Below are 60,948 nucleotides of genomic sequence, written 5' to 3'. Positions count from 1 at the left end.
GAGAGGAACAGTATGAATCTTTGACTTACAATAAAACCATTGTTTACTGCAGGAGAAATGTTCCGACCAAACATGAGCTCGAATTCTTCAACAAGTAAGAGAGCAACATTTCTACTGAGCTCTGAAGTCAAACTGGTGCATTCAATATGGCAGCCTTAAGTAATGGTGCAGTCACACCGGTGACAAAGCTTTCCTATGGGTCCACCATTATTTTTATTTTTTTGAGAACCCTGTATTTTCTTAGAAATCAGAACCAGCATTTATCAAAGCTGCTATTGAGACAGCAAGCCCTATTTTAGGCCTAAAACAACGAGTGGACAACACACGCAAAATATGTGCGGTCATGCAAGAATAGCTCCCTGTACATTCCAGATCAATCTTTGTCATCATAAACGTTCTCATTTTACCCATATGATCCATGACTCTTTACATGAAACCACTTCAAACGCACAAAATATAGAGGATCTATATGTCATATAGTAGCAGCCTCCAATCACCTACAGTCCATTTACTGACCATGCGATACATATTGGTTGAAACAAAAATGGCTGAAATCATCAAATCAAATCTCAATGACTTTATGCATCTTCAAGGAGTAAAGAGAAAATCAGGAATTTATTCAGCTATTTTTTTACAGTATCTTCTATACATTTTCAAGAAAGTCCCTTATTTTAATTTAGGGTGCAGCAGTTCGTAACTGGGACATTACCACAAAAGTACCTTATTTAGGCCTAAAACGTTCAAAGTAGTACCTCAAGTGTACAATATGTACCATTTAGGGGTACAAAGTTGTTGCTTTAATGTTTCGGTCCCAGACAGTGACAAGCTATAGCACTTCTAAATGTAAAAAAATTCTGACATTTTACAAAGGTTTGTGGAGTTCTGCTCTGCTTTTTTAATTCATGGAACTAGTTAGTGTTGTGATTATGGATTATCAATCCATTTTATGTAAACCTACCCTAAATGACAAATAAAAGCTAAACAAACATATCAGTCAGACAGTTACTTCCTGTCTATGTGGGCAGTTCTTTGCTAGAAACAGCTGCAAAGTGTAATAGACTTCATGTTTCAAGTCAAAATTCTATAAACTCTTATAGAAATTCCATCTTGATGGATGTGACCCCAAACACCTTTCAATGTTGAGCACAAAATTTTGTATTAATACCACTAATTCTGCACTAGGACTCCTTAATACTGCACTAGTTTATCCCTAAATATATTCTGTAAAGTCCAAGCATCTCTGAATGTTTTGAAATCTCAGTAGAGGATTGTGTTTGCATGCTTCTCTTGCTATTAAAAGCTTTAGTTGCACACATACGTAGCAGCTTACACACAACAGCAGTTTGTTGCATTGCAGGCACAGGCATATCGTACTGTAGACCTACCTGAAGCCCCATCCCGGCCTTTCTTTCCCCTCAAACCGGGAGGTCCTGATTGAAAAACAACCTACAGTTAGTCCCACCGTTACATTCATGTATTGAATGACCCAAGCAATAGCTCCACACCACAGTAAAGCTTTCCCTGCTATGATTTATACTAGCAGAGCTATTCGAGAATTGTATTACAAAGCTTTATTGCTACGCGACACAGTTATATAATAATTTCATGACAGTTCTTTGGACCAAGCTCCCTGTGGATGCAATAATTAAAGGCAAAAATGGGGCTAAAAATATATGGCGGCAGCTAGAATCAGATAACGTGTCAAAAACTGCAACAGCGCAGCCAGCAGTAGGATGAGTGGACGCTTTGGTGGACTGGGTGTGGAGAACGTTAAAGCCCTGAAGTGAAAGCTGAAACCGAGCACACAGACACGTGGAAGCATGTGTTCTGATTCCTGACGCATTCTGGACTTGTGTCCACTTCCTGCTCTGCAGACAACCTTCATCCAAAGGCGAACTGAGCCGGGGCGTCAAAAATACTCCATGTGATGAAGCCTAGAGCACTGTAGGTGTAAAACTATGCATATCTAGAGGGGTATGTTTGTGTGAAAGCGCATGTGGTGGTACACTCAACAAACAACACTGAACTATAAACACAAGGAACATTTAATGCTTCCATTAAATGTTATGTCAGTTAAAGTATCAATATCAAGCTGCATATCACAACCACCTGTTACCGGCCTTAGGCAAGAGCACTGGAAAGTGATAGTAAATGGAGATCTTCTGTTGCATGCTGACATGAAGGCACCCGAGCCACCCATCCCGCCTCTTTTCATAGTACTGAACACTAAATATTGAACTATGATGATCCAAACACATTTATAATTCTTGATATCATTTTCCTCCCCAAAAAATTCTAGTACTGTATAGAAATTGCGGCAGCACAATGGTGCAATGATAGCATTCAATGGTAATAGTATGTTTTTTTTTTTTTTTTAAATAGACTACAGACCTGGAAAATGATCTCAATGTTACTGGGAGATATTCATTTAGCTTGTTACCATAAATTAATTGTGAATCTCTCAAAAATATGTCTGGATCACACTGAACCCAAAACATGCGTGCATACATACATAAATATGTACATACATACATTCATGGATACAATTTTGCATATAGAAATTAAAGCCTTACGTGTTAATTAAGTGAAAATAAAACACATTTTATAATTTTAACCATTTCTAGGCCCACTTACTCAAGCCAGCAGGGACAGTTTCTTTGGATCTAAGCTCTGTTTAATAGAGCAGGAATAACCTCAAGAATACCATACAATCTAAAATACCCAGCCACTGGCAGCTCCGCTCCCCTTATCATCTGCCAATTTCTCCAAATGCTCTGTCCTCTGATTGCCACAAACACATGCCATAGTGCCAAAGAATGAATGTTTCAGCTTCCAGACATCCAAACTACAAGAGCTGCACAGCAAAAGTCCAAGCAGAGGACGAGACAGGATTATGAATAAAACAGCAAGTTCTGGGCTAACAAAGCATGGATTGCTTTTCAGACATGGACAATTTTAGTGCAAGAACACAGTACTGCTTCTATTAAAACTAATCTATATATAATGCCTTAAATGGCATTTAACTATATTTGAATTTTTTTTTTTTTTTGCATTCAAATGCACTATTGGATTAACAATACTTAAAACAATACTTATGTTCTACAATTTCAGCAACAGTAAACTAGTGCTGCTTTTGTTCTATTAAGTTAAAGAAAGGCTTCCCCACACCTTTTGAGCTGGAAAAATCACTGCACACATTTAATGACTTTTCACAACTGTTATATAAAACCTTGTCAAATGTAAATTATCTTGGTTTCCAAATAAAAATACGGTTATGTGGCAGCTCTGGAAGGCCGAGAAGATTAGTTGACTTCTTTGAAAAAGGGATGTGGTGCTTCATGGACCTCCAGTATCCTAAGGGAACCAATAAACCTTAAACAAAGGCCCTATCAAGTTCTGATAGGGCCACAAAAGTTTCAAGCCTAGAGAAACGTACAGTCCATCACACACCCCAACCCATGCTGAACCCAGTGCAATCCAGATGACTGACGTCTCCCACTCCAAAGAGAGCCCAGGCCCGGTTACAGGAGCCGGACGGCGGTGCGTCTGCTCCCATCAGCCCACGGATGACAGTAGACCCATTCACCACGATCCCTCACCACTTTGTTGCCTCGTTAAACTGCAGTCACAGTTTGAAAAAGGATCACAGCACAAGTCATTTTTCAAACTCACTCCTGGCCACTGCTGCGCTAACCTAATAGCATGAGGAACGGCAATTCAGTAGCACACAGGCCAGTTCTCTGCTGAAAGAGTTTGGCAAATGCTTCACTAAACTTGCACCTATCGGTCAATAAAAAACATGTGACACGCATACAATAGGCTCAAAAGCAACAGAGTATTTTGCTTATAAAAATAAGAAAGGAGACATACATCATTAAAAGGCTGGGAAAATAACTTTGCGAGTTTTCTTAAGGGCACATGGTTGTAAGCCAAACGTATCCTTCACCCTGTATACTGTACTTCTAGCCAATTGCAGCATTCCCAGAGAGTCTGAACTGGTGCACAGCTCTTATTCATTCGTATGCCAAGATGTGGCTAGGTGGAGAAATATTTTCCCCAACAATCTCGAGCTGGAAAAGTGCATCATTACGCCCGGGATTAAATAATTACAGTGAGCCACTTGTAGGAGATCACAACAAAGACGCTTCTGTGATGATGCCAGAAAAAAACACTATTACCCTGACTTTACCATTATTCCCCCAAATTGCACCCAGGAGGAAAAAATATACATCAAAAAATGCGTCTCTTTCATTCTGGATAGATGATAGGCTTCCTACTCCAGTTGTATCGGGTGGCGAAGTGGAGAATTGGAGCGCCAAAGAAATCTTTCAGTGTATTGTCTTTGGCTTTTTTCCATCTAAATGGGTGATTTAGATAGTCATCGATTGAAATTTGGCCTTAAAGAAATTAATTCATGATCTGAGAAACGCCCAATGGAGCCCTTACCATTGACTGGTCTGCTGAAAAGACTAATGTTGGCCAGCATGAATTTCTAGGCTGGTTTATACTGGTTTGAGCTGGTCAGCATAGCAATGTTGGTATCACCTGAATAATCAAGAAAGGTTAAGCCTTTAATTGGGGACACCAGCACACCAGCATTCCATGCTTAAGACAAGCATGCAAAATATAAGGTGAAGTGTTAAATAGTTCATCCAATCAAGTTTTTTGAGCCATGATACAGTAAAAGTCTGGTCAGGAAGCACAAGGGACATTTGGTTTAAATAGAGTTTGCATTATTTCCTCTTTAATTGGTCAATTTTCTGCTCTGAATTGAGATCCACTGACATTTCACTTAGTCTGACATGGTTGGCTTTTATTTCCTCTGAACCTTTGTTGGGTCCTGCTCAATGAATCAGAGAGGCAAGGCCAAGAGGACAAGCGTTTGACTTCATTATCAGAAACAGGAGGGATTTGAAGCGTCAAGAATCTCAATAGGGCCATTGAGAACGACTGAATTCCACGTTTTTATCCACACCCATCGGAAAAATCCTGTTACTGGCCCTGAGGTCATCTTATCTATGACAAATAAAATGCAAGATTATAAAGAAAGAATTGCATTAACACCTGCCAGCCCTCACAGATGCTAAAGTCATTATGCTTCAGTAGCAAAAGTCCTATGAAATGAAAAGAATATGTGTGCGTGTCTGGACATTTGTATTTTAAAGTCAGTCTAGAAGAAAATGTGAACAAATGTGAAAAAAAAAATATTTCACACTTTAAACTTTCACAGATGCCACTTTATTAAGCAATTCTTCAAAATGATGACCGGATTTGACCCACAGTGAACTAACCAGGGGAATACTAAATGTACCCGTTAACCTCAGAGCTGTTTGCAGAGTGTCAGATGCTCACTGTAACCGTGAGAAAGCATCAAACAGCCTTTATGGTGTGAATATATCCGGTGTGAATTTGGATCACTGCCCAATAAGAAGGATGAGTGTCGGAAGGCAGGCTGTGTGGGTAGTAACAGTGGAGAAAATCTCGTCTAGGTTTATACAGCACAGCTAAAAATAACTCAAAATGTGAAATGACTGACACTGACTCAACAAACTGGTATCAAAAAAAAATATTGTACAGACAATACTTACAGATTGAAATATTAATCTTGGGATTTTAAGAATAAAAATCGAGATTATTGTCAGCACAAATGGCCTCGTAGGTAGCGCACCGATTTATAGCACTATTGCGTTCAAGTCCCGGCTTGCAGACCATTCCTGATCCAGCCCCCTTTCTCTCCGAATTTTCTTTGAGTCCAACTAGTGTCCCATGTAAATAAAGGCATAAAAATATATATTAAAAAATCAAGATTGGTAAATAATAAATATCACTACCCCACCCGACACGACAGCTTGGGTCATGAATATTAATTACGTGACAAATTATTCACCCAATAGTAAACTATAACTAATTTTATGAAAGATATATATATATATATATATATATATATATATATATATATATATATATATATATATATATATATAATATAATATATACACACTGTTTCGTTGTACCTCAAAACCTCAAAAGCCACAAACACGTTACTTTCTAAAGACAAATGGCCATCAGGGAAAGGTTAAACCAACACCTTCACTCCTGCAGAACAGAAAATCTGACACTTTAGAGGAAGCATAAGGGATGTTTTATGCTTTTGGCTTGACAATTGTAATTGCGATGCATACGCTTGTGAGCCCACCTTTGACCTCTGGGAGCTCTGAATGCGACAACTATATGAACACAGTGTTAAAAGGGCAAGATTAGTGTGTCTGTTTTGAAAAAAGATATGACCTTGCAGTAAAGTATGCACGCTTGAAAGGAAAAAAAAACAATTTCTCAGAATGATGAAACAACACATTTATTAATGTTGACATCATAATTGCAAACGGACAGCAAAATTTCCTTCCATAAATACCAATCAATCTGTATAGCTTTGCTATTTACCACACATTCTTAAAAATACATTTAAAGAAAGACTTAAATGGGGAGGTTTCCCCAACATGGTGTCAGTTCTCTCCCAAGACTCAAGGCAGACAAATCCGTTATTGAGATTTGTCACATCGGTTAAGCGAAAAACTGCAGACTGCTGGACTCCCATAGGACCCTCCACGTTGAATGAGGGTATTACCGCTCCCAATCACGCTGTGGCCAAGAGTGAAAAAATGAAGTGCGATGAGAGCTCAGAGAGCCGGCGTCTGCCGATATTGGGTTACTAAGGATAAAAAGGCATGCCATGCCAAGAGTTATTAAAACAGAAGCCTGACAAGGAGATTTCAGTGGCATTGCTGAAATAAACAGAGAGCAGCTTAACGTCTTTACCATGTGTGCTACAGGGCTGGCGTTTGGCCAGCGGCTCTCAACACACACCATGGCTGGTGTGTCAAAGGTGGCCATCAAATAAATGCAGCTTGTCGGCTGATTACAAAAGCAGAACTGTTGAAATAAACATTACACAGCTAAAAACACAACAGAATAGCCATGCGCTAGCATTGTTAATGGTACTAATGTTGGGTTACTAGGCAAAAGAGATGATTATCCTATTTAAGTGCTCTATTTATTTCTACCATACCTGAAATAAGGATTCAATCAAGGACACATTATACATGGTATATATATATATAACATAGAATTATGCTGCTTTCAAACGCACATAAAAACTCTTAATTACAAATAAGACATTATTAAGGCTTGCATTTAAAGGCATAAAATATGAAACTTCACTCTTAAAAATAAAGGTTCCAGTAGGATTGATTGACTGTTTGATTGATTGTTTCATTGTTTCACTGTTTGATTGATTGATTGATTGATTGATTGGTTGATTTGTTGATTGTTTGACTGTTTGATTGGTTGATTGGTTGATTGATTTATTGGTTGGTTGATTGATTGATTGTTCATTTTGTGTTCCGTATTCATTAAAGGCTCTTCATAGAACCATAGATGCTAATAAATATATAGATCTTTTAAGAGTGAATCTAAACCATATAAAGAATAAACAATGATTCTCTTCAAAGAGTAAATACTCTTAGAAAATCAAATAACACCATTGGACCAGAAATTGGTGAAAGTACAACAAAAAGCTAGTAGAGTAACTCAAGTCTTGTCTAATGAGAAAAATAATGCATGTCTGCCAACCTAATGAAATAGCATTTTCTAAAGAAAAAAAAAACATATCTTTCCATGGTAAAGTGCTTATTTGAGATAAGCTTGGTTCCCCAATTTAAATTTTTCCCTGATCTAAAATCCATGTGTGCCACAAAGGAAGTAAAGTACTTTCCAAATTGTGGAATGTATGTGTCCTTTAAAGTTATACAAAAATAAAACATTCAGCAGATGTGAAAAAAAAAAACTATAAACTTTTGGGGCAATTGTACACCCCTTCACCCCTTACAGAAACCTCAAGCTTTGTTCCCCAATTAGCAGCAGGATATTATAATAAACCTAGTCTCGGTGAGGGATGACATACCCAAACAAACAGTTAAACCAGAATAAAATGGAGAAATCATAAAGGATTGTGTTTCCGTTATATGTTTCGAACTCAAATGAGAGAAACAGGCTCAGCCACAAACACAGAACAGCATCCAATGAGTCGGATGTGACTGGAATACCGACATTCCTCTGTTCCCCAAACCCAGAGCTGGTAAGCATGGTGTTATAACTCACATTTATCTAAGATTTGCATTTGGGAACGAGACTGAAGTGAGACTAAACTCAAGCAAAAACCTAAATAATCAAACATAAGGCATGTAATGCACTTGTAAACTGCTGCTGCGGTTAGCTCGGATCTTTACGGCAAAGTTATGGCCTGTTGACGAGGACAGAGGACTTTTCAACACCCTTCTCTATTACACCTCAAAATAACATTCAGTGGCACAAAACCAGTCTGTCACAATCTGTCTAGCTCACAAACATCACACACTTTTATCCAGACTGAATCATATGTGAGAAACTAATATGACTAGTGATTTTTACTAGATGAGCTTTCCCTTCAAGGTAGCCTTTGCATACATTTTGAATGAGAACACTCCAGTTGAACTCAGAGCATCTCTGCAATGGTATTAATATGTTAATAGAAGATTTACACATTAAGCTTTTACTTTTACAGATTTTCCTGTCTATAGCACGGTAAACATATATTTGCATGGATAACACTTGTGATGACCGCATTGTATCACTTAAGTTTGATTGAGTTTGAGGATAATAACACACTAGAGAAAGCTAATGCAGCATTTCATGGATACTAGAAATTCGCTTTGAGAATGTGGAAAGAGCAGCCATTTATATATTCAAAATAAACTACAAACATAAAATTATATACATTTATTTTGTCCTCACATTCTTTCTTAAAGGCTCATTATGCGGGTCTTCAACCTGTCCTCCTACCAATACGCAAATACGACCCATCAGAGCGTATACTACAATTGCGCCCCTATAGGCAAAAATTTGTTTTCATATTAATGTTTTGTACTCTTTTATTTGCCCTCTGGTTTGAGTTTAATAACTCAGTTAGTAGATTATTGCGTTATACTTTGATATGTAATCATGCTATCGTGGGTTCGATCCCAGGAATGGACGTGCACGAAAATGTATGCTCAATAAATCATAATTTAGCATGATTTCTGTGCAGGTTAGGTTTAGGGGTGGGGTTAGGGGTGGGCTTATCGAACGAATAAGCCACCTACAGTAGTAAAATATGTAGGAAATACTGTGAGTTCGGTGTAAAACGCCCACACATTGCATTTAAATAAACGTGCGTTTTGATTGGTAATGACGTCAATTCATGACGACAGACGCAACGCGATACTGTCATTATTTTTACACCCGCTAGAGGGTGCTTAACTTTAAAACGTAAATACAGGTCGTAATAAGGTGCTTGCACAAACGACCTATATGGTCGTTTTTTGTTGGAGGACAGGCTCGGGTCTTTGTCTTCTCAGGTGTAAATCACAGTGATATTCATGATAGCTGACGTCTACTCGCGTATGACTTTTACAAGCAAAAAGTGTCTTAGAAAATTTAAATCAATATATTGTTTTCTGTGAGTGAGTAAACAAGATGATTTTCACATAATTTAGAAAAACAGATTCTAGGCTACAAGCTGCAGTTCTCAAAAGTCCCAGGAACCAATGTTCTGTATGTGTTTTATGGCCTTATTCAAGTGTTTTAATATTTTTTTTACTAACCACACATTTTTTGTTTTCTCAAAAACACAATCATGTACATACATGCTGCTCACATATTAATATAGCCCAGTTTGTGCTGATTAATGTGATATTAGACTTTAGCCATTTAGATGTTTATAAGCAACTGAAAAAAGCACAACTGTCAGAGCATGACAAAACTTCTCCAGGCCCCAAAAATACACTTAGACCTCAGAGGGTTAAGGTAGAATAAACTTGCTGTAAAAGTTCTGAAAGGGATTCCAGTTATACTTTTCCTTTGTGTTGTTATCAATATAACAGTGTGGACCCTCCTATTCTTTAGAACTAGCTATTATCAAATACAGCCGTTGTAATTACAGGTTATTGTCCTTGGTGTGAACTGTCCCTTTTTAGACTACTTTTGGAACGCTTTTATGATAACTTTACAGTGTTTAAACATCCTTTGTGGAACTCAAAAGTCACACAGTTAAATAATAATAAAGTCATACAGGCTTGAAACAACTTGAGAGAGAGTAATTGAAGAATAAATCATTTTTGGGTGAACTATTTCTTTAAAATTGTATGCTAAAAAGATCTCAAACCCAATTAAAATGACGAATTTAGTATTTTATGCAAGCATGATACTGAGAACTCACGTGTGTATATGCACGTGTGTTTATTTGTCTCACAAATGTTACATTGCCATGGAGACCTCAAGCAGGGGAAGTACTTAGCCTGAGATGTTCTGTGCTTTGGAGAGGTTTGATTCAGCTCAGTTCCTGTCACATGCAGCAAGAACACACATACTGCCATTTCCCAGAACGCATTCCAACAACACACACAAACACACCTCAACCCTATGAACCCCATTTTTTTTCCCTCTAGTTTATCTTTCTCTCTTTGCCTGTCACTGATCAGTCTGCTCTCTCAAGATTGCTTTCTGTCCATCTGCTCAATCAGATCCACTGGAAGCTCTGGCAATGCCCGGACACTACTTAGTTCTCAACTGGCCGAGCAGGTCACCCAACACCACTGCGTGCTACCCCAACACTAGAATCCAAACACGCTGTCTCACCAAAGGCATAAACCATCCCTGCCTGCACAACTGGCCTGGACGCCCTCTCTCCACCAGACCTGGAGTGGGTGCCGGTGCCAAGCGCTACTGCAGACACCATGTCAGTAAGCGGGTGTGAAGAAGATGAAATGAAATTCAACATTCCAAAAGAGCCAATCAATTTCCACGTTAAACTTCACACTACCAGTAATTCTAAATATCTTAAACATGCTTTTTTAATATTTCTCAAGGTAAGTGGTTGAGTATCTCATGTTGTTTTCGGGAAATTGCACAGTTAATTTTACAACCTAAAATAACCTAAAACATTTTAAGAGACCTTCTGACCTCGACACATATTAATGAGAATGCGCTCACTCAAAAAAACATCACACAACATAAATAAACTGGAAAAAGGTGGTGTTTGTCTAGAGGCTCTCAAATTCGGTGGGGAGGGACAGGCCAGTTTGTGAGGGGGCCTCTATATGTTTGCCCTCCAGGCATTTCACCAGTGGAGAAAGTCAGCAAGCTCTTCAGAGAAAACAAGTAACCCATTTCAACGCCGCCATCCTAATGGATAAATTATGCCTGTATTCTTGGCAACGCAATCTGTGAAATGTGCACTGACATTTTCCGTTTTAAAAATGGTCTGCAACAACAAGTTTGTGACTTAAACATCAGCTCATAACAAAATAAGTTCTCTTGAATTATTGGATTTTCTTGGAACAGTTTATTGGATATTAATTGGTTAATATTGATAGAGATCAGTGGTGGCATTAAAATTAAGGAATAGTTCATTCAAAAATGTAAACCGTGTCATTATTTACTTATCCTGAAGTTATTTCAACAATTGTTTCTTCTTCTAGAGCTAAAAACACAAGGAGAGCTCCAAACATAAGGGATGCAAAGATTTTGATGTTAATGGCAGGCACTGTTTAAAAAAAAAAAAAGAAAAAAAGAAAAGATAATTCAAAAATTATAACCTGTATAACATGAAAAATGTATATTCACTTTTTGTATGTTCACAAGATTTCCTATAAATTTTATTACATTGAAATGTGTTTTAAATTAGTATTTTTTTTAAGATTAAGTGACCACTGAGATCAAAGTTAATCTAAATGTAAAATAGGGGAAATTTCATATATCAGGCAATGACTGATTGTTATTGTTAAATGGCCAATATGTTGTGCATCCCTACTAAAAAAAAAAAAAAAGTAGCTTAAAAGTCGCCAATGAAAACAAGTAATATTTCACATATGATATGTCAAGATGTGTTGCAACCAAGTTTGGCATTAAAGCTTCTTGCGTGTCTCATCAATATTCAGAGATGTGACAGTTTAATTTATAAATTCTGAATTACACCAACACACAAAGCTATCATATGTCTTTGAAACATTTGTAACATTGCACAAAAGATAAACAGACTACTTTTATTGTGTTTTATTTGGAGGTCAAATCTCCATTTACTTCCATTATTTGCAAAAGAGTGGTGTAAATGTTCCTAAATCTAATTTCAAACCACTGAAAGTGTGCAGTTTGAAGCTCGTAATCCAATAAAAACATCTATGAAAGGCTCCTGGCGCGTCTTGCTCATTTGCAGTTTCTGTATTCCTGCAGGCCACATGACAGACAATACACTGCATATATGTAACATCCAACATACTCATGTCAGCATGTGGGTATATGTAAGACATATTGGCTCATCCACCATCTGCTGTTGGCCTGTTATTCACAGAACAATATGGAAATCTGCTCACATCGTGGCATATTCTTTATCTCCATCTCTCTGATCAGTCTTGCAGAACTTTCAACCTAATACCACAACTGCTGACCGGCTGCTGTGAACCCTCTACCTACAGTACAGCACCTCACATGCACAATGCAGGTTAGATGTGGGATGCAATATATTCTGGTCAAGCACACAGGCATACCGCTGGTGCTCTGCAGAGTCCTTCCAAATCCATCATCTGGGCCTCACACATAGGGGAAATCCTTCTTAAAACTTACCACTATTCATAGAGAGACAGCGAGAGGTGGAGGTGTAAGCCATGAGGGCAAAATCATCAACCATTAACAAAGACAGCAATGATTAGTCTTCAGGAGTAAGAGTTTATGTGAGTGGCCAGACTCTCGGAAGACACTTTACTAAAAATACAACAGCCAGATGGAGAAGGTAAGAGTTAAACAGGGGGTGTGTTGACACTATCATTTTAGCAAAGTGAGTAAATGTAAGTGGAGTTTGTAAAGGACTCTAAAAATGTAAATGCTGATAAAACTGTATGCTCTTGTTTCTTCAGTGGAATTTAAAAGTACATGACAGTACCTAGTGATCACAGTTGGCTAAACTCTAAAAATGACTGAAAACGACCTCAAAAGAACTCACATTTGTTTTTATTCCCTCAGTTGCCCATCAGTTAACACCAAAACAGCATTGCATCCACTTTTGTAATTCTTTTGATTGTTTTGTACTTGACGACCAAAATGTAATGGTTCTTTAACAAATTTCTGCTTTGTAATTCAATTTTAAAACATCAGTAAGAATTTGAAACATTTGGAGGAACTATTCATTTAAGTTCTTTAATATTATGTACGAATATATGTATATGTATGTTTTAATATATGGATGGATATTTTAAGATCAAACCAAAGGGGAAATAAAGTGACTGGCGTAGCCACAAAAATAGGAATTGTTTGTCAAACAACCATAACATGGCACTTAGCAGATTATCAAAATAATGAAAGTCATGTTTTGAGAATAATCTCAGGCCTTTTACAAGAATAAAGATGCAAAATTATGGTAGTAATATTTTGAGAATAAATTCAAAATTATGCATAAAGTAGCATGACGAGATTAAAGTATTTTGTAAGGTTATAAAACATTGCAAAAGTAACTTTTAGATTTTATGAAATAGCTAGACAGCCAATGCATAATGCTGATTTAACAAATTACAACTATTTGCTCAAAGAAAATAACAGCAAATAAGTTTGGAACATGGGTGAATAAATAAAGACTTAAAATTGTATTTTTTTTTTTTGTCATTTTAGCCACTTTGTCCATCAGAAAAGAAAAACACAAGGTCATTAGCAACTGTTGACCATTGGCCTGCAAGTGTACATGAGAGTTTATTCACGTGTGATGGCTGTAAAGGAAGTAAAACTGCAGGCATGTGTGTATCTCTCATGTCTCTTACATCCATTCTATTCATATGTCATAGATATTCATGAACCCTAGCCAAACATTTTTGACAGTCTGAAATTAATGGTGTTTAAAAGTGCTAAAAGACAAAGGTGCTGAGCTAAATCTATACTTTCCAAAGACACTCAAGCATTAAGTTGTTATAATGAAACACTGTCATAAATGATTTATATCATGTTTAAAATGGTGAGCAACAAACACCAACTCAACTTGCATCATCGGTCAGGATTAACAGGAAAGAACTTCCATCCAAAAAAGTGTAGAAATCACTTGTGCCACCACAGTACAAAACATATCTCCAACAAAACAAATATATATTTTTCATGTTCTGTGATCACAGTATAGTCTATTTAAGTCTAATTTTCCATCTTTAACTTCAGTTGTGGATTAAGATCAATTACCAGGTTCCTGTCGCAATAAGAGCTGTAACTGATAGCAGGCAAACATGGGGATCTAGCGGGTTGGCACATAAAAAGAAAGCAGCAACACACATGCACACGGTCACTTTGTGCTCTAATCCTGGATTACCATAGTGTACTTTGGTTAGTTGATTACACAGTCCCCACACTAGCTCACCTGTGACTGAGAAAGACCAAGCTTAAACCCCCCTCTCTTCCTCTGCGACACTGGTTGGGCTGGGGTACAGTAAAAATAAGGTTGGAGCCTGTAAACAAGATGATTTGCTGGATTTTATCTGCAAGCACTCACTGTTAGAGTTGACAGGCCCCTGACTTAGTCTATGAAATCAACGACATAACAGACTTACCTAACTTGCCACAAACAGACATACAGCAACCTGGTCTCTGAGAACATATTTTGCGTAATATGCATAATCTAATTCCGCGTCTTTGTCACGATTATCTGACTGTTATGAAATGGTGAAAAGTTAACCATAAAAAAATGGTATTAATCATTTTCAATAAATATTATATATTCTGAATGAATATTTTAGTTCAAACAAGTGACTGGCATAGCCACAAAATAGGAATTTGTTGGTCAATTAACCTTAACTTGGCATAATTGTTTGATTTTATTATTTTTTATGTAAAATATGTATTTTATATGACATTGTGTAATGTTGTGATATATTCAATTTATTATTGAATATATTCCCATAGAAGGCTTATTGAGACATTATTCTCGAAACATCACAACATTATTCTCATGAATTTATGTCTATTCTTGAAATCAAGACATTTTTAATTGCCATATTTAGTTTTTCTTTATCTGTCTGAATTACAGGTCACTTTAGCTGTGTTTTTTTGTGTTTGTGTCACTTTTGCAAGTTCAGTGATGCAGGTAGTGAAGATTCTCTCATGCCAATCCGTGATCAGCAGAGTTTACATGTCACGTTTTGGTAATGGTACGGTTCACGTGGAACCTCAACCGAAGTGATACTAAAAAAAGTTCCAGGAACCAGGTACTGTACCCATTGGAAAACCCTCCAAAAGTGAACCATACGGAACCGTACCGTGCAGTGGAAAAGTGTCATATTTGTCCAGCCCAGAACCACCCATTGGTGGAAATGCCTTAGGCATCATATCAGAGGAAACAAATCTCTAAAACCTTGAACGACTTTGTATGTTAAACTAAGCTTAAGACTCAGTGGTTTTTTTCTTGTTATGAATATTTATATGCCGTCTTGAAAAACATAATTGTCCATAGTCTGATTACACTTTATTGTCACAGGGGTTACTCACAGTGTCTGGTTGCTCTAATTGAGGTTTGCTCTAATCTGTTGAGCATCCTGATTAAAGGGCAGGTCATACTAAATACTATCATTACACTGCCCTTTTGTTATTCTATAAATGAAAAGAAAATGTTGTGTACAAAGCGTCTTGTTAGCAACAGGGCAAGTTAAGGTCAGCATTGATGTATCACGTGTACTGTATATATGATTAGCCTACTCTGACCATGGCAATCGAGAACAAGGTTCTGACACTGTCCCACACTTACACACACAACTCTGCCTGACAAGCCAGAAAGGGGCCCCTGAGTAAAAGTCCTCAGCACTGTAAATAACCCTGTTTATCTTGAGGACATCGAACAAATGCTTCACAGCAAGATGAGCAAACCAACTGGGGCTCTGCTGGGGGAAGGTAGGATAGTTAAGGGGTTGTAGATAATTACAATACCCTCGTTCCTCAGGCATCTACATGTTTGATTGCTCCTATCGGTTCCCCCAACACACAAACAAAGTGGCCACTCTCACACCTGTTTCACAGCTGGGAAAATCATTCTATAGGGCATCATCAGATATGCCTTAACAACAGTGGCTTGATGAAGAGCTGCTGCTGAACTTTGACCTCAGGTAGAGCATGCAGTCACAGATTTACATGGAGATAAATCTAAACACAAAGAGAGTCTTCTAAGACTAAATGGCCCTTACCATATCCAGAACATCAATTAGACATCAAGGTCACCCAATCAGCCGCCCAGACGAAAAGTTATGAACTGTGTCTGACAAACATCAGGGTTGTGTCACCTGGGGAGACTATTAAAAATACCTTTCAAAGTTTAAATTACTTTCCTCATATTAGTGGTGTAGAAAAAAAAGTTGTCTGATCACCACACTAAGATCAGGTAACACTTGAAGGTGTAGAATAAATTAATAATGGGTGAAAATATGCCTGTGTATAGGGTTATTTTACAATGATATCTGTATCTGAAAACCTTTGCTTTTGTGCAGTGCTGCCTCCACACCAATAGGTGGCAGTATAAAACAACACCATCATACTGGTTGTTTGGGAAAAGAGCCTGTGAAATGTAAACAACATAAATGTAATGCACCTTTAAGTTCCTCAGTTCCAATACAACTGGTAAACCATCTGTTGGCTATGTAAGAAGTTGAAAAGCTAATTTGCCAAAGTAAATATTTCGTAAACGAGTCTGTGAAAATGCCTTTTGATGAATTACATACATACCTAACAGTTTAGCATTAACAAACAGGTTTCCCTTATTTCAGCAAAGCAAACTTCTGTACAATTTGGCAGCTGCCTTATTTTCCTTCTTGAGTATTTTACGTAATTTTCCACAGAGTCTCTTAAAATTCATGCTGGTTGGCAAGATCCAAAGGTCTTATGAAATGAGTAAACGGGCAGATTTCTGGGAAGCCTGAAGCATGTTGACAGCACAGGAGGCTCGTCTGACTCCACAGCCTGTGAACTCCGTCCCTGTCTGGGAAATTGCAATTGATAGATGTCAGTCATTTGCACAGTGAGGAAGAGAAACAGCAGGGGTGTGTGAAATGGTCACACTCTGGCTGCATTTCGACCCTCTGCTGAGTTTGCATCTGTTTAGCTTCTCTGGCAGTTTAACTGTTAATTGAGCTCTGGTGTGTTCACTCTCAAACAAACACATTCACAAGCATCCATGCTGGACAGACAAAACACATCATGTGGCAGTCACAGGTCTTTCAGTGCTTTGATTAAAGTTCATTGAACCCCAAATTTCTGAGGCAACTTTTTCCTCTTAGTTTCTCCCTCTTTCTTGTCCTCATGCTTTCCTTGCCTTTTTCCAATCTCCCTGACCAGGAAGTCAACCAAAGGTCTTGAGCTTCTTGACATTAGAGTGGAAGTTAAGTCAGTGTCCAGTATCCCTGTTAAACACATAGACCTCATTTGGGGAACTCTTCTAGTGGCTTTCCAAGCTAGCAGCAGAAAACAATTCCTTTGTGGGAGTTTTTAAATTCCTTCTTGATAAAGAATAATAGCATTAACTTTATAAAAAGAAAAAAGAAGAAGAAGAAGAAGCTTCTAGTTCCATATAACCAATTGAAGTTTAACAATAAATAGGTAAATAGAACTACGTACTTCCCTTTGATAAGTGTTTCAAAGAGTCTGTAAATGTGTTTGAACTTTATTAAAAATGTCTAAAATGTCATCACTAATTGGTTATGTAACATAAAAAAATAAATAAAAAAGTAGGATATTCCACTGCTTACTGCTACTTATATAATGTCCTGAAGGAATGCTAATAAAAAACATCAAAGACCATCAAGAAAACCGTAGTTTTGTAGCAAATTACATGAACTGAATCCAAAAGTTTTTCTTTTATGATTCTGTCCTGATTTTGACTTGAGGGTAGAAGTATTCTTTAATACGTCCTTGCAAAGGCTGGAAAAAATTAGTGGAGGAGAGAGGGGGATGAAAGCACAGAGGAAGAGAGGGATTGAGAAAATGGCTGATTTAGGTAAACTCAAAGACCACAGAGAGAAAGGTGGTGACAAAGCTTACAAAGGTGACAAAGGATAGGAAATGCTGCCTATCTGTTTAATTATCCTAATTAGTTCTTAAGAGCTTTACATGGACAGGGGGAGAAAGTTGGGGAGGATGGGGGCTGGACACTGCGAACACTGAAGTGGAACGGAGAGGATTGTGCACAACAACACAACACAGTGGGGCAAATAAAGTTCATGTAATCAAAAGAAGTAAAAAAAAAAAAAGGTATTAAAAAAAAAACAACAACTTGGATTTGTGTCGTGATGACAATCAAAAGGCTCCAATGGCCATTCCTAAAACTACATCACAGGATTATAGGTAATCAGCACTGACTGAAGTGGGCTGACAGGTCAGAGCTCAATGTAAGCCTCCAGGAGTTCCTTTAGCCTGAAACAGATATTGCTTTACTGAATTAGCAGCAGTCTTTGGTGGTTATTATCAATCTTAAGCCAGTGCAACCTTAAACCTGTCACTTTGTGGAAAAAGAGTCAATAGGATCTCCGGAGTCGTCCAAAATATGCAGAGCTGGAGAGACTAAAAAACATTTGCAAACCCTTCATTGTTCATTTTGTCAAATATGTTGTAGATGGCTGCATATATGAAAATAAAACACCTAACCCTAAAAAAATTATAACAAAAGGTTTCTCAGCTGTTTTTTGTAATATTAGGTGTCCTTAATAACATACTAAAAGTTTATCAAAGTTTGACAACTAGAAAGGTGTAATTTTCAAGATGTCGTCCAAGATGGGCAGGGAGCCCTTAAAATATCCTAACTCCTTCATTATTTGACTTAAGTAATCTTGGTAATCTTGGTGTCTAACCCCATGTTTTCTGGGTCTGTGAATCCATTGGACTTGTCTAAATTGCACTAACATGATTACATACTTATGGAATACATGATTTTGTGAGAATACTGTAAGGTTTTATCATTGTTTGGGGTGAACCAGAGATGTAAACAATTTAGCCTATGTCATGTACCTTTTTTGCTAAAACACAGACTTTACATTGGATGTAAAAGTTATTGCACCCAAAAGTAACTTAAATTGGAGTTGTATAACTTTGATCATAACTTTGATCATAAACAACCCTGTATTAGCCCGAACAGAGGCCTGTGTGTGAAACCTCTAAAATGGTCACTCTTTTCAATTTTAATAAGGTAATTAATATGTAATGCATCCTTTATAGATTTTAGAGTATAAAGGTGGCATTATACTAAACCCAACAAACCAAAATTCACCATTTTCAGCAATTCAGAAGATGGTAGAATACAATATTGACATTTGATATTGGGTGACTCATTGTAATGTTGTTCGCAGCACAGTGTATACCATTTTGCTCAAACAAAATTCATCCTTGACTACTTAAAAGAAAAGTTCTTTATTTTTTGTAATTTAATTTAAAAAAGTAAACTTTTGTTTTTTTGTTTTAATTCTGTTTGTTACGATTTACAGCTTAGGAAAATAAAAAATTCAGTATCTCAAAAAATATTCCATTTTGAGCTTGAGTAGTTTTATTAATTATTAGTATAAATACTGGTTGCCTCCTGGGCTAGTTCAGAACATGCAACCGCAATTATGGGAAAAACTACTGACTTGACTGGTGTCCAGAAGACAGTCATCATAACCCTCCACTAGGAGGTTAAGCCACAGAAGGTCATTGCTGAAAGGGCTGGCTGTTCACAGAGTGCTGTATCAAAATATATTTATAGAAAGTTGACTGGAAGGAAAAAGTGTGGTAGGAAAAGGTGCATAAGCAACAGGGATGACTTCAGCCTTGGGAAGATTGTCAGGAAAAGCAGATTCAAGAACTTTGGAGAGCTTCACAAGGAGTGGGCTGAAGCCGGAGTCAGTGCATCAAGAGTCATCAAGCTCAGACCTCTTCAAGAAAAGGGCTACAGCTGTCACATTCCTAAAACCAAACATCAGAAGCATTTCACCTGGGATAAGGAGAAAAAGAACTGGACTGTTGCTCAGTGGTTCACAGTCCTCTTTTCAGATGAAAGTTAATTTTGCATTTCATTTGGAATTCAAGGTCTGGAGGAAGACTGGAGAGGGACAGAATCCAAAGTCCAGTGTGAAGTTTCTGAAGTCAGTGATGATTTGAGTGCCGTGACGTCTGCTGGTGTTGGTTCATTATGTTTTATCAAGTCCAAAGTCAATGCAGCCATCTACCAGGAGATTTTGTAGCACTTTATGCTTCCATCTGCTGACAAGCTTAATGGAGATGCTGATTTAATTTTGCAGCAGGAATTTAGCACCTATGTCAGGGATCTAGGAGGGAGGACCCAATTTCATTGGGAGGTAATAGATTTTATTGACAAAACAGACTGATACAAGAGGGTAGTGAAGTGAACAATAGATAACACAACAGAATAACAGTTAACAGGAACAGCTTAGGGGAGGCCACTGGGAAAGCTTCAGGAAACAACTGGCAGAATACTTGGCAACAGAGGGGGCAGCAAAACCAGGCTGATGGAGAAGACCATGCAAGGCACCATAGAGCAGAGCTAAGACACTTGTTAACCACTGACTCTGAAACAGACCAAGTGCAAGGTAGGTAGAACCAGGGCAGGACACACGGGGACAGGTCAGGAACTCGAACACAAAACTAGACAGGACAAAGCTCGAAAAAAACACAAATTAAACTCAAGACAAGGAAAGATAATGAAGTAATAAAAGGTTAAGTAAAAAGATAAGTAATTACCAGTTTAACCAACAAGAATCAAGACTAGAAAAGCCAAATAAATATTACAAATAAAAGCCAAAAGCAAGAACAAACAAATTACTAAAATAAGGAGCAAGACAAAAACATAGAACTACAAGGACTAGACAAGGGCACAAGACCAACCAGACAAGGAGACACGGGCACGTATTCAGCCACATACAGAGACAGAGAGGGTGTGAATGACCATGAACCAGCAAACAAAAAAGGTTAAGGGGCACTATAAATAAGGAGGAAAATACATGAGGGACAGTTGAGTACAATAAGACTGACCAGGCTGACGAGGGGGTGTGGTAAACAGGAAACAAGGAGGAGGGGCTAAAGGAGCACATGGCCGAGAAAACAATTAACAAAGCCATGTACTGATACTAGACACAAGAAACAAAACATAAAACAAAGTGCAAAACCCTCACAACCTACCCACAGTGCCAAAACCACTTTCAAGTGATTTGCTGACCATGATATTATTGTGCTTGATTGGCCAGCCAACTCACCTGACCTGAACCTCACAGAGAATCTATGGGGTATTGTGAAGAGGAAGAGAAGTAATATCTGAAAAACAATACAGAGGAGCTGAAGGCCCCGTCAAAGCAACCTGCAGTACCACAGACAGTTATTGAAAAAGGAGCCCTAACCAAGTATTTATAGCATAATTAAACCTACTTTGGAGATCTTGAACATTTCTGTTTTGTAAATCTTTTTTTGATTGATCTTTGAGAAAATATTCTAAATTTTTGAGATACTGAAGCTGTAAGTCGTAACCATCAGAACTCAAACAAAAACTATTTACATATTTCAGTTTGTGAATGTGCAATAAATGTAGAATATAAAAGGTTTGCTTTTTTAAATTAAATTACAAAAAATAAATAACTTTTCCATGATATTCTATTTTTTTTCACATGTACCTGCATGTACTTAAGGGAAATTGTACATATTTTCCCCATAAATATGCTTGTAACCAATTGCTTTAATATATAATTGGACTTATCTATCATGCAAATATGCTAGTTATAATATTACATGCCAAAAACATGTATCAGGCACCAATATTTCTGGTCTAGGAGGAATACAAAGGAGTAATGGTCATTTTAAGGACCCGTCGGCAGCCATTTTGAAAAATGGGGCCTTTCTTGGAGTCAAACTTTGGTAAACTTTTAGTATGTTTTTAAGTACATTTGATACTACTGTAAACCACTGAGAAAAGTTTTGTTAGAAATTTTTTGGGGGCAAGACATATTTGCAGCTGACTATTGATAAGGTTATATCCAGTAGAAAAAAACCTACTACTTTTTACAGTCACATACATATATATATATATATATATACTTTTATTCAGCAAGGATGCATGAAATTGGTCAGAAGTGACAGTAAAGAAAAAATCTAATGTATTTCAATTATATATAGTTCTTAAAAATATTAACACTACTGTTTTCAACATAATTAATCAGTAAATCAGCATATTAGAATGATTTCTTTAGGATCACATCGAAGGATTTTAAAATGTGTTACAATACAACAGAGTTCTTTTAAATTGTAAAAGAAAAATTGTTCACAACATTTGAAAATTAATTCACAAAACCATTACAAACTTTTGAATGGTCGTGTAAAACTGTGCAACACTATACAACAAACTTTAAAAATAGTTGAGAATACATATTCAACTAACATAGTGTGTCCTCTCAACAAAATACACATGTAGATTAAATTAAAGTTCAGAATCATGTGAAAGACATTTGCTAGTAGTAAAAGCAAATTAAGCTCATATTATGACATGCCCTTAAATGAATAACTTATAATTACTGTCTTCAAGTGACCTAATCCTTTTTAAATGCCTCTCAATAATAATGTAGATATGCACGTCACTGATCTAATGAGTTCTGGTCTCATATGAAAAGCTGACTGAACTTCAGAGGAAACGACATAAGCATGGCTCCCAGGATGATTTACTAAATAAGTGCCTGATGTGGACATAAAAGAGAGAGGTAAGTCATCTACGTGAGTCTTTTCATACGAGGCCATCTGTTTTAGTCCTTATTAGCTTAAATGCAGCATTTATGCCAAGGATTTAGTCAGAAGAGGGCTGATTTCTTCATTATTTTGGACTATGCATGCATCTTTAAAAAACTAGAGGATTCAGCATGAAGACTCCTTTTTATCATTTTGAAATTACCCTTTCTTTCAAACTTTTTATAAAGAAAATGTTCAAAATCCATAGACCATATAACAGAGATTAAAATCTACTAACAACAATCTTTAAATTAGATGGTAGAGAGTCAAGTCCAGCTTTGTTGAATATAAGTCAAGTCCAAGTCCATGACTAGTCGAGACCGAGTCAAGACCGAATCCAAAGAGGTTAGAGTCCAAGTCAAGTCCAAGTCCAAAAATTTCATGTCCAAGTCAAGACCGAGTCCAAATGAGAGAAAAAAGGGTCCTCTTCAAGACCACATACTTAACTACTGATAATGTATGTGATGCGAGAGACAGCATATCTCCTATTCTAAGTAAATAATTTTACATTATTATTTGTAATGATCAAAAAGCATGTGCAAAGTAACAACTCTGTAGGACAGGGGTCTCCAAACTAGATCCTGGAGGGCCAATGTACTGAAAGTTTAGCTCCAACTGGCCTTAACACACCTTGAAGATTCTAGTGTGTCTAGTAAGAGCTTGATTAACTGGTTCAAGTGTGTATAATTAGGGTTGAAGCTAACGGGGCATTACACAAGATCCCGGGCCCTATGCATAGGCAGTCCTGATGGGCCCCCATGAAAATATGAAAATATCCAGGTAAAATAAAATATATTTCAGATTCATACTTTTCAAGGTCTCGAGTCCGGACTCGAGTCCAAGACCTGACCTTTGTATCTGACTTGTTAAGCAAAAACATGCCTGATTCACTCCATTCCATAGTTGAGTAGATAATAAAATCTGTGCCTTGCGTGTTATAGGGGTGTCGCGATATACCGATATTGATGATAACCATGATATTCAAAGCAACAATTATCAATATTGTGTTAATTTAGTGTGTGACGATATACCAGTATTAGCGATATAGCAGATAGCGAACAGTTCTCTTATGATAACACCACATGTAAATACTTCCAGGTGGCAGTACTGTACCTTAAAGCTGACACCTGTCACACAAGAAGAAGACGCAGTGCTCACAGCTGCTACGAGGAGAGCCGTGTTCATCAGAGTAAGCTGCCATTATTTTACTAGTCATAGAACGGGAAACGTTATATTAACCTATTAACAGCAGTTTTCTGTGTTCAGATACTTAAGTAAAGGGTGATTATTTTAATAAGTACCACGTTTTCTTTACTCGTCTTGTTTTTGTATTTGCAATCAATACGGCCTGTGCGTTACAACATTTAATTTCTTTATTCAAAATATATTAACAAATATATGATTAAAACTGATCTTTAAAAACTGAGCGACCACATTGCTACATTAAACCTTAAATTAAAATGTTAAGTTCTGAGTTGCTGCCCTAAAGCTCTGGGGGAAGGCCGATACCGATGGCGTCACGACCAGGTGCTCAAGACCATCGCAGAGAGCATATGCAGTGCCATCATGAGCTGTCGAGGGTCCAAACCCCGGAAACAAACCACCTACTTCATCAGAGCTGGGGAGAAACCAAAACCAACATCTAGAGCAACATCAGGGTTCCTCAACAGTGCACAGGACTGGCAGCTGTCAGCGGATGTGGGCAGTCAACTCAAGTTCCCACAGCATGTCGCTGAAACCCCCCTCAGGCCTGACATTGCCCTGGTGTCAGAGGCAATGAAGAGTCTCATCATGCAGGAGCTTACAGTGCGTTGGGAAGAGCGAAAGAAGGAGAAGTACAGCAGTTTAGTCAGCGACTGTCACAGGAAAGGATGGAAGGCTAGGTGCTTGCCAGTGGAAGTTGGAGAGGCTTTGCAGGACAGACTCTCTGCAGAGCTTATACTGCACTCAGCATTACTGGAGGAGAAGGGCCATCTATAAAAGCACAGAAGCGCAGGAAAAGCCTCTAGGTGGCTCTGGTTAAAGAGAGCAGATCCGTGGTCGAGCGCTGCTAGGGTCTGATCAACCTCAGCTGGGTCACCTGTGCGTGGCTGTCTGATGTTTGAAAGACCCGACATCATTAACACCCAATGACCACTGGTAATATCACTGATGATGTGCCCTAGCTTTGCATCAGAAGATGTATCTTTATTATTAAGTTGGTCGCAGTGCCATGCATTTAACCAATTACCTTACCTTTGGAATGGAGACAGAAATGACATACCCAAAATAAAAAGGTTTCTGCTCATGATTCTTTCTGACTAGATACATAATCAACATTTATTCACAAAGCTGACACTTCAAAGTTTACTGGTCAGGAATCAGAATCACTCAGACTGTTATGATAATAGAAACATAAAAACAAAAATGTGACCACTATGTGACTAATGTTTATTAACATACAGAATTTAACAGGTCACATTTATACTGTACACACCTTCAGGAACCATTATCTTCCTAAAAAACTTAAAGGGGACATCGGATGACCATTTTCCACAAGTTTGTATGATTCTTTAGTCTCTTCATGAATGTCTGCAACATACTTTGATTGAAATTCTTCAATGGTCATGTAAGGCCTAGTACACACATAAACAGCTTTTATTATATAAAAATCTGGTCCACATGAGAAAGCAAAAATATGCTATGAAGTGCTCTCAGGAGCTTTCCAAGCCATGTTGACCAATCACAAACTCACTGACTCACTTCATGCAAACAAAGTAGACAGCGGTGCACTATCTGACATCAACCAAAGGAGATGACAGTGCGCACTCCAACGTCACAAGCCAAAATCTCCGGTTTCACCAGCTACACAACAACACTGCAACCGGTGTTTCTGAAAATCTTCACCCTGGCAGGGGTTTTCAAAAAGGTTCGGTTTCAGTGACCTGATACTGTGTTTGCGTGTGGACAAATGGCCAAACCGATTTGAAAATACCCGTGTTCGTGTGGACAGGGCCTTAAACAACACTATTTTTACCTTGTCAAAAACAGCTCTATTCACAGCGAGCCGTTTTAGTGTATGTCTCTTTAAACATTTCTCAGTACAATTCAAAATGTACATGCACAATAATATTCTGATATTGACTGCAATGTGGTAATATTTTATTTATAGAGTACAGGCATCATCAGTTAAACCATAACCAGACTAATCTATTGTTATAATATTTGAAAGATTTAAGGACTGAGATTTGCCTCTGAGCGGGGGGCCATGCTGGCGACATCCTCTTCTGCTAACACTTTCAAGCACTTAATTAGTCTTAGACTCTAAAAGGTGACACACGACCTTTAGAAATGTGCTACTACAATTTCAACGACCGTTAAAGCAATAGCCTGAGGAACAAAAATAGTCCAATAGGGAATTGTTTTTTCTTCTTCTTTCAAATTCAGTAAAATCTGTTGTTGTTGGACGTCAGCCCAGAGCTGTTAAGTGTGTGAGCTCCCTGTGAGCAGCAGCGAGTGGAATGCACCTTGATGCCCACAGGAAATCTGCTGCAAGTTGCGGGGCCTCAACCCATGATGCCAGCACACACTCAGCCTCAGGGGAGTAGGACTATGCATTACACACACACACACACACACACACTTGCACACAAACCACACTGGTTTATGATATCAGACGATCAGCCTCCTGGAATAAATGCAGATCCTGTGTCTGTCTTCAATGAAATTTACTGCTCTCCAGTGGTTCAATGATCTGTAACATAATGTGTATACACTTTAGGTTTTGATTTTGTATTGTTGGCTTTGTTAAGAGTCCTATTCAATACATTTTCAATTTAACATCTATCGTAAGGGACCTTGTAGCAGTAACCATATTTTCCAAGATCTGTACTGTCCCTTGCCAACAATTATGACTTACACCAGAATTATCTATTTATTCATCATTTTACATGCAATATTACAAATATAAATTAAACAGAGAATGAACATATAAGATAAAAAAATGTGTGTGTGTATATATATATATATATATATATATATATATATATATATATATATATATTTTTTTTTTTTTTTATGAATAATTTAAACTAATAAATTTGCCTGATAACATGCATTGACCTGAATTATATTATATACATATGTAAACTATGATTTCTGTGCAACAAAATGTTGTTGATCTTAATTTTAAAGTTGGACCATAGTCCATAGATGGACCAGTGCCAACCTGACCTTATGTGGCCTCACCACTGGCTACTGCTAAATTGTACTACTGCAAAGTTTCCACTAAAACACTTTTCCAAAGTACTTTTTTTTTTCAATTCTGTGTCTCTTCCAAAAGCGGATTATACAGAGTTTGCAACAAGTGGAATTCAGCAGGGGATGGAAATACACAAGATCTGTTAAACCAGAAAGATTTAGAAGATTAGCTCTTCAGGTTTCCAAACTAAAGCTTGCAACTGAACAAACCTATTTCAAAAAGGCCAGTAGAAGTGACCACAGATGCACAGCATTTGATATCATTCTTATTTTCAGCTGGGAGATCATATCATTTCAGTTTACTGTACTTCTAATTTTTATCACCATCTGTGAAAGTACTTAAGATTTCTCTGAATATAAAACCTGGTTGGAAGATTTTTATGTTGGTTGGATCATGCCCAAACAAAAAATCTAAACCTGCATGAATTTCTCTCTTACTAAAAATATTTGTGAGAAATCTTCCCATAGAGAAAAATGCACTAGTTGCACTCACATTTCTAGCAAATAGAGACATAATTGACTGGATTTACTTACTAACATTATTTGTTTATTAATGTGTTTTGTCCTCCAGAGAGTGAGGGAGCAGATATTTCAATATGGTGTGCCCACGTTGAAGTTTGTTCAAGCAAATGAACAGTGTCACAATTGTTTGTAAAACAAAATCACACCAAATGTTGCTGTTTGCCCTGAAGTGTCTATTTTTGGATTCTTTGTGAATCAGAATATACAAGCAGAGACTGTTGACAATATGACAATTTGTCACATTTTTTGCATGTTTTGATTTATTTTTTCATTGAGTTATGTGCATAATTCTATGCTCCATTATTCCACCATTATGTAAACCCAGTTTCTAGGAAAATTTTTTAAATGGAGGGCCGCAGCATTGTTGTAGCTCAAATAATATTCCAGTATTTCCAGACAAGCATTCATGTACATTTTTTTTCATTACAGACATTCCAACTCTATTTTCATGACAGGCCTAATGGAGCTGGGTTTTGATTACACATAATTTTACCTTCACTGATTCACTATCATGCATCTGTAGAAACAAAAACTGCTGCTCGTCTTTGGCCAACCACAGTTGAATGACTGCGCATTTCCTCAAATTACTTATTCCAGCAACATACCCAGAATAACCTTTAACCACTGAATGTCATAATACTTTTTTGTTTGTTTGTTTGGAGTGAAGATTCCTCATGCCATCTTTGCCTCATGCCATCTAGCCACAAATATTTCTACAAACTGTTTAGAATCAAATATACAATGTGGATATCTTCTGTGATTACTTCAGGAATAAATATCCAACACAACATCTGTTATGTGAAAAACAGACACGTTATTCCCTCTCTCTTTCCCACATACAAAAACCAATTATCCGGTTGTAAATCATTTAAAATGTAACTTAGTATTTTTAGTCATCAGAAACAGATAAACACTTTATTTCAAGTTAACGCATCAACAATAGACGGACAGATAGAGTCACACTCATGAAAGAAGCCAATTCTTAAATTCTAAGTTTTCCCAACCCTATTGCTTTCACAGTCTCATCCTCTCTCTTTCCATCTGAAGATCTCTCGTCTGTGTAGGGCATGACTCACAGACTAAACCTCTCCCAAGTAAGGCTGCTCTCTGGCAGATGCTGTGTAAAGTAATCACGGGCGAGGAAACAAGACCCAAAAGCCCCTCTTCCTGTCATCAAACACGCCAAGGTGAACTTGGAACTAAATCACCAGCTGCATGGCCCATTCACCTGACCCTGTTGTGAGGATCAGAGGAAGCCTCTTGTTTACAAGAGCATTAAGCTGTTTTTAACTGTAACTGCTAGAGCGTTTTTTCTTTTCTTCTTCTCTTGTGCTGTTCGAGAGATAGAATCAACTGGTTTTAATGTACTGGGTTAATTTAAACACTGGGATGTTGCTGCTAATCTTTCTGTGTACTTCGCTCTCTCTTACCAACAAACACTGCATTGCTCTTTGATCCAGTCCTGAGGGTCTTCATTGGTCTGTCATCAGGCCATGCATTGGGTGTTCTCTGAGTGCCCAGAATGCCATGTGCTGTGTGCACAATGTCCCTGAGGGAGCTCTGACACTGTGTGCCATATCCAATGCAACAGCCATACTGCAAGACTATTACACTGTATTCTAACAAGTGTGGCATGATAAAGCAACAAGTTATAAAAAGCCAATGTTTCTGTACGACAAAAACCAATGAGCTGCAAAACATTTTATGTTTTCTATGAGGATAGCTCCGCCCAAAGTATTTTCGCTTTTGCCAAGAAAAAACAATTCTGTCTTTAGACTAGCTAGTGTTATAAAAAGTTGATACTGAAATGTTAAAAATGTAAATAAACCAGCCTTTCTGAAGTACCAGTAGTATCGCGTCAGTCTGGTGCCCACTGACGGGCAGCTGCTTTCAAACACTCCTATGTATATTTGTGTGAGAATTCTTTTAAGAGCATCAAAGGTTTCAATTCACAACTTCTTTTTTGTGGCTTTGATCAATGTAGCCAATCACAGTCATCTGTTGTGTATGTGAATGCGATGGAACTCAATAATGCTCAAAATATTTTTTTCCGCACCTGTGAATCCTTTCCAACAAAGCATAAACTCTGTAAATAAAAACAAGCTACACTGATTATAAAAGGAGTTTTTGCAAGAGTGAGGATGTGTTGAACTGAAGTGATTTGACAAATTGACTGGCTATTTATAAGTGACCCATTCAAAATTAGAATAAAAGTCTTATTTTCCATGCTGCCAAGTACACAATGCAAAGTTTTGGGAGTGACAACTGAATTTAAATACATGATTGCATCCGAAATTGTCAATGATTGACAATGATGACTATAGCAATGGAGAGGACAAGAAAATTCTGACGTCAAAATAGATCCATTCCGTTATAATGTATTCCATAATGTGTTCCGAACAACACATCTGATGTAATGTTATAATTTATTCCTTTTATTTATTTATTTTATTTTTAATTTTTTTACATATTAAAATAGATAAAATAATAGTTTCAAACATTTTTGTCCTATTACCAACTTTTTTCGGGGGTATTGTGACAAGCAGTTATACAAAATTATTACTTTTTTTAAGTTTGTTTTGGTTTATATACAAACCTCAATGAGTTGAGAACAGCCTCTCCCCCAAATTATATCTCTTTAATATCTCATTAGTGTCTCCTTGACAGCAATTATATTAGAGACTTTTGGCTGATTCTAGTGAGAAAGTAATCTCACCAGAATTTCAGAAGATATCACAACAAGGTCTCAAACTTTGCTCAGACTTGCCAAGATACCAAAGTACACAGTCAAAAGATCTAAAATATTTCTCACCAAATTCTCTTAGAGCTATGCTAGTCATCTGAATTTTGTAGTACTCCTGCTGTTTGTCAACAATTCAATTGCGGCTATTTCTATTTCCAATAAGTCATCTTAGGAAAACATTTGAGTTGATTTGGGATGATGGGGATGTTAAATATGGCAAATATGTCATACATCAAGTTCCCAGAGTCTAGCTCAGATTACACATGCTAGATATTGCTTCTCTTCGGACTGCATCCAGGTAAACTGTCAAATGTCACTTCCTGCAGTGAAACCTGGGGCTTTAGAGGCCTCTCATCCTTCCTGTTGTACTCGTGATTAATCCCATTCAACTAAATCAATCGTCCCACTCTTTAGGGCACCCAAAACAATCCAACAGAGGACCAACAGAGAGGTGTCCATGATGCACATGTTTAAAGATGGCACTCTTACTCAATCCCTTATGACCCCTGGTGACACAACTAAAGCCACCAATGCTGGTCTGCGGTCGGAATCCAGTCACAAAGATGCTAAATACTTCAGGCTATTGGGTCTTTGGTTTTCGGGAATAAGAGCAATGGAGGGTGTGCGGTACAAAGAAACCAAGAGGGCGACCGTCTCTTTCTTTCTCTCTGTTTCCTACTACTACGTCCAAGAAAGTGCCATTCAGCTTCTCGGGAAACAATGTGTGGATTCAAGGGTCCTCTGGGCGCTTGGGCCCGGATTCAATCTAACTGTCATGGGAGTTTTTCCTTTACACTGACAAAGCTGTTGGCAGTAAGTGCCTCTGGGATAATTTTTACAAATCTCTGCTAGAATAAAGAGCATCATATCCATCAGTATGCCACAATTGTCTACACAGTTCATTCACACCTTGAACAGTGTGCATTTGATTTTCACGTCACCGTGACCTTTCGATACCAGTAAAGAGGCTGGGCAGATAAACACCTCGTTCCAAAAACATTTTTTAGGGCTATAAATCATTGTTGTTATGTATACAGTCTTCGTTCTTGTTTTCTCTGATGACTAAATAGTGACAATGCCTCAGTTGCTGTTAACAGAACTGTCAGACATCCAGCCATCTATGATAAGCCACAGATGACATTTTCTTTTAATAATGATGTTTATACATACACATCAGTTCAGAGGGTCACTGCTAAATAGCACACACACTGAAAAATGTCCCAAAACACTTGTAAACTAGTGGTGCTTAACTGGTTTTACCAAGCGGTGACTCAACAACCCAAAAACTGTTTATCGTACAGAAGTAAACAAAATCAAAGACATAAATTTACTGAAATATTTATTAAAGTGTTGTGGTCATTTCAGCTGGCTTGTTTGAGTGTTTGGTTTCTAAATGTATTCTCAATGGTTTCATGCTCTTGGCAGCTAATAAATCACCACACAAATCACGCTGGGGTTGCATAAATCATGTTTATCCTCGCTGTAAGTAAACCCATATTAATACTATTTGGACCATATTTGCTTTTACCTTGCATGCTTTTGTTCATGTCACGCGACCTGCTATGTTTACATCTGTCTATTATGATTGCCATGATAGTTAAAATAGCAAGGTATAAAATTATTAATGAAAACATACAGTGGGTATAGAAGCTTTACATAGAAGTACACCTCTTAAAAATAATCGCATTTTGTATTCTGCCCCATCCATCATTCCTTCTATCCTAATAAGTGCTCCAATCCCTGCTGCAGAGAAACACCCCCATAACAGGATATTACCACCTCCATGCTCTACTGGAGGAATGCTGTTTTTTGGATGGTGAGCTGTATTGGATTTCCACAAGACACATCTGGTGTTGAGGCCAAATAATTCAATTTCAGCTTCATCTGCCTCTTCATTTTGGCAAATCTCAGTCTGACTGCATGTGGCTTTTATTGAGGATTGGTGTTTTCCTTGCAACCCTCTCACACAAGCCACATATGTGGAGAATTTGTGATATTGCTGTCACATCCAAACAATGACCACTCTGTCACAGATTCAAAGAAATCTTGTTTTGTTTATATTTCAATAATCAATATTGTTTATATTTATACAATAAAATACAATTATTTATTAAACACTTGATTTGTACATTAAAGTGTAATACTATTTTAACAAAGTCGTTTCTTCTTTTGGTTTCATATTTTAATATTTACAACTTTTCATATTCAATGAGTCAAAAACAGTTGGAATGAAATTTTTACGTTTTGTTTACTTACGGTTACTGAAAGAGGTGTTAAGACTCAATCAAAGGATCAAAGGATGGTTCACAAAAGAAAAAGACAGGTGCAGATGCACACCCCAGTTATTTGAGATTGAATGTGAATCTCCACAGTAAGCATGTGTGGCACTGTTACCACTTTAGTGCTGAAATGTGCAGGGCTGGATTTACAGCTGTGTGTATGAACCGATGCTGACTTTGTTAATAAAAACAATACTTGGAGGATTTCTGAGTGAATGAGAATGAGCCAAATGGGATTTTAAACACAAGTTGAGTGAACTTAACCTTTGAGGCCCTTTGGGATTCGCAAAATCAGAAAAAATAAACTCATTTGGATGTGTTGAAACATTCCTCAAGCCCATATGCCAGCTGTTTTGAGAGCATAGTAGCACTGCAAGAGAAACGGGCTCGGCCTAAACACAGGATTGAAAGAAAATTTTGTATAAAAATTATTTATGAAATCACCAGGTACTCTTACAAACAATCATCTTCGCTTAAATGTGCCAGTCTAAGAATAATAATACTGAAGGGCACATGACAAACACATGGAAGCACTAATAACATGCTTAAGGACTATTTTGTTGAGAGGTCCATAAAATTATACCTTTGTGGACAGAAAAGTTATTTCACCTCAACTGTAGCTGAAACATTACATCAATGCTAGTCTGTGCGTTTGATGGAGTAACAGACTATTACCCACCGCTGAGCACTGAAAATAAACAATGGAATGGGAGCCATTTGAACACTGCGTGCTCGAATGACTGACAAGCATCAGCTGGGGTCATGGTGAGCAACATATATGCAGACACTTTCTTACATACACATACAGTAGCATTTATACACATGCATTATAATTTTTTTTTTACACTGTATACAAACTGTACTGTCATTGTATTGTCTCTACAGTCAATTCAGCTGAAAAGGACCATTTTATACTGATACTTTGCCTGGTTTACATTAAATGGTTGAAACGAAGTAAAAGTGCAGACTGTTTGGCAAGATCAGACACTTTCCCATGGCACAGCAATAAACAACCAACATGGCCATTATCTAGAATGCCTGCTGTTAAACGGTCCCCACACCTGGTTCAAAAGTGCTTATCCAAGTCATGTCCATCTTAAACTGGTTTCACTACGCTGTCTGAAGTCACTTCCCACTCAGTTAACACAACAATGACTAGTACTGACTAGCCTAATTAACAAGGAGATGTCAGTACCATCTGGCCTGGTTCTCAGAGATGTGTAAATTCACACACACACACACACACACACACACACACACACACACACACACACGCACAGGCTATAACACAAGAGGTTGTCTAATGACTGACAATTGGAGGTTATGTTAGGGAAGCAAGTTAAAATGTAGCTGTAAGGATGATTTGCTTTTAGTAGAAAAGGTGTGACGAACTACTAGAATTGAATCATTTTAATAAGTTAATTAGTTATGACGCCATCGCAACTCTCCGGCTTGCATCACGACCCGCTCACACACAACCTGAAAGCAATAACTGCCAACAGCACCCGAAAATATGACTGCACACATCACCACAACAATGCCAATCCGAGTACACCAGAGAATGGGTTGGGGAAAGGAGACTCTTTTCACTCATTTACATTACATGGGAAATTAAATCTAGTCAACGGTGATCACATCTCTATCCTGGCAACAATAGTATCTCTTCACGTACCTGCAGACAAAAGATTACTTTAAAAAAGGAACGCTCAAAAGGCTTAACCGAAACATACATTCAACTGCATATGAGACGTAACAGGAGGAGCACAGTATCACAGGTGTGTAGAGGTCAAGGAGGGGTGAGCTCTGGATGAATGTATAGGCATACCTGGTGGACAGATGCAGTTATGAGGTGCATCCCGAGCCGCCCGGATCTTCGGAAGATGCGCTGCTAATTTCTGAAATTAAACAGACAGGACATTTGAAGTCAGCTGTGCAGAAATCAACCACATTGTATGTAACGTATAATAAAAAGGCTAGTGTAATTGGTGGTTTGTTAGTCTTTATTTGTTAGTCATGCAAACACAAAATATTGAAGTATACAAACCAATAACATAAAATATTATTATTAAATAGCATAATATATATTGAAAATATTTTAAACATATATTAAATACATAAATATATTACATGACATTTGAAATAGATTCAAAAGAAAATTCACTGAAAAGTTATTTTTATATTGATCTAAGAAGCCTAAGAAGGCACTCCGACCTTCACCAGGGACACAACTTCTATTGTTTCTGCATAGCTTTGAAGTCATTCGCTCTTTTAGCAGCGTCATGTCTGTGTGCAGTGAGGGCGCTAACAAGTGATGGATTAGTTTAACCATGTATGTGCACATACTAGATCACTTTTTGAAACAAATCGAATTGGTTACATTGAAACTGAATTTTCAAAGTGAACACTCAACTCTAAATGAACAGGATTTAAAAAACAGTTGGTGCTCCTTTAAAATATGACATTTCCACAAAAGTGACATTACCCTGAGCTACTACTGCATTTTGAGCCCAAACTTACAAAACCACAGCTAAAATAGACATGCCCACTGTATCCAGTGCCATTTCACTGGTAGAATAATCACTGACTGGCTACATTTATGACTGAATTGTAAAGTTTGTCAAGCATCTGCATTGTGGTACTATAGGTTATGCTGTAGGTTATACTATAGGTTATATCTCCTCTAATATTAAAACACTGAAGGTAAATAATTCTGGGGCTGCTATTGGACATTTTTCTTGCCCCCGTTTATATATATATATATATATATATATATATATATATATATATATATATATATATATATATATATATATATATATATATATATATTAACCAACAATTGTTCCAGGGCTTTATTTGATTCATAGTGGCAAACCTGCTATCCAGCTTGAGAAGTCTTTACTCAGACAGCTCTTAGACACTACAAGCTATTGTAGCAGTTTTTCCACACTACTGAACTACAGATATTGTTAAACAGAAAGAGCTAATGCAGTTTAAGAAGAAAGGGAAAACATAAAGAATGCTAAAATGAAAATATACTGTAAATGTGACAGCAGGGTTAAACAACAGACGGTTGTTCTGTGAGCACAGAAGCCATGGAAAATGCATTACAATTTGGAGGGAGCCTGTGTTGTATGTAAACTGCTTTTCCAAAGGAGCAATGTCCAGGGATAATGCACACGCAACAAGGTTTGCCAGAACTTTAACTTATGATTTTCCAGTGCTGCATTCCCAAGTTATGTCCAAATAAAATGTTTCTTTTAAATAGAAGCATTTATCTTTTTTTTTTTTTTTTTTTTTTACATCAAACCAAGGTGCATCCAAAAAGCTCTCATAAACAATAATGCAGTGTCACAATGAGCAAACAATAGCCTGTAAAAAAAGGGGAAGCACCTTGAACAAGAACTAAAGAAACGAAAAGACTTAACATTCATTTTGAAGCACATTAAGTACCTGAAGCATTTAATTCTGGTAGGGTGTGTTCCTTTATGCTTGAATAAAGGTGTTCTTAGGGTCAGCATGAAATCAACAATGATCATATTTACTCTCTTAATATGCATCTCTGGTCTCATTGTGCATGATTCATCTATGCACTATATTCCAAACAGAAAAAAAAAAAAAAAAAAAAAAAAAAAATTATATATATATATATATATATATATATATATATATATATATATATATATATATATATATATATATATATATATATATATATATATTAGGGCAGGGACTTTAATGGTTAATTGAGATTAATTAATTACACAAAAAATAACGCGTTAACTAAGATTAATTCATTACAGAAAAAAAATCCCGCATTTTTAATAACTTATTTTTGCACCGCGGAACGTTTCTCACTGGATGAGTTTCGGCGGACCGATTATACTGGAGCACCAAATAGCATTCGCATATCACTGCAGCGCATTGAGCCTCAAGGATCACCTCAACGCAAAACATATAGCAGCTAGCGTGGACTTTACACTTTATGTTGAACTATGTAGTATTTTGTTGGTGCAACAGTTTATGTTGAACTCGTTATTGTTTTGGCCAAGGTTATTGAGAGTTGGACTTAGTATGTTATGGCCTCTGAAGCAACAGAGAGATGTTTTCTAATAGTCAGTGTTTCCAATGTTCTGAATGTAATTGACAGTATTGAGTTTTACTTAAAAAAACACTTTACAGAAGGTTCCAGCACCTATAAGCTTCCTGAATTTCTGAAATGTATTATTTCTAAATTGTTTCTAAATATGCTATTGTCACACTTCATGGCAAAAATTGCACTGGTCTGCTAGACTTGGTTGAACAAAAATAAACAATATTTTGTTGCTTAAGCTTATGTATTCAGTCATTATTCAATGGTATACTATAAATCCATGTGAAAAAAAAATTACTTCTCACTGTTCTCAGGTCAAATATTTATCTGCGATTAAAATGCGATTAATTTCGATTAATTAATTACAAAGCCTCTAATTAATTAGATTAATTTTTTCAATCGAGTCCCGGCCCTAATATATATATATATATATAGTAATCTTTCATCAAAAAGTAATAACTTTGTGAAACGACTCTCATTTTCGGCTGATGTGAAGAAGAATGTTTTTCAACCATCTGGCTTTATTTTGGACTGCAACACCCACTTTTTTCACAATCCAGTCAAATCTACATCTTGTCCTGTTTTTCTCAGTGATGGGAATAACGGCGTTATAAATAACGGCGTTACTAACGGCATTACTTTTTCCAGTAACGAGTAATCTAATTGATTACTCTTCTCATCTTAATAACGCCGTTACCGTTACTGCCAAAAAATGCGGCGCGTTACTATAACTGATGATGAAGCTGTTTTTTTTTTTTCATCAGACCAACTAGATCTCTGAGCGAGAGGCAAATACTTTTTTTTACTGTTCTTCCTTGGTTAGTGGGCAGAGCACGAGACAAGCGCATAAATGCTGACGATTGGCTGAGGTAGAGTAAAATTTCATTGTAAGCCAATCAGAGGTAGAGTTGGGCGGGTTTTCGAAAGCACGCATAGTAGTGATGGGAATTCGGCTCTTTTGACCCAGCTCACTGAAAAGAGCCGGCTCTTTGGCTCACAAACGGCTCTTTAAATGACTTTGACTATAATATTTCAATTTTTATTACATAATTATTTAATTTCTATAGGCTAAATTTGAAAAAATAGAGTTGGCTCTTCAGATATGCGAGCCAGCTCCCGAAGTTCAACTAAAAAAGCCGGCTCTGGCTTATTCGCGAATCGCGAACGACTCATCAAAAGCTCATTCGCGAACGAGTCGATCCATCATCACTAACGCTCATTCGCGAACGACCCATCATCGGACAGGACAGGACACACAACGAACAACACAAGCCAGTCAGTCAACGAGAGACAGGTATGGCGACGAGCCCAAATAATCCAAAAGTAGCCTTCTCTAAATGGAAGTATATACATTACTTTTTCCTTCAAGAAATTAAAGAAACAATAAAAGGAAATATCAAAAGTTCCCAAAAATCTATCGTGTTATTTGCATTGATCCACTATATAAACATAATATCTACATACATGCCATTTGATTGGAGGCTAGTCTCACTTTGTCCCACAGCAACTTTTTTTTTTAGATGTGTGTACAATGTTTCATGTTTCTGTTAATAATGTATTGTATTAAGTGTCCATTTCATTATAATATTCAGATTTATCATAAATAATTGAACATGCACATGTATTTTAAGTTCCTTTAAAGAGGGGTAGAGGTGGGGTCACGTTTGAGCATTTAAAATTTAATTTTACTTGAAAGTAACGCAATAGTTACTTTCTTAAGTAACTAGTTACTTTAAAAATTTGTAACTGAGTTACTAATTTAGTTACTTTTTGGAAGAAGTAACTAGTAACTGTAACTAATTACTTTTTAAAAGTAACTTGCCCAACACTGGTTTTTCTCATAAAAACCTATTTAAAACTTGTGAAAAATGATTAAACAAAGTTTACACAAAGCTTATTTATTGGCATCTATGGTTCCATTTAGAACTTTTAACATCCACACACAACTTCACACTAAGAAAAAAAAATGGTTCTTTTAAGAACTGTTTGCTGAAAAGGTTCTTTGGGGAACTAAAAATGGTTCTTCTATGTCAGCGCTGTGAAAACACTTTCTTGGACCCTTTATTTTTATCAATGTATGGAAGTAAAGATGACGTGATGTAAATGGTAAGGTTGTGGTAATGGCATGAGACAGCTGACGTCCCAGTGCTTGCACGGAGGATACATTCTCTGCCTCCCAGCATTAATAGTAACTCGATGCCCAGTATTTGATCTGGTTTTAACAATCTATTTTGAAAGGATGACAAAACGTTTTACAATTCCAATGTCCGATTACTACTAAGACCCCAGACTTTGAGCCTACAGGCCTAGCTTTATCACTCTTTCCATTTCTTCCATTCTCTCTCTCTCTCTCTCTCTAGTTATTTTCCCTCTTAACAGATCTTGATTTCTCCCCTAAAGGCACGTTCTGTTATAAGTTGTGATATCAGCACCATTCTAACCTTCAACAGGTACTGTACTTCCAATGTATATGTTTCTCATTTTAATGGAGACATACACATGCAATTTTATGGTGACGCTGAAGAATTAGTTGTCAATATGTCTATGAGAAACATCTGCGCTTGATAACAGAATCCCCCTGAGATAAACACATTTCAAATGCTTTTCAAAAATCCATCACTATTAAACATAACTGAAGACTATTTTAGCATTCTTTTATTACAGTTAAGCATTTACCACCAAAACTCTCGTTATTGCAATGCATCATTATAATAATAATGTAATTCTTTATCTGTTTTTTTTTTTTTTTTTTTTTTGCATTACTTAAAGTATGGGTAAAGAAATATGCCTAATTGTCATGTTACAATGCCTGAAAGTGCGTATTTTCTAATAAGCAGATCAAATTAATACTTGTATGACCTGGATATGTTCTTGACAGATTCCTGCAAGATCCACCTGTAAATGACTCAACATTATGCAGATATACTGTAATCACACTCAGCCTCTTCTGCTTCAGATTGCATTGTCATATTAAAACATTTAGCTAGGTAATGAACCACCAGAGGCCAGTGTGAAGGGACCACTGCCACAGTAAATGTACTATATAATATATAGTGTTTTTCTCCACCTCACCGCTTCAAGCTCAATCCTATTCTACACAGATGCTGTGCTTGGTCAGCGCTAAAGTTGACGAGAGCCCTAACTGCTTGATTGTTGATGTAAAACAGGTGGTCATATGGTGACACAATGTGTTCAGCAGGTCTTGCATGCTGCAAATAATAGCTTTGCTGAACAACAACCGTCATATCTTTCAGTAGCAGATATATTCATCACTGAACAGACTAAAATTCACTCAAGTGTGGATGATAGTGGGTCACCTACCGGATCACATCAATTATGTGTACTTTTATTAAGGCACCCACCCCCAATGGATGTGTCAAAATGGCAGCAGGATATTTTGGCAATATGACTCTGTTATTTATAGACACCCATTCTAGAGCAATGCTAAGTAGGATGTGAAACATTTTAACCATGTAAAAGAGTCTGATCTGACACTTGAAGAGTTACAGTACCTAGCAAACTTAATTCAATAATCAGGATTTAATAATTTATCACTCGTGGTGATTATTGGTTAAAATATTAACTAACACTTTATTTAGAGTCAGTATACACTGTGAAAAGTGAACGTGCAGTTGTTGCTTTAAGGATGTATTTCTATCTGAATCTATCTATATATTCTAGTTTCGTTGTAACCTACTTAAATCAGGTTTAAATCAGGTAAGCGCCTTACGTTGACGCAACATATACAACTTCCAATAAAGCTCAGAATAAATACATTCACAACACGCACATCTGCTCTATGTTATTGGTGAATTTTGCTTCAATGGAAAATTGTGAATTGGAGCTATTATTAAACACTTTATGTAACAACAAAGTGCAAATCCAACTGACAGCGCAATGGTAACCACAACATTCAATAACAGAAACTCCCCTAAATGTCCAACATTTAATGTGACGGTAAACATAACGTTAACAAACTACTAACATTTTGCTCTTTACTGAAAAACACATAAATAACACATAATCCCTAAATTTACTCTCTGCAGTCCCTTGCAAAGCATGCTGGGGGGAAAACTATTGTGAGGTAAATTGATTGTTGAGCTTTTGCCATCAATGATCTCCAACTTAGCTCACAATGCTTTTGAGAAACGCAGTCTTGGGCAGTCGACTTGTAGTTCCCAGCCTGCTTTGTAAGGGACTGCATTAGGAGAGTAAATTTAGGGTTTAAGTGTTATTTTATGTGTTTTCAGTAAAGGGAAAGATGTTTGTAGTTTATGTTCATCTTTAATGTTCAGTTATGTTGGACATTTAGAGCAGTTGCTGTTACTGAATTTTGTGGTTACCGTTGGGCTGAAGTGTAGCGCTTGTGCATAGTCTGTGGGCACTCAATGAGTTTAATGCTAATGTCAATACTGCTGTCAGTCTTTATTTTTCTTTAGTGGTTATTTATACTTTGTGTGTAATAGTACTGTTAACCCAGCTAAAATGATTTGTTTTGAATTAACTAAATCAAGTTGTGTGTAAAAATGTCTTCAATTCAATCAACTAAGGGTAATGAATCCTTTTTTTTTTTTTTTTTTACATCAAGGTGGAGAAGGGCTTTCATCATATAATACAAAAAATAATAATTATATCAAACTTAAGCAATTTTACCTAGTTGGAGAAATAAGGTTAAATCTACTGACAGTTATTATTCAGTAAAACTTGTTTGTTTTGTTCAGGTTGGTTGAATTCCGTTTTTATTTGTAAACTTAAATAATGTATTATTCAATAATTAATTTCAACCAAACCAGTTATTGTAGATGTTAAGTTGAACCAACGAAATCTTTTTTTTTTTTCAGTATAGAAGTTATTTTCTCTGCCAGTTAAACAAACAAAAAAAATGTAGTTATTAGTTCTTTCTTTATTTTTTGCGTTTTATCAAATTAAATTTAGTTTTTAATGAATTAAAAAAAAAAGTTACTGAGATAAGCGAGAGAGAAAAAAGAGCAAAAGACAATACAAACAGACAACAAAGCAAAACCAGGAATAAAATAATACCATATAAGAATTAATACACAGAAAATAATCACAAGCCCTAAAATGTGGGTACAGCAATCAAATGTTGATCCATGAGCATGAGCGTTTGAAAGTCTGTAGAGCTCAAACTGTGCGCACTGAAGGTGCGTAAACAAATGAGGGTACATAAACAAACCAATATACGGACGAGGAGATTGAGAGCTTAGCTCCTTCGAATTCATATTTTAACACACCTGAACGTAGTCACGTATCTACATTAAACTCTCTCTGCTCACTGAACTGAACTGAACAACGCACTTCTAACTTCTCGATGAAGACAACACTTCAACAAGATGGGGCAACGTGCACATCTTCTCTTTCACTTTGTCCTCGCACTCGTGACTCAAGCAAACTGATTGTATAAGTATGACTAGATGTTATTACAAACACAGACAAATGTCTGGAGAAAGTCACCGCTCACCTCCTCTAATATCTGATCCAGTCGACTCCACAGGACGGGCTCCACCTGTTCCACAGAGATCCAACCGGAGATACGAGGATCTCTGTCCTTTTCCAAACTGAGCACCCTGGACTGCAGATCTGACGTCCTCAGGTAGAGCAACACACAAACTCCAAACGAGATCAAACACACGCAGATTCCACACATGTCCTTCCAGTTCGTCAGAAGGCGCTTTTGGCAAGGATGCTGAACGCAGGTCCTCTCCTGACTGAACTCAGGTGATATTCGCATTTTCATGTCCTCCATGTCTGTGAGACTTATGTAGGCAATTTGATGTTTATCCAGCACTTTATCACGCTGAACGGGGTGCTCAAATAAACGGATTAAAGTTCTCTTTTCAGACAATTAAACCGCTCTTCACGTGAAAATATCAGTCTTCAAAACGTCCTCAACAGAGGCATGCTGCTCATTCAAGTGCATGGAGTCCCATAAGTGTTGAGAAATCCTCTGCTCTAGTGGGAGTCCGTGTGCTTCAGTCGTGCCATCTGACGGGTTTGTGTTACTGGCTGCCGCGCGCTCGAGTCTCTCTCAGAATGAAACCTGACACACACACACACACTGTTCAGCACGGGACCCTTCGCTTCTCTATCCTCGAGAAGCCCCTCCTTTAAGTTTATTTAGGTTTAACGGTAGGGCGGGATTCACGGAGAAGCTGACCCCGGCTTTGATCCGGCTCTGGAGAACGATATTTTTAGGTGCCTCGCTGAAGCAGTGCGTAAAGTGGACATGATAACCACACAATCATTGAAGTAAGAGAAATTGTTTCTTCATTTCGACCCAATGTGGGAATTAAGAAGGTGTTTTCAAACAATTAAGTCTACATATTAGTCAAAAAAACAAGTGTGCTATATGCATCATATTGGCAACAATACCATTGCAAATTGACCACACTCCAGAGGAAGCTGAATTTGAATAAAGAGGAATTAATGAATTGCAATTGGAAGGAATTCAACAGGTAATGGAATGGAATGGAAGTGGTTATTCGCCTGGTTTGTAAAGCAATTTCACTGTGTGTCTGTATTTAAGGCCTATGAAATTATCAAACTTCAAGCAACTTTTTTTTCACATTTAAATTAGACTGTCAAGCTAACATTCAAAGTGTCTTGGTACTTGGCTTTCCTTGTTTTCTCAAAATTATAATTGTAAAGACTGTTGTTCTTAAAACTCCAAACAACTGGGCTGGTAAGGTTACACACTCCTGCTAAACTGCATGATTTGTCCTTTTGGAAAGTTTGACAAGTCACCCATTTCACCCACGGCTTGTACAAAACACAACTGGACACATACTAAACTGAAATACAACCTAGAGAATATAGAGAGTTAAAAGACCAATACAATATAATTGGCACATTCATTCAGTCAGGCTGTAAAATTCTCTATTATGTATCGTTCAAATATATAAACTTTGCGAATTGTTCACTTATAGTAAAAGTCTTGCTATAAAACAGTTATGGATAGCCCTTAGAAAAATAATGAGATGTTAGATGTCATCAATCAATCAACAAAGTCAAATTATCTGTTTGTCTTGAACTAAAGGTCCTTTTTGTAGCCAGAGTTCAAAGGTTCACCCTGCTGTCGGTTATGTCTTATTTCCCATCCCTCCTTTTAATGAATGCCTTGGATACAAGTAAGTAGCCATTTTAGCAGACACCCGTTTATCCGAAATGACTTACTGTACACTTATTACAGGGACATTCCTTCTGGAACAACCTGGGGTTACACAGCAGTGATGGTTCATTGAGCTTATGGGTCTCAAACCTGCAAATGTTTGGTAAGCAGCCCAGCCCCCCTTTACCCTTCACAACACCACATACATTAGATACTGTAACTATAATCTGCCGGTTTATTGCCAACACAAATGTTAAATTATAAGCTTCAGATATCATATGGTGTCATAGAGTCAGAGACTAATATATGAATATGTGTAAAGCATCTCCTTTCAAAACAAACTGTATCTTCTTTACAGGCAGCTATAAATTCCCATGAATCTGGTGGATCTGTTTGAGAAACCTTATCAGCCTTCCCCTCGTCAATCTTTACCACCTCCGCCACTTACTCTTTGATTATTCCCTCCTTTCATCACAATAAAGTATTTGTTGAGTGAATTGGAGAGAACAGGAGGGGCTCTTCATTTGAAAAAAAAAAAATTGTCCCTCCTAATCAAAGTATGCAGCTGAAAGACAAAAGCAAACTTGCATTTTATCACCAAATATCTCTAAAGAAGAAAGTTTCTTGGCCAAAACAGAAAGAGATTACAAAATAGTCATTTCTGAACCAGGCAGTACATGCATGAGGACCAAAGGACAGTTGTTCCCTGTCCACAAAACACATGTGAGTAAGCTATCAGGGGAATATTTGGCTCAGCACAGCTATTGGAAAGGGCTGATAGGGTGGGCTATACAATATCTAATTCTGCTCCTGATGCAAAGACTGTCTGAGCATTGTTTTTCAGTCAAACTGGCAGCCCAGAGCATGTTTGTATTTTTTTGCCAGCCATATATGTACATGTAGAGGCTTTAACGTTGGTTTCAAAATTCCTCTTTTAGTAGATTTTCATTAATCTTTAAATTAAAGGTCATGCCAGTCATAATTACTACTTCATTTGTTTGCTGTTTTGCTGTCTGTAGCAACTAGGACTGCGGTTAGCTGAGCAGATGAGCTTTGGACCTCCAGAATCAAGATCGCCGGCCTCAAGCAGTGGCTGCTCTAATTACATTTACAAAACCACACGGGTGGATACGATTATAGTGTGTCCTCCACAGGCCCACAGAAAACTTTAAAAAGCTAATCGAGAATGTCTTTACCCGTGATTTTAGTCAAACTGAGAGATGTCCTTCCACTATCACAGACTGTCAGATAAATCTGTGACAGATTGTGGAAACTTAGTAAATGTTTTTTAACAGAGCAGATCAAATTCCCCACATTGAAGAGAGTGTCAGTGCATGAGGAAACAACCCCTGTTATTCGTTTCACTCGAGAACATCCCAGCACATTCTCAAAGTAGAGCTGTTTCATCTGGTTCACCATAATGCAAGGGCATCTGGACACAATTTGAACATGACAATTTTCTGGTCAACTACTTAGTAATCATGCAGTGAGTTCAGTGTCCTTGTATGGCCACTGACAGCGAATGATCTCTGAAGAAGTATTTATATAGGCCTATATATGCAAAGAAATGTAAAAGGTTGCATTTAAGATTCATATAATTAATTTGAATAATAATATAAATCTAAAAGTATTTTAAAATTATTATAAAAATAATAATAATAATAATAATTCAATGTGTCCTGGAGATTCACCGAGATGATCAACAGAAAGGGTCTGGGTTTGAAAGTGACTTCTGTGTGAGCTGTGCTTCATACAGCGCTACACTATTGATCACTACATAATTGCGAAAAAGGTCATTGTGACGTTTTATCTCACAATTATGACAATTTTTCTTGCAATTCTGAGTAAAAAGGTAGAATTTCAAGATGTAAACAAACAAACAAAAAAGAAATAAAGATAAAAACACAGAATTGCAAGATATCTTGCAATCCTGAATTATACATTGCATTTCCAACTTTTTCTCAGAATTGCAAAGAAAAAAAGAACTTGTGAGAAATAAACTCAGAATTGATCAAAGAAATGTTTGAGACAAATTCACAATTACTTAATTACTTTTTCAATTACTTTTTCTTGAAAAAGGCTTAATAGACCTTTTTTATTGTCCTATGAAATTTTGTTATTCTACTTGCACCTTAAGAAACATTCCCTTTGAGAATTGTGATGCAGTGTTGAATGCTTTCTTTGACTGTCCTCAAAGATCAGATTTTAGTGGGGGGTTTTTTACACTTTAGGAGCTTGATTCCTTGTGTGACCATCTTGCAAAACATGTTGATCTTCCAAGCTCTGTACTCTCACGTGTCTCCTAACCAGCCTCTTTCCAGCCTATCAAACAGCTGTGGCTCTTAAATATTAAAATTACTACCTCGGCTTCCAGCTTTGTATTATTACATGTTGGGACTGTTATGGGTTGCATGTGTTAAAAGAGTGTCCTAATCCCTGTGCAGATGTTAATTCGTTTTTTTATTGTTTTTTATTCCCCCCTGCCTCTCCACAGTAAAGAGTGGCCAAAATGCAGAGCTGCCCTCTTTTCTTAAGTGACATGAAGTGCAAAGGATGGCTGTTCCTGAGTTACAGTGGTTAGCTCAAGCCTCAGGACCTTTCTGGTCTATATGGCTCTCTCACACTTCTATAATTATGTCCCCGGCTCCACCCTCAAACGTCTTTTCTTTTCAGATATTAAAGTATTGCTGACATCCACATCAAATAAATTACAGGCCTTAGAGCACTTATGGTCAGGTAGTTTCTTTTTTTTTTCTTTTGAAGGGAAGCTGAAGAGAGGATTTTGTTCATTTTCTTCAGCACTTTACTGACTATATGTATGCACCTGTCTGCCTGTGGCACAACAAGCTGACCTAAAATAATGATCCCTAATACAGTATGCTCTTAATCTACTGTACAAATGAGCACACTCTGAACATTTGCCAACATCTTTTGTGCATAATAAATAAGAGGGTTGACAACATAACTAATAGGTGGACTCAAAACTCCTCTGGAGGTTTTGACTAAATGCTCATTGGCACATCTATCATGTTGAAAGTTGCTGAGAGAAAAAGACTGTGAGGGGGGATAATCACATCATTCACTGCTTCCTATTATTGTAGTGTGTGATTTTAAAAACCATTTAAATGAACCTGTTCATCATTCTTGATCTTTGCTTGTGCTCCTATACCTCAAGTCAGTGTTTTTAGTTATTGTTGTTCTGTTTCCCTTTTGTACTTGTGCTGTTGGGTCTATTTAGGTCTAGTTGTCTTTAATAAAGTGTAGAAACAGGTACTGTGTGCAGATGTGGAGCACAAGTTACTTTAATAAACAAAGAACAATAAACAGTGGGATGCAAATCATTTGATCACAATCAATGTGTTGGTGTAATGCTGCTGAAATCCCACAAACTACTTATCTTTTATACTAAGTCAAAATGCATCCCTTGAATCTGTTTGTTTGTCGTGTAACATGTGATCTACGGGCTATTTTCACAGCTGTATTTTTCCTCCAATCTCTCACCCCATAGCTTCTCACCATAAGTCCAGTGTCCATTTCTTAAAGTTATTGTGGAGCTAAATTGCTAAATGCCAGTTTACTCAATGCTAAACACACAGGCGTTATACTTGACCTTATTCTACATCCCTGATCTTACCCAATACCTAAACCTAACAACTCCCTTACTAACTATTAATAAGCAGCAAATTAAGAATTTATTGAGAGAAATGTTGTAGTTAATATTTAAAAAGTGTTACTTATTCTAAAGTGTTACCATAATATATATATATATATATATATATATTTCCAATGACTCAAGGGAATATATATATATATTCTAGCACCACAAGAGGTGCTAAAAGTGATATCATGTTTGTTTGTTTGTTTGTTTTTCTCGATTGCAGATGCGGGTTTTATTAAACAGACCAGTGTAATGTCATAAAAACATGCCTGTGGTACATTTTTACTAAATTCGCTGTTTAAGCAGTTTTCAAAAGTTAAATGTCCAGGATGTGGTGCTAAATTCAGTTTTCAGAAGCAGTTAAACATAACAGTGGCAACATTTATGATGTCGGTTGCTGTACATAAAGCGACAGTTTGGAAATGAAATGTCCACTGGGATGGCATTGCTTTTGAAATTAACATCAGCTACAATAAATCCTACACTAAACCTAACTGATAGTGTGAGCAGAAGCAAATGTGAAGAGGAAAAAAAAACGTATTTCCCATGCCATTTTAGCTTCCTTTTACAAGGCTTTGAGCACTTTTACTGTGTGTCATGACTTTTATGGTACCCTAGCGCTCCATATCACAAATGCAAAACTGTACCAGGTGAGCTGCCAAGCAAGTTTACTACTAGTTTAATACTTTAGAAAAGCCATACATATGGAGGGGATTATGTTATGTCAAAATGCATTAGTTTACAAATCATGCACTATGGTAAGAGTATTGAAGTCATGACACAGTATTGTGCAAGAATCCATGCAAATTTGCAGTAAACCAGATTTTCATGTACATTCATTTGGGTCAAACTTGTCTCGACTGTGCTGTGGTGAGTGAGGTCATCGGTTATCTGAAAAGAGCTGTGACAGCTTCAGTTTTTCACCTAATCTGTGTGCTGTTTTGTATTCTTGCAGCATCCAACTCCTCTAAAAACAGGAAACCATTCAAATGTGAGTTAGATTCTTTACCAGACTTATTTAGGTCTTTTCAAATCTACAAAAACATGTCATTGGCCAAATTGATTTATGATAGTCTAGCTATTGAGCCCTGTTGGGAAAAGTTGTCATCACATTTAGTCTGTTGTTGCCTTCTCTCACACAGCAGTTGACCTTGTAATGCACATTTCTCAATGGAAACGTTGGATTGTCTCTTCCATACATTAGTAAAATCTTCAGTTGTGTGCCGAGCACATTTCTCACCACCCATGTTAATGACCATGTGTGAAATGCATTGATTTACCAATCAGTGAACTGAGGAGAAAAAGAAGAGAAGACACTGTAAAGTTCTGCTGTGCACTGTTCACTGTCCATATGCAATGTATTAGCTGACCTCCAGCCAATATAGCTGTGCATGTGTGTGTCTGATGTGTGCTGGTTTCCATCAACCTGCTGCTGCTCACATCATCGGCGCTGTGGAGAGGAAGCAGTCTGAACAGGTGTGGAGAGGGGGAGGACAGAGAGATGGATGCTTCCGGCACTTCCAAACTCCACGATACTTGAAGCAGACACTCTGTCATTCCTCAGACCCTGACCGATCATATACGCATTAAAAGGAAGAAGATGGGTCCATCGTAGTAGGATCTGCCTGTCGTGTCTTTCACAAGAGCAGACACATTTTTGAGTGATAATAGATTTCAAAGATGAAGTGAAGACTTTTCTGCATCTGAGCTTGACAGCTGGGAGTTGAACAAGGAACAAAGAAATTTCAATTCCCCACATAAATGTACTTCAAATCTTAATTGTAGTTTTTAAAAACTGTAATGGCAAATAATATATTGATGAAATAAAAGACAATTTAAGTGTAATTAAAGTCTAGCAGACTTTTAAAAAGTGCACTTTGACATAATAATTTTAGTTAATCGTCAATTCTTATCAGTACATTTGCCAATACACTTACCCATATTTCGAAGACAACACATAGTCATAAATATACATATAAATGTCAAATAAAGCACTCTTAAAATAATTTAATTGTAACATGCATTACATTCGGTTTGTAATTTATACTTTTTAAAGTATATTAACTCTGTAAAAGTGTTTCTGAAAAAGTATACTAAAGTGCCTTTCTTTTGGGCACATCCCCATTAACTGCATGTTATATATGCATGTATTTAGTTAGTATTTTGGCTAATTCTAATTCTTTCGATATTATGCTTGTTCAAATACTTTTCTCAGATTTTCATCCAAAAGTAACACAAAGAAAGTAAAAAAATATAAATCTGAGCCTGTTAATGGGGTATCACTCAGGTTTAATATGAAAAAGCACCACAGATTTGCACAGAAGAATATATTTCCTTATGCAAAGTTAATAGCATTTGGTAATGGGAAAATCACCCTGTAGTCAGATGAGGATATAAGGGAAAATTAAATGTCCATAATATAATGACACATGAGACTTAAAGGTGCACACTTAAGAGTAATGACAGTTTTGGCAATATAAAATTAAATGTTCTTGAAACCAAATACCAAACCCACCTCATCCCGTAATGGGCACTGAACAACAATGTTTGTGTTTGAGGGTGAGAAAGGGGATTTTTACTGCAGTTCAAATAAACAAATGTCCTGGCCACTTTCACCCACCTTTTGTAGCAGCAGAGACAAAGCACACATTTGTTCCCAGCTGGTTTTGAGATCATGGCCTGTTCTAAGCTTAAGGAGGAGGACTGAGATAGAGCAGTAGAGGAGTCTGGAGCTAGTTAAAAAAAAAAAAAAAAAAAAAAAACCTTATCATAAAAAAACAACATTTAATAATACAAATAAAATGTTCAAGTACAATATTAGAAAAGGGTAAAGTTTAACAGTGAGAGTGAAAAGTGAATATATTAGAGAATGTTTTTTTTTTACCTCCAATGAAGACATCATGTTAACAGAAAACTACATTTAACTTAATGCACTCTATAATGTAAGGTTACTTAGCAATGCAAAGTAAACATGCCCTTTTGCAGAGAGATAATTCGTGTTAAATGCAGTCCTCAAATTCCTGGCCATGTTTTTACTATTAGAGGGCAGAGGATGGCTAATTGCTAGCCTGCAGCTAGATACGACTGACTGTCAGCTGAGAAAACATGAGAGCTTTTCTCGTAATCACAGCAATTCAAGGGCTAATCAGACGCCCCGAGAAACAAATTAGATAGGCAGGATCAGTGAAATACCGGCATATAGCCATTCACCCTGACCACATTCATCCTCTGCAGCACTTTGAGTTGTTATAACTATTTGTAACAAAGTACATTGGGCTGTTCCTGAGCTGTAAAAAGCAGCTTATGGGTTTGCACCAACATGAAAGTAAATTATGTCAGAATTTTCATATGTGAACTATTCCGTGAACCCTATGAAGCTTGTTGTGTCGTATCTGATGCACAAATTTCTAAGAAAAAAAAAACGGTTGTGGTCATTTATTTTAATATATATATATATTATTTTCTTCAAATTTCCTTTGAATTGTGTGAATCAGATACGACAAAACAAGCTTATATAATTGTTTTTTTGTTTTGTTTTTTCAAGATAAACACTTACTGGACTGAAGCAATTTAGATTTATTTGATTACCCATGCACCATTTTTAGAAAGAAAAAAAAAGAAGAAAAAAAAAACACATTTAAATGTAGGGCTTTTGAGGAATGTTCATTTGTCCTCTCATGTTTGATATACCAATCATCACTGTATTGCATTGCATTATATGTTTTGCCCCCACAGTAAACACTACAGATTTTTGATCATAAAGTAAGCATTTAAATATCATCTTAATAAAATGTATAGGAGATATATAGAATGTTCTCATCTTAAACATAAAAACCTCATGTACCAAATATAATACTCTTTTAGATTTTTTTTATTAATATTTTAATAAGTCTCATAAGTCTTATAAGTCTCAAAAACTCCATTTAAAAATAAATAAATAAATTCTGCCTATTATTATTTTATCAGGCTTATGATCCAGCTTATCAGCACAGTCAGCACAGTTTGCCTGGAGTGAAACAATTTTTTTTTTCTTATAGTATACATTTCAGCTTTTGTCTACATGCTTTTGCCATTAAATTATACTAGCTAGCTCATTAAAAATCATATAATATCATATTATAATATAGTGCACATAATATTATGTCAATAAATGTCCTTTGTAGCATTGTAGTCTAGAAATTTTACCTCTGTTATTATCCCCTGTGGCACCAATGTTTACCGTCAGTATCACACTGTCACCAACTCTTGCATCAGGGAGGAAATTTATGCGCTGTATTTCATAATGCAATAGAAACAAGAACTGCAGCTGTGGCAAATGGGTGGGACTGGCACAGAACAGTTTTACATTGACAACTGTTTGGCTTGATGGTGGAAAAGAACCTCATATGTCTAACACCCTAAGACATCTGTCACAGTTCATACAGTATTTTGCTATATAAGAAGCAGACGTTTAGATTGTAGATTGTTTGTGTTTTCATCCACGTGCCTTCACGTCTTTCAGAAAATAAACCACTATTCTGTTGCTCTATAAATTTCCTTTGCCCTCAGAACACCCAATTTAAGGCGTTGTTAGCCTTCACGTGGCATAAATCTGATTCTACACAAACCCCCAAAGCACTCTCTCTATCTCACCTCAGCTGTCGCTGTTTATATTTAGTTTAAAGCCAAAACAAGGGCAATGTCATAAATTTGTAACCTAGAGAAATCAAACCTGCTGTGTATTTCACTGAGCAAACAGCGCTTTGCTTTTAAAGCCCAGGTGTTGTGAGCTTTCTCACAAGATGTTTCTCAGTATAAAGTTCTCCCTACACACTGTGATGTTGCTGTAAAGTCTGGTCCAGTAATTACTCAAAACACCCTCCTGCCAAGCCATCTTACCATATTTTAAAGTCACAAACTGACACACTTTTTTATTTTATCAAAATACACAAAGAATAGCATATGATTTACACTGAAAATTAGTGTATGATTCACTTTAATTATTATTATTATTATTATTATTATTATTATTATTATTATTTACAATTAGATACAAAGACACTGCAAGTAACTTATTTAATGAAATGTAACATTTTGGTGAGGAAAGATTATTAACTTCTAAAAAAAAAATGTTTAAGTGCAGTACAACACAACATTATTATTTTTTTCTTTGGCAAATAATTGGCCAGAATGTGGGAAACAAACAAGGTTTATTTGAGTAATCTGTTCTTTTCTGTATCTTTTACTAAGATGGTTCTTCCTTTGCATCCTATTTGATAACCTACCAAGGACTCTCAATTGTATCCATTGTATGATTCAAGGCTACAATGATATGAAGGATCATTGCCATTTAACAAAATCAAGCTCTAATAATATATATATATATATATATATATATGTATATATATATATATATATATATATGTATATATATATATATATATATATATATATATATATATATATATATATATATATATAATATTATATTATTCATATGCTATTTTTTTTGTGTGTGTATATATATGATATGTAACAATTGATAGCCTGAATGCACTTGGATAAAAGCGTCTGCTAAATGCATAAATTTAATTTTAATTTTTAAATTATGTATATATATACATATATATATATATATATATATATATATATATATATATATATATATATATATATATATATATATATATATATATATATATATATATATTAGTTAGAAAACCAATATGCTATTAATATGCAAAATAGTATTTTATTAAAAATAAATAAATAAATTTTAAAGATATATTTTATTTAATGTGTACATTGCAAGAAGTAGCAAAATCACAATTTTAAACTATCACTTCTCTATTACCAAAGTGTATTATTTTCATCAATTTGTCACAGTGATGAACAGAGACAAATTCATTTATTTCAAGCCACTGGGGTGAACAGTGCAGTCAATGCGGCTCTGAATTGCTCTGACACTCCCCTTGATTTGGCTGCTGTACTTGGCTCATTGAATCTCATCAAGTCCTTGGGGATGGATGTGGTACCCAGCCTGGGTCAAAAAGAGGGTTAAGTGTTTTCAAGTCAATAAACAATGAATTTACACATTCCATCAGTGACTTCAGTGTGGTGTACAATGGGGCCTATTTGGCAAAGTGGGTGGGATGCATTTGGGGTTTAGGGGCAAGACATAATGAGATTTTAATGGAACACAAAGACTTAATTTTCCTAAAGCTAAGCAGCATCAGTGCTACTGTGCATCTCCAGTTACCTCATCTTTAATTCAGTTTAACCACAAGCAGAGTCTGCTAAGCCAAGCAAGTATACAACAGAGCCAAACAGAGCTTAAGGAAGAGATGAAACTGGGTGGTTAGAAAATACTTAGAATCTACCCCAAAATCAGTGACTTATTGGACCCCAGATGGTACAGGAAAGAGAGAGGGGCCCGAATCAACACAGGGTGGAAGTGGAAAGGCTGTATCATAGGTACACCATCAGGGCGGCGGGTGTAAAAACATCGACACAGAGCAGTTTGTGTGCAGAAGTTCACAAGTTCAGTTCAGGATCTGAACTGCTGACTTTGAACAAACTAGGTGTACATTAAACAAAAAAGTGGTTAAAAGTGTCTTATATTTGATCATAGAAATTCCAGTAACACTTCCAATGGAACAAAAAAATATTCTATGATGTGACATTTATTGTCACTTTTTTATTGTGCATTTATGTTTTATTCTTCTAGTATTAAATTGTCAAGACATCCTAAAAATTATTTTACTTGAAAATTTACTTGAAAATTATAAGATATGTTTTTTTTTCCCAAAGAATATATCTTAATTAATTAAATCTCAGCACTTTCAATTTTTTTTAAACCTTAAATGTATTTGGTTACATTTATGTTAAAAGCAATATTTGTCAACAGGGTTATAAAAAAATAAACTTAATTCAACATGAATTACATAGTTTCATTCTCTTAGACAATTATTTGACAATTTTCCTTATAAAGTACACTACTTTTAAAAATAAATAATATTTTATTCAGCAAATATACATCAGATTAATCAAAAGTAACATTAAAGACTTTAAATTGATACAAAATATTTAAAATGCTATTCTTTTTAACTTTCCATCACACAAATTTCTGCAATGGACATACTGCTAAACCATGCCCAAGACGAGGCCATAGCTCTATTATAATGGGCCCTTACTAAATAAATACAAAATAAATTGTACAACAAAAAGAAGAAACTAATTATTTAACTTTATTTCAAAATATGCACCATTTATTTGCCAATCAGTCAATCAGTGTAAAATATTATAGTAGTTCTAACTGACTGATCAGGGCAGAACGCTCAATATAAAACCTTAATGCCCTGACAGGGTAGAGTAAATTCAACTCCTGGTAGTCATCCAAGGGAGGAAGCGCAAAAGAGTTATAACATGTGCACTGAGCAGAGTAGAGAGCACTTTAGCTATTTATCCATGCCTAGGTTTCAGGACAAACTTAAAAGCGCTGGGCCCAAACTCAAGGCAGGAGGGAATCACAGATGGCACTTGCTGATCTCCCATCTGCTTTACTGATGCTAATGCTAGTGGCAAAGCAGTTTTCAGCATCAGGGAATGAAGGTCAATGGATTGTAGTGGCTCAAAGGGAGGGCTCTTTAAAGTCCATAACATCATGGAGAAATCCCATGTAGGGACTGTGGAACTGTGGAAGGATAAGGCGGACTGATCCTAGTAGACAACTTCAAAAAGCGAACAATCAGGTTGTTTCTGCCCACCGATTGGCTGGCTACATGAGCTCCAACAGCTATTGTAGGAATGACAATATCTGAGATATGTCACAGAAAGTTGGATCTTCACCAAGGGTTGTGCACCAGGCATAGAAGACCAACCATTTAAGGGTGTAGAGATGTCTCATAGATGGTGCTCTAGCCTGAGAAATTGTATTTAATACAATCTCAGGGAGCTCCGCAGGTTCCCATTGAGAGGCCAAAAGTGCAGAGCCCACAGCTCCGCTGGGGAAGACATGTTTTTCTGTTCGCCTGAGAAATGAGCCTCTGTCTTGCCAAAGGTCTCCCAGATATCCTGAAATTTTCGAATGGACATTGCTCCGATGCAGCATGTCCGCTCCTTGGTTCAACCTGCTCGGCACATGCATCGTTTTCTGCAAATGCAAGTTGAGCTGAGTCCATTCTGGGATTGCCATTGCACAGTACTCCCAAACTGTGTTAGAAGCGTCTGTCAAGACTACTGTTCTTCTGCAAACCATTCCCAGGGGCACACCCCATTTCATCCACTGAGAACCTTTTCAAGGGGCCAGAGGTTCCGCGCAGGCTTGGTCCACCTTGATACGAAGGCATCCAAGATGCCAGGCATGGAACAGAACTAGCAGTTTCAGCTAGTACTGAAGGGGCCGAATGCAAAGCAGAACCTGCTGTAGCACCGGAGATGCAGAGGCCATGGACCCACCATCTTCTGAAATGCTGAAGTGCTGAATAGCCAGTGCACATTCTGGCGCGACTGTCACCCTTATTTGGGCTGAGTCGAAAACTGCTCCCAGGAACGATATCAGTTTGGCTGGATGACAAAGCTCATGGTTTGGGAGGTAGGTCGCCTTGTGAGGCTCAGGACTCGAAATAAATGGAAGATAAAATTTGCTCTTTTTTCGAGATTGTTTTTGTTTTTCACACTATAAAAGCAACCGGTCGTGTAAGCACTTTAGAATGGGCCCAGTATTCACAATGGAGTTCAGAACAGACACATTGCCGTCGGCTCCCGGAACTAAACAGGGTGCTTGGAGGCATAACAGAGGCCATTTGGGGGTGCTAGACTCAATGCTTTTTGTTGCGAGAGCAATCAGCCCCCGTGGATGCGATAATCAAAGATAATCATTAGTGACAGGATTCTCTTTCAATCAGCCTAAGTGAATCAAAACCACTCATTAGAAGGGGACACTGATGAGCTTTATGTGTAAACTCACCAGCAGATCAAGGGGACTATGTGTATTTTCTCAAATATGCACGTAGCGGACGAGGGGAGGGGTAGGGCGATTCACTGAAGGCAGTGAACCACGAGCGCAGCAGAGAGGGATACATGCTGTTGTGGTGAGAGACCCAATCTTAAATCGTAGTATTTGGCAATAGCCAAAATTATCTATTTTTCTTTTATGCCAAAAATCATTAGGATATCAATTAAAGATCATGTTCCATGAAGATGTTTTGTATATTCCCTACAATAAATATATCAAAACTTATTTTTTTTATTAGTAATGTGTATTACTAAGAACTTCATTTGGACAACTTTAAAGGCGATATTCTCAGTATTTAGATTTTTTTGCACCCACAGATTCTAGATATTCAAATAGTTGTATCTCAACAAATATTGTTCTATTCTAACAAACCATACATCAATGGAAAGCGTATTTATGTTGTACAAGTATCAATAAAAAATTGACCCTCATGACTGGTTTTGTGGTTCATTCATGGTTCAGCAATCATTAGGTACTTATGCAGTCCCATTATGTGACTGAAAGAGACTGTTGTTGTTGTTTGGTTTCATTTAAAATAAATAGAGGAGATGGCTGTTCCATTAGATGAACGTCAATGGCAGGTAATTGCAGTAATGTTGCACTTGACTTGACAGAACCACCTGAACTAAAGATGCTTATTATGCCCAGGCACAGAGGCTGTTGACGCAGGTGCTGGAGTTATTATTAATGACCAATGCAGCAGTTGGTGGGTGGCAATTTTGTTCAAAGTCATTATTTTCACCTTAATCTTACTGGACCTGAGAATCAGCAAGTATCTTTCTTAGATTGATGAGTGAAATGTTACCCTAACTTCAGCAATTTGTTCACTATCATAGAGATAAAACTGAAACCAAGAAAACACTGTTTGAGGCTCTTGTTCGCTTTGTTGTCCATGGTTTCTTTCTCCCTACCAGGAACTGAGTGACATTTTCAGAGATGTTAAATGTTTTCAGTGGGGCTGCAATCATTTCTTTTACATATGCTTCAGGGCAAATAACCTACAGTTCATTTCCAAGTGAGTTCATTGTGATCAGTTTAATTGTGTTGTGTAAAACAGACATTATCTCGCATGTAAGAGGAAACCACTTAATGACATGCCACTGATAAAATAGTAAATGACATAACCAGCAGTTGTTCCCCTTCAGGAACTCGAGCTGTATATATACACTACGGAAAGCCCCCAGATGTTGTTCTTGCTCATATGAAAGAATTGGGGTTAAGGCTAAATGCCAAGGTACTGTGCTTTCTCCATTTCAGAGGACCACTTATCTGGGCGTGGTGTGGGATTCGACTACGATGCATGCAGGATTGTCTCCTGCTCAGATTGCGTCAATACTGTCAAGCAGTTTCAGAAACTATGGGGTTTGATCGCAGCTGCGTCCAACGTGATACCTTTTGGCCTGCTGTACATGAGACCTCTACAGTGGTGGCTTAAGACCTAGGGGTTTTCCCAGTGGGGAGACCCACTTTGCATGATCAAGGTCACTTCAAGGTCACGTGGCGATGCCTACATGCCTTGTACATGTGGAGAAAACCTTGGTTCTTGTCTCAGGGCCCAGTGCTGGGAGCTCCTTGTCACCACGTAATGCTAGCGACAGATGCGTCCTTCACTGGTTGGGGTGCGGTCATGAGTGGCCACCCTGCCCACAGTCTGTGGAGCAATCGCCATCTCAGTTGGCACATCAACTGCATGGAGATGATGGCCCTATTTCGAGCTTCTAAACACTTCCTCCCAGACCTAAGTGATCACCATGTGCTAGTCCTCACCGACAACACAGCAGTGATTTCTTATATCAACCACCAGGGAGGTCTGCGCTCTCTGGTGCACCAGATCCTTGTGTGGTCCCAGGATAAAATCCTTTAATTGAGAGCAGTATATATTCCTGGGTATCTGAATATGGGAGCAGACATCCTGCCAAGGCAGGGGCCGAGGCCCAGGGGAATGGACGCTTCACCCTGAGGCGGTGAAGCAGATATGCAGAATTTTGGCCTTTTCCCCTGATCGCTCTGCTTGGACAGTTCTGGAGTGAGTGTGCTGGGATGGGGGCCATCTGTTACTAGTAGCTCCGTTGTGGCCAGGCCGTGTATGGATCTCAGACCTGATTTCTCTTTTCAACGGCTCTCCATGAGAGATTCCTGTCTTTATGGGTTGGGCCTCTGAGGGAGTGCAACTCATAGCTTCCGTTCTCTCAACTCAGGTTGTTGAAACCATACCCCAATCCACAACTCCTTCTACGAGGAAACTGTACACTTAGAAATGGAAACTTTTTACTTCCTGGTGCAGAGATCACCAGCACGAACCAGTTACCTGCCCGGTTGGTACAGCGCTAGAGTTCCTGCAGGCCTTTCTTTCTGCTGGGTTGACTCACTCCACCCTGAAGGTCTACGTGGCTGCCATTGCAGCCTACCGAGCCCCTCTCAGTGGTCAGTCAGGGGCCAGACACCCCCCTAGTTACACATTTCCTCCGTGGTGCGCTGAGGTTGAGCACCCAGTATGATCTTCAGTCCCCACGTGGGACCCCCCTGTGGTGCTAGAAGCTCTTTGTAAGTCTCCATTCAAACCTATTAAAGACATTTCTGATCGCTGTCTGACAATTAAGACTGCCCTTCTTCTGGCTATTACTTCTCTAAAAAGAGATGGGAATCTTCAGGCCCAATCAGTGGCCGCTTCTTATCTAGACTTTGCGCCCGGCATGGCCAAAGTTTTTCTCTACTCTTGAGCGGGGTATGCCCCTAAGGCCCCCTCTGTTACACCACTGCATATTGTGCTATAGGCCTTTTGTCCTCCTTGCTTCCAGGTGTCAGACCAGCAGAAGCTTAACTGCATGTGTCCAGTGTGAGCACTGGATACATACATTAACAGAGCTGCCCTGTGGAGAAGGGCGGACCAACTGCTTGTATGCTATGGTCCCCCTAAAAGGGGTCTCCCTGCAACAAAGCAGACCCTTAGTCGGTGGATAGTCAATGCCATTACTATTGCCTATGAGTCCTCTGAGATATAGCGGGCTTCAAGGCCTTCTTACTAGGTGTGTCAATGCAGGACATCTGCAACGCAGCAGGATGGTCCACACCACCCACATTCGTCAGATTCTATGGCTTATATATGCGAGCCACTCCTGGCTCTTCTGTTCTCTCATCTCATCTCATGCTCTTCCAAACTAGACAGGGATTTGCAAGTGGTGTGGGCATTCTCATTCCTGTACCGTTTCGACACAGCTCGAGTTCCTGAAGAGGAACGTCTCCAGGTTACATATGTAACCATGGTTTCCCGAAGGGAATAAGACGCTGCGTCTCAGGGCTATACTTCCAGCATCTCTGCGAGTGCTTGCTTCATTCCTAGAAGCTGATGCCAATTCCAGCTCATGTGCTTTTATAGCTTCCTGGTTGCTACATCACCCGCCTGTGACATCTCGCTCTTCCATTGGATTGATTACACATGTGATTCAGAGCATGGTCACGCTGGGGGCATTCCCGTAGCATTTCGACGCAGTGTCTTGTTACCTTCAGGGGAACCATGGTTACACACGTAATCTGGAGACGTTTTCTGACAATACCTCATAAAACATCAAAGTAGGGTACAAGTTATTTTATATTACAGGTAAATATATCAGATTTGCTAACTCACATGCATCATCTAACAAGGGAGGGAGTGATCATGAAGTGCCTGTAAAAATTATGCCCGGGCTAAAAAAAGAATATTCACCACCCCTTTATGAATGCTATATGAAGTGTTATATAATTGCTAGTGAATGTTGAGAGCCAGCGTACAAGGACAATAGATCAAGAAAACATATGAGATACTGGACATGACGCAGTTTAAAACAATAATATCTACAGTTTTGCATAAGCAATGAACAAACAATGGAGTTTCCGTGGCACTCGTACTGATATGAGGGATATCCTGCTGAAAGAATATATAATATATAATATATAATATATAATATATGCGAGCCACTCCTGGCTCTTCTGTTCTCTCATCTCATCTCATGCTCTTCCAAACTAGACAGGGATTTGCAAGTGGTGTGGGCATTCTCATTCCTGTACCGTTTCGACACAGCTCGAGTTCCTGAAGAGGAACGTCTCCAGGTTACATATGTAACCATGGTTTCCCGAAGGGAATAAGACGCTGCGTCTCAGGGCTATACTTCTTTTTGTTCAACCAAGTCTAGCAGACCAGTGCAATTTTTGCCATGAAGTGTAGCAATAGCATATTTAGAAATAATTTAGAAATAGTACATTTCAGAAATTCAGGAAGCTCATAGGTGCTGGAACCTTCTGTAAAGTGTTTTTTTAATTAAAACACAATACTGTCAATTACATTCAGAACATTGGAAACACTGACTATTAGAAAACATCTCTCTGTTGCTTCAGAGGCCATAACATACTAAGTCCAACTCTCAATAACCTTGGCCAAAACAATAAAGAGTTCAACATAAACTGTTGCACCAACAAAATAATACATA

General features: G+C 37.4%; 1 protein-coding gene across 1 annotated transcript; it reads right to left on the bottom strand.

Annotated features, from left to right (window-relative positions):
* Positions 1-578: 578 nt before the first annotated feature.
* LOC128026614 (collagen alpha-1(XXV) chain-like) lies at positions 579-42,774 on the bottom strand. The gene is made up of 4 exons (XM_052613854.1): positions 42,186-42,774; positions 34,439-34,508; positions 1,386-1,430; positions 579-586 (listed from the first exon to the last, which is right to left on the bottom strand). The coding sequence occupies exons 1-4, from the start codon at positions 42,468-42,470 to the stop codon at positions 579-581; spliced, it is 408 nt and encodes a 135-aa protein (XP_052469814.1). The 5' UTR covers positions 42,471-42,774.
* Between the last annotated feature and the right edge of the window lie 18,174 nt (positions 42,775-60,948).

Source organism: Carassius gibelio, chromosome A13 (genome assembly GCF_023724105.1).
Source record: "Carassius gibelio isolate Cgi1373 ecotype wild population from Czech Republic chromosome A13, carGib1.2-hapl.c, whole genome shotgun sequence".
NCBI classification, from domain to species: domain Eukaryota; kingdom Metazoa; phylum Chordata; class Actinopteri; order Cypriniformes; family Cyprinidae; genus Carassius; species Carassius gibelio.
Note: the sequence above shows the minus strand (reverse complement) of the source record. Positions and strands in the feature narration are given on the sequence as shown.

Bases quoted from the DNA above. Each gene is read 5' to 3' on its own strand.
- LOC128026614 (XM_052613854.1), bottom strand. From the start codon at position 42,470: ATGGAGGACATGAAAATGCGAATATCACCTGAGTTCAGTCAGGAGAGG. The intron at 34,509-42,185 runs GTGAGCGGTGAC...GTTTAATTTCAG, and splicing joins TGGATCAGATATTAGAGGAG to AAATTAGCAGCGCATCTTCC. The intron at 1,431-34,438 runs GTATGCCTATAC...TTTTTCAATCAG, and splicing joins TAACTGCATCTGTCCACCAG to GACCTCCCGGTTTGAGGGGA.